Below are 72089 nucleotides of genomic sequence, written 5' to 3' on the forward strand. Positions count from 1 at the left end.
TAGAAATTCAACGATAACTTATTACGAGTTGATACATATCTCACCGAGTCCGTCGAGGTGGTGGAATTCTAACTTTGGGAGAATAATTACTCTCGATTCCGCATTCAAGCCGTCGGTTAAATTAATATCCGGGTGTGAGAAATGGAAATAATGTATGAAATTTAGAAAAAACATGTATCTTTAGATTAAGGGGGCAGCTCCTCCAGACAACGAATTTTTCAATCATTGTTTGGGAAAAACTGAGAGTATTTATTATCTTAAAATTGATTAATTAAAATTAGTTCCATGTTAATATTCCTTTTTTTTTTGTAAATCGCGGCACTATAGCTGCTCAAACGTGGTTCCTTTAATTTGCGCCTTGGAATGTACAGCCTATTTTAATCAACTGAAATCAACCAGACAAAAATTTTCATTAAAATAAGTTTCTACTTTGACAATACCTATTTTTAACGAAAAAAAATGAAAATTTGAAGTGAAAAAGAAAAAAATTACACGTTTTTTATAAAACAATTGATCAAAAAAATATTTTTGGTGAAAATTAACATAAAATTTGCAAAGTTATTTCGAAAAAAACGCGATTAAAGTTTTCGTTCTTACTCATCTTTCGTTCGCTCATCACTTGACTGACTTTATAGGGACTTTTTAGACTTTCTATTAAGCTTAAAACATTGAAAAGATATTCTTTAGCTTGTAAATGAATTTTTAAAGCAAAAAAAAGGAAAATTTGAAAGTGCTGGAGGAGCTACTTTAAATTTTAATTAACATTCTTACTTAGATGTTTGACTTAGTTTATACACCAATTACATTGTAGCAGCATAAACATTCCCCATATATGTATGTACAGGAATACTGCTGAAGTGACAGTTCTTGGTTGGATATAAATCCGGGTCGTTCTGGTTATGTAGAACCGACTGTCGCGGGAACGGCTTGTTTACTATATTGTTGTTGTTTATTGTAGCAGTGGTTGGCACCCCAGCAGGAAATGCTTTCTGAGCATCCTACTATGAACCTTAACTGGAAGCAGTGTCGCTTCTCTGTGAAGATGTTGTAAAGGAGGCATCAAAAGATATCTCGTGGATTTCCTGATAGCTGTATTTTGGCGGGTTTGGAGCTTCATCCACTTTGTATCAATTGTTCCAGGTGTCTAGATGGCTGCTGCATAATTCAGAACCGGCCACCCAATTGGTTCCAATGTCGGCAGCATGAACCACTAGTGCTATTGGCTGACAAGTGATGTGAGACCCTGTTGCGATTTTGAACCTTAGTGGCAATGCCGGTTGTATGCGTCGAGAAGGAGCAAGGAAAGCAAGCTATTAAAGGGACGCCCATTAATTTGGGGTGGTTTACAGTCGGTATTGATGTGTCATTGACTTTAACTTTCAGATGTACTTTAACCTCCTTCATCCGAATCAGATGGTGATTACGGTTTCCATGGGTTTAGTGGGAGAAAGTTTAAAGTTCCTCGCCGTGAAGAAGCGAGAAAGTTCGGAGACATAGTTGTTCACTTTTGAACACAAGCCATCCATATCTTTACCGGACGCCATTTTCGAGCAATGGTATAAGAATTTCAACAGCAAGGGAGAAATGACATCAGTCTGCAGTAACCCTTGCTTTATCCTCCCCTGTTTGGACTTGATTCATGCTATGGTAGCGCGGAGTGTTGAAAAATACGCCGAAATGTCGATTCGTAAGCATCTTGGGAAGATCGAAAACAATCCTCAAGCCGTTAACGAGTCACCATTAAATCCATCCAAATTTACTGTTTGGTGGGGCTTACACGTTGGCGCTAAGGATTTTTGTTTCCAAAATTAATCAGCTAAATATCGACATCCGGTTTCAACAAGACGACGCAACTCTCTGTTCAAGCAGTGGTCCTGTTTACTGACCCCATCGTTCGTGCGATTTAACGCCTATGGATCACTTTTTATGGGGCTAAGTTAAATCATTTGTTTTGGGCCGACAAACCAAGAAATCTTGAAACATTGGAAGTCAATATTCAAGCCACCATTGATGCCAAACGGCAAGATTTATTGGACAAAGTAGCCAAAAATTGGACTGATAGAATGAACGATGTAAGTTGCAGCCGCGGCGGACGTATTCTTCTTGATTGGCGCGATAATCGCTTACGCGATTTTGGCCAAGTTTAGCAAAGCGCGCCAGTTGGAATCACCAAGTAAAGCCAAGTCCTTCGCCACCTGATCTTTCCAATGTAGAGGAGGCCTTTGCTATCACCAGCTGGTACCGCATCGAATACTTTCGGAGCCGGGGCGTTCGTATATATTCGGACGGCATGACCCAGCCAACGTAGCCGGTGGATCTTTATTCGTCTATGTCGTCACTAACGTGCAAAGGTTCAAAAATCTCCCGCAGAATCTTTCTCTCAAACACTCCAAGGACGCCTTATGGGACATATGCCAGATATCATATTCAAAAAACAAAGGCCATGAAATGATGTACCAGATTATAATAAAACAAATTCATTCCAACAATATTTCTGTTTGTATTATCATTTTAAATTCTCAACCTCTTAAAAACACCCGATATTAGTGAACACTTAATACAGATTTGAACCATTAAAATGCTAACTCCTTAAACTCAGAAAATGCCCTTGAAAATATAACCTTAAAAAAATGTTATGTTCATAACACCACAATTAAAAAATAAATTTTTTCCTACCAACTTTTAACTTATTGCCGAGATTAAATCCAAGTGCCCAGACTTAACTAAACTCAGAGCAGGTTTTATAGGCAGATACTTTTTCAATTCCCTTACGGCACTATTTAGCGTGGGGATGGTTCTTTCTAATCTAACCCGAGTACCAAAACCAATTCTACCTTTTTTACATTGGCAAAATATACTTTCTTCCAAAATACATTCCATTCCTCCTTTTCCGAGGTTCGTTTATGTTAGGAGAATAGTGGGTTTCCCTGTGTTAGATCCTGTGAGAATTGTATTCCTGATCTAAGCAATGGTAATTGACAGTTCGTTCCCACGACAGTCGGTTTTACGTTACCGAAACGACCCGGATTTATATCCGGCCAAGGACTGACAGCAACATTCCTCATATATATGGGTATATTCAGAAACGCATTATAAATGCGCAGTAATTGCAGCGCTGGCAGCACTGCCAATGTGACAAGTGTTGCAATTGATAGATTGGCAGTATTAAAATTTTTCCTGCAAATAATGCGCGACGTTTGATACAAAAATGGCGTTTTGGAACGCGATGCATTTGCAGTACTGCCATATTTGCATTTCTGGACGCATTGCCAACACTGCAAAAGTACGTTGCGCATTATAATGCGTTATTGAATATACCCTATATCAGAAAATAACCTGAGAGTACTCTATTCAGAACATCGGGTGTACGTTACCGGAGCCCCCCGGATTTATAAACAGCGAATGTTGCTACAACAACAACTCCTCGATTCTCTCAAATATATAAAATTCAGAATTTTTCTCGCAAATACTATTTTATATTTGATCTTATGATTTCTATGTATAGTAAATTATAAAATTACATTGAAATAAGTTATGATAAAGTATTCAGATGGAATAATGCATGGTGATTATGGTAGGCAATGCCGACCCGGTCGTGTTACTTTGTATGAAATAGAAGTTAAATGGCTGTGTCTATTTCTATATGATGTAATGAAATGATGCATGTTTTTTAAAACTTCAGAAAAAAAAGAAAATAAATCAACATTTTACTCTAATATTAAAAAAACATTTTGATGGAGCATGAAAGCTTAAGACTTTTTCGAGGTTTGTCCATTCAAGTAATTAGAATATATTACAAAAGTTATATGAATGGTAAATAGTTACGTTGATGAATAGCGTATGGAAGTCTTAAATTGTTTGGTAACTTAGGGAAATATGTAAAGTATATGAGAAAATTGCTTTGCGTTGTTTGTGGTTAAATAATATCTATGAAAATTCATATTGCAGCCAAAGTGCAAAGTTCTTATTGATGCTTTCTTCCTTTTTTGTAATTGTCTGTGTTGAGTCTTTCTAACAGCTTCCATGTTCCTACGAATTGCAAACATACATATTTATTTAAAACATAAATTTTAACTAAATCTTAAATTACTAAATAGCCACGCTTCTAGTGTGCAATGCGTTAGCAAAATCGCTTAATTCGCGTATATTTTGTGTTAGAGAGGTTAAAGAAAATTATCCATAAATATATAACAAATTGAAAGCGCGTCTCAAACGAGTTGCATATACTATATATAATTACATGTTTAAAAGTAATATTTTTAATAAAGTTACTACACATTCTTGTTTCTCCTTTAATTTTCACTATATGTATGCGTGTGTTTATAAACAGTCATTTCGAACACCGGTACCTAAGTGCACGCACCCATGTTTATTCTTTGAAAATACGACGCGCCTTAGCCGATATTTTTCGCACGCGTCCGCGACTGCTAACGCTAACCAACTGTTCGTCATCATCACCTTCAGAACTGTCCGTCACTTCGTTATTGCGTGGCAGTCTTTGTGTCGCTGAGCGCTGTGATGTGCTGCCTACCAAATCACCTTCCACACCCGCGTCTCGTCGTCGCTTTCGCATGTTGCTATAGTCATGCGACACTTCATCATCACTCTGTTCATTGTAGCGTGGTCGCTTTTGATTGCGCGATCCACGCTGCTTGCGACTATCGCGCTGGGGACTGTCGCGTTCGCTATGTCGACGTGACCGTGCTCTTTGCTGTTGACGTCTTCGCTGCCGTTGACGTTCTACTTCATAATCCTCGTCGTCATCGTCGCACACGAAGGAGTCATCCGAACGACGCCGGCGATTGGTGCGACGTGCCGGTTTGCCGCGACTACGTGTGCGCCTCCCAGATGGTACATACGAAGTCAATGGTTGATTGTCTTCCGAGTCATCGGTAGCATCATCATCGTTGTCGTCTCCATGCGTACTAGAACCTCCATCAGTGCCCTTGTCCGAAGCGGCGCTAGCATCTTCTTCTACACTTTCGTCATCATCATCATCTTCGGCAGTTTGTGAATGTTCTTGACTATATCGTGAACGCCCACGTCGAACTGTTCGGGTAGGAGGTTGCGGTGCTAGCACTGTCGCTGCGGTTGCCGATGTCGTTGGTATCATTCTGCTGCCAAATATTGTATTCTGTGTCGTCGATGTTGGTAGGCCGCGGCGAAGCCGTGCGTTTCGCATCAGCATGCTTACGTTTTCTAGGGGATCAGCGCCGCTGTTCAATTCATCAGCGTTGCTGTCCAATTCATCAGCGTTGCGCTGATGTCGCGATAACACGCGACGTGCAGTACCACGTGAAGCGGTTACCGAGGTGGACGGACCCAACGCTTCTGTACCCAAATAATTGTGATCATGCGCTGACAATGTAGAGGTAGTTACGTTCGACGACGTTGTTGACGTGGCGTGTGAGCGCGTCATGTGAGCATTGCTCATGGCAGCAGCGTGCGCCTGCAGACGAGGCGTGGCAGTGTTAGTGGTGCTGCGGGTTGGCGGGTAACTGGCAGCTGAAAAAGGAAGACATGAAGTGGTCAATAATACCGCCAGATTATAGTCACCGATTGATTACAATAAAATACTTTAATTGTCAATTACTTACGATGAATACGCCCATTAGCTCCAGCTCCGATGCCTTGACTTGAAACAAGCGGCTCATTTTCGCTTCCGTCCCCATCTTCCGAATCCTCCTCCTCGTCTGGCGGCTCAACAATTGTATTACGATTGGTGCGCAACTGACGTACCGTTCCAACCGCTACGGGCACAACTGAACCACCATAAGCAGCTCGACTGGTTGAGGGACCGTTTAGTAGATTGCTAGCATTATTTGCCTTAGAAGGCGTAACCTTTGTGGGCGTCGGTGTAGGCAGAATCTGCAAACAAAAAAAAAAACAATTAGTCTACATGCACTTGGCTATTTTTAAATGAGCGTATGTACCTCCTCTGCCTCCTCACTGTCCTCCTCTTCAACTCCTCCCTCCTGCTCTGCATCATCCACATCACTAGTGCGCGCCCACTCTAAAATGGCGCGCTTAAAGCTAGACCTGGTAGGACGCGCGTTGGCTGCTACTTCACGCGAGTCTGTATCTGAGTCGGCAATGCGGCCATTGCGCATTGGAAGATGGTAACTGTGATCGATTTCCGTGGCACTTCGACGATTGTTTACCGTAGCCGACGTACTCGTTTGCATGCGCGTATTGCGGGAAGGGCTTTGTTGCTGTGATACGTTGGTACTTGTACTAGCACTGTTTTCGCTAACATTCAATGCTTGGCCACCACGATGCGAACGCCCGGTTGCCGAAGCACGTTTTTTTGGTGTTGTCATACCCACCGTCGCTGGGTGACCCGTAATCGTGTCTTGTGTGCTCTCATCCGCCTGCGAACTTGTGTGTTGTGCCAACATATTTCCGTGCTCATCCTCAGATGACTGCAAACGTCGCCTATTGCCTCTGCGCACGTTACCATTTGTGACAGCAGCACCATTAGCAGCACGACGTGCACCATTTGCGGTGGCTGCTATCGTCGTCGTACGCCTTTTACCGCTTTGATCCATATAATCCTCATCAGCATCGTCTTCGATGAGTCGTCGTCGCTTACGTGTGGCTTGCTGCTGTTTATCCTGTTTTTTTCGACTTGATTTTTTTATCGTCTTCTTTTTACTACCGCGTGCGCGGGCACTGCGCCTTTTACTGCCACGTCTATCATTGTCGGGTTTGTAGCTGTCTTCCGAATCATCGGCGCCACTTCGCCGTTTACAACGACGTGCAGCGGCACGCTTACCGCGCGCATCGTTGTTATCTGATCCATCGTTGCTACCATTTAGACCATCCTCTGAACTATCGTCGCTCTCGCTGTCATCTGAGGTGGAACTCGTCACACTGGTATGCTCATCCGTTACGTGCAATTCTGTATCCTCCTCATCCTCATCATCGTCGTCATCATCTATCTCTTGACTGGCGGCCTTGCGACGTGAGCTCCGCGTTGCTTGTGTTGCTTCACCACTGCGCCGTTGTAGTGAAGAAGACGAGCTAACACGATTCGAGCCGGCAGAGGTACTCGCAGCCACCGAAACAGTAGTACCGCCACGATGCAGACCATTCCTGCCATTCGTTGTTCCGCTGATACCCCGGCGTTGACTACCACGTGGCTGTATATTCACACGGCCAGCACCGTTCTCATTTTCGTCATCGTCGTCATCGTCATCATCCGAACTATGGAGTTGGCGTGTGTTTCGCTGGCTGCGTGCACGCTTAGATGCTACTCCACCACGATTGCGATCGGGCGGTTGACGTTTTACAGGACTACTACTAGAGCCGCGAGCACTACCTGATTTGTTCTTATTCGCACGCCGACGAGCTGCCTTCCAGTTACTGATCACCGTTTTGATTTGGGATTCGAACAGCGCACTGAGGCGCAGCGTCATGGAGTAGATCTAAAACAAAGTTTATTCATCAGTTATAACCTCGGTAGGAGAAAAAGTATAAGGATTTTCGGGCCGAATGTTGCAAGCACACGGCACAAGCAGTACATAGAAAAAGGTCAAGGAATGGGTATTTGCTAAAGTGATTTAGGGAGGTGATTTAAGTAATTTGCAACCTTACCGCTAAACTTTCCTACAATGATCGTCATTCATTGCAATGATATTGATTACATGATTGATTGATTGATTGATTGATACATGGAAGCATAGTGGGAATGAAGAGAAATGGATTAACAACAGGAATATGAATTTTTTATTCAAATTGAATATGCTTTAATGATAATAATGTTTTAAACGAATTGCAAAAAGTATAAATATGAAAACAGGTTAATTAAAAAAAGGCGAAATGAAATTAACTAGTATTTAATAAGAAAGTGTCTATTTTTTGCAAGCACCCAGCGGTTTTTATGCATTCCATGTCAACAAAGAGTTTAACGAAGCAAACTTCCAATAGTTTGTAGTTTGTTTTATTTCAGTATGTTTCTTCTCAATTCTGAGAGGAATATTGATCTGACTGAAAAATGAATCGAAGCACCAAAGTAGGAAACAGCGAATTTTAAAAAGATAAATTCATGATATGTAGAATCAATTTTTCTCGATACTATCCCAGAAGAGATGGATTCGTCTGACCATATCGCGTCGACCATCTACTTTGAGAGCTAACGTTTACTTGATTTAGAAATTCAGCCGGCAGCTACTTATATACAATTAATTACCGCCTAACCGGGAATAATGGCCGAGCTTATCCATCCAATTTGTAGTACAGAGCTCTGCAGTTTTACAACTCTTTCGAAGCCAGATTGTTTTTATAAGTGACTTTTTTCATGGAATAATACTCTCGAACCTTTGCCAATAACTTGACGTCGACCACTGGCACATTACGTGGCAGACGATTCCACTTACTGGAATGACTCGGGTTTTCCCGGACCAGGGCTGCCGCTCCAGTGAACTAGGCCCTTTCTAGAGAGCTGGATGACACCACTGAAGCCGATGTTTATTTCGGCTGCGTTTGCCAAAGACGGCTCCACGCGAGCTCAACTTTGGTTATATGTAAGGATGGTGACATCTTAAGACCTGTTCAGGCTTTAACACTCACAGGAAGAGAACCACTCGATTGGGCATCATGCTGCTATCGCCATGAGGGACTCCCATCCTCGACTTCTACTTCTCACAATGCACCGATGCCTCAGTTAAGTACCACAATTAGAACCTCTACGGCCCCACCCACGCTTGATGCAATTTCCCATTATTTAGGGTATACCTGTCCCCAGCTACACCTCAGCATCGATTCTGCGTTCTATTTATATCCTACCCACTGTACATGTATGCTGTACAACAACAACAACACCATCAGTACTTAACTCCATCAGACATATAAATTGCGGATTAACTAAAACCGCCCGTGCGAGAAGACTGTCCTAGTAGCATTGGAACTATCGCAGGCTTTCGGGACAGTTAGTCATTCCCCGTTGCTAGATGATAATCAACTGTCGACTTTTCCATCGACACTTGCCAGCAACACTTCGAAAGCCAACTTCTAAGTAGAGGAGGATAAAGCAAGTGGTGGCATGGTGGTGCCCTTTCTTCCTTGCTTTTCAACTTCTGTGACTCAAGTTTCCTTAACTCTCAAAGGAATAGTTCAGCGTTTGAAAAAATTAGTCAATAATGGTCTCCGGCAATAACATCGATGGCTTGTGTTCCAAAGTGAACGACTGTCTCTCCAGACTTTCTCGCTTCTTCTCTGCGACGAATCTTGCACTTTGGAACCAATTGGAAGGCCGGTTCTGAATTATGCAGCTCCCATCTGGTCATCTGGCCCAAGTATTAGTGATACAAAGTGGATGAAGCGCCAAACCTACCAAAATACTGCTATCAGGAAGGCCACGGGATGCCTTCTGATGTCTACCTTGCAACATCTTCCCAGCGATGCTAATATGATCCCAACTACGAAGCGTAATAGGATGATTAGCGAGCCAGGCACGTCAGGAGGCATCTCTTCGACTTAACTGAATAAACAAACCACCCACTGAAACTAGGAGTCTCTTACAACCCGAGCCCCGTCACTAATACCTAACCACCACCTATAAGCTGCCTTGTGAAACCAGCGGCGCCTTGGCACAATTGCAGTCAGAATATTATAGTAGTTCGAATATATATATTTTTTCGGTATGTGCCTGGCATGTCCGCATTACAACCACCTGTTCACGTGCCTCCTTTGGACCTTCCTCGATGAAACAACATGTTTCTTGGGCCTACTGTTGCCGGTAACTTCACCGAGTCTGGCAGGGTTTGATGAACTACCACAAAAACCACTGCTAAACAATTTTCTCTTGATGTTTTAAGGTTGCAGCAGGGAGCGAATTCAAAATCTATTTCTCGACATTTTGTGCACAAATACAATCGTCTACGGCGGTTGTGGTTTAAAACTATTTTAACAAGTTACCTATTAACCCAATACATCCCCTGTATGATAAATAAGGCTCGAAAATCAATTCAATGAAGTTTAAAAAACGCAGTTAAATAACCCAACTTCAGATTTTGCATGACGTAACCTAATAAATACAAATGCAAACGCAGATAGAAGATTTATATTGCACAAAAGGATGTAATGAATGATAAGAATTGAGACCATGAACGACGATCAAAATTAAAACAGGAAAGATTTAGTTTTTAGTAGTGATACGTGGATGGGCCAAAAGAAACTAATGATAATTAAGAAGAAAATTTTAACGAATCTAATTGTTTAAATTTTCAAGTTTTACTAATTTAAAGAAGCCAATAAGTTTCTAACAGATTCTTTACTCTTTACGGAATCTGTATCCTTTGATGAAGCGACGACAGTGAGATATATAGTAAAAGTGATAAGAAAAAATAAAGGAATAAAAATAACCAAACACCTAGTAAGATTTTTCAACTTACAAACATAAAAAATGTTGATATTTAAAAGCATAACAAAACAATACTCGTGAGGAATTAAACAAAAGCCTTAAACAACCCAAATTTTTTTTTCAAAAGCCATACACAAAGCAAAGCACCGCTTTACGAGTGAGCGGCGGCAGAGAATTAAAATGTGGACTTACTTGTGAACGCTTATTGGTGTTGTAGTTACGCGAATTTTGAAATATCAAACGTACATCCTTTGCAAAGTCTAAAGGATCTTCATAATTACCACCGAGCAAATCCTCTTTAACGGTACGCAAATCCATTGGTGATGAAATAATTTCAAGATAATCGGGGAATTCTAGTGTGTCAACTGGTTCACGGAATGGCAACGAATCGTTACGCTGCCACATTAAGTCTAATAGTTGACGGCATTCAGTACGCCAATCGCCATCGGAACGAATGCGACTTGATCTGTTAGATTGAAGAGAATTTTATTATATTGGAGATCTTAATTTATCTTTTTCTATTTGAATTTGATTTGTACCTTCGAGTAGCTGACATTTTTTGACGGGCTGCAGCCGATGTGGATGGACCAGTACTGGTCGATGGTACCACATCTGATTCATTATCGTTCTCAGTTTCGGATGAGTGATATACATCAACTAATTGATGGTAAACAGCAGCAACATCAATATCATTTGGCTCCCTACAAAAATAAACCACGAGCATTTAATAAACGAATTCGAGAACGAAGTTGTTGGGAATTGTCTTGTTTTTTGGTTAAAACTCACCTGATTACGCGTAAACATAGATCGGTTATAATGCGCGCATGTTTTACAATATTCGTGTGGGAGCGATTGTATTTTTCAGCATTTGTTGCCAAATAACGCACATCGAATTGCGCTGAAGTAATGCGCCGATAGAAATGATTTTCGAAACGAGACTTGATGGTGGTCAAATCGATTGGATACTCAATCAGATAAGCATAGTCTGGATACACATTTAAATCAACTGGTGCCAGAAAGTGTTCGGCAATCGAGAGACGCATTACCTGTAATGCAAATAAAAGCATTTATACATACAAATAAACATTAATATTAATAATCAATAAAATCTGCAATACAACTATAATATTTTCTGCCCTTTTTTCAAATTTCATATAATTTTTAAATTAAAATCAATATATAAATGAAAAAAATGTATTATGTGTATTCTGCACCTTGACCCTAAAGCTTGTTTAAACATCTTCCGTATGCTGCACTCCTAAGCTAAGCAGGTATATTGCGGTTTCACTTATTGGGCAGAGGTCTTGCCCGAATAAGTTTAGACCCCTGTGCCATCATGATCAGCGAACCCACATTAGGAGCTAATAAACAACGAGAATTTCTGCTTGCGGAAGTAGCATAGAAAATATAATATATTTATATAAAAGCTGCTTTACTTAGAATAAAATAGGTTATAATAAAATAATTGGGGGTTTGCATTTTCACCTTAAGGTCCTTTGCGCCCTCTACTCATTACAATACCTCCAATCCAAACCCAAGATGGAGCGAGTTGAGCTGAGTGTATGTGCCTTTTTGATGTCCGTGTAAGAATGAGAGGTACAACAGTGCGCTTCGAACCCGGAATTCGCCGAAAGTTAGTCACTTAAAATAAAGTATAACACAATACCTTGGAACCAGTAATGCAGCAAAAAGGTGGAAAACTTAAAATAAAATCCTAAGGCTCAAAAGATAGTCTGGCCTACGGTAGTTAAATGAGCCACATTAACTGTAACTTCAGCATCATTCCCCACACACAACGATTGGTGCAATCGGGAGACCCTTACCACCTTCTAAAGCTCCCGACCCCCGAATGCCGTTATCGGATTCCAACCACCACCTATCGCAGACGAAGAGCTCCAGCTTCCTCGAGAGTCCCGCGTAATCTTGGCACAACTACGTTCTGGATATTGTAGCAGGTTAAACTCCTACCTATCCAGAATCGACCCTGACATACTAAACATATGTCCAGCATGTGAAGGTACCCCGCACGACACTAACCACCTCTTCATATGCCCCATCAAACCTACTCATCTAACACCTCTCTCCCTCTGGACCCAACCCGTCGAAACTGCCAGTTTCCTGGGCCTACCGTTAGATGAGCTAGACGAAGACGACCGGTAATCTACACTACACTGACAGGGCGAAGATACTGCTACAACAACAACAACATTGGTGCAAATATCAGCATGCCTACAAGCGCATAAATCCGGAACGAAATAGGCCAGATATCCCATCGAAATGCTCCTCTCAGCAGTTAAAATTTTCACAAGATGCCGTCTAAGTCATACTAAAATTAGCCACGAACGCCTCCTAACTGGGAAAGCAGCCCCCGAGTGTAGTATATGCAACCGCCCACTGTCTATAAATCACATTTTAGATCATTGCCCTAAGTTTTCCAATAGTAGGAAAAATATATTTAAAAACCAATCACCTTCCGTCGCATTAAGAAAATACTCACCCGGTAATGTTAAAGATATTTACAAGTTTATATACCAAAACAATCTGCTATATCTTGTATAATACAATGATGACAAAATCTTAATGTTCCCTAAATCTAAAGTTGTTATACTCAGTAATGTTAAAATATATTAGATAAACATCAGGCCGATAGTCTTAGTAGCTAGTGCCTCTTTTTAGTAATATAGTTATATCCGGACGAAAACTGTAACTTCAACATCATTCCCCAAAACTTTATGAGAAAAGTTTATGCTACTATGTACAACAGTGTATTCGATCTGTGATTACATGAAGTACTAACATACACATATATAGAACATTGTCGTCTACCCCAACCGTGTCGCTGTTAGTTCATACTGCTAAAATTCATACTAAAATTTAATTATTTTACCCACCTGCTCTAAGCCGTTGATAATGCGCCTACATGACCCATCCCGATCTCCCCGATGCCACTCTTCCGATTTCGGTTGATATAAAGTAGCGCGTATCTCCTCCTGTAATACAGGTACCGCTCCACCCACCTCATCGGGCAGTCGATTTTCATCAATCGGTTCCATATCCCATGGACTCATATACTCATACTCGCCATTGTCCCAGCGAACCCGGAAACACATGAAGTACGAATCAGGAAAATCGGTAGAAAGTGCGTAACGTGATTCAATTTGTCCCATCCACCAACCATCACCAATCATGCAGCGAAAACGATCGCCAACACCCCAATTACGCTGAACCGCCAGATCGAAAGTTTGACGCAACACCAGAAAGTCGAGCACGTCCGGCATATCATGGTACTTGATTTTAAAAGATGTGCCCGTCATATTGCCATCATCGTCAATCATTGCCAATTTGAGGCAGCACAATCGAGGCGGCCGTATTTCATACTTGATGCCAATCACACGTACAAATTCACGATCGCGCAATGTTCGAAAGTTCCATGGCTCTGAACTGTGTGTTAATTTGTAAACTTTTTTAAGACGTACTGCTTCTAAATAACGTTGATGTCCTTGCCGAAAGTATACCACCTCATCACCCATTTGTGGATAGTAAGGAGCCTTACGCGGTATCACCTCCGAAAGCCATTCAGCAGGTCGATATAACTCAGGTATTTCGCCGTTGGGTGCTGGTGGCGGTATAACGACACGCTTATTTCGCTTCGTAGCCTTTGCAGCTGCGCCAGCAGACGTTGTAGCTTGTTCTGTAGTCTCGTCACTACTATCGTCACTAAATGTGCGCCGTCTCGACAATGGCTTGCGCTTCGAACGCTTTGGTGGCTCCAAATTCGGACCTGGCGTATCTGCTACCCAATCCGAATAATCTGAACTTTCGGTATCCGAATCATCCGAAGATTCTTCTAGGTTTTCTTCCACATTCGAGTAGCTGGTATCACCCGATGATGAATTACTTTCTTCATCCTCCTCCTCTTCTTCTGGCGGCGGTGGGGCGTCTAGCTCTTCCTGATCACGCACAGCACGTGTGCGATAAGCCGGCTGCGGTTGACTGCCTGGCCCCTGACGACGACGTGCACGAACAGCACCACCGCCAGTGCCATTATTACCCCTTGTATTGCGTTGACGATTGGCGCTAGATTGTGCGCTCGCAACATTACCTGTATTTATCATAATGGGTCGTCTGCGCATCTCGCGCTTATACTCCTGCATCTCATAATGACCAGCCGCATACACAGTTTGTTTGAGGTTTTGCAATTGCTGGTACTTCATAGGGCGTACATAGATACGACGAAAATATTTAATCTGCGACGGTTGAGCTGGCTGATCTGTAATTGGTACCAATTGTTGTTCACCTGATGGCCGAACACGGACTGTATCTTGACGATTTACATTATCTTGATTCAAGGAATGCCCAGGTAAATCATCGAAGCTGTAACGCGATGACCTCGCTCCTCCAGCCGCTGAGCGACTACTTGACGGACGATTGTTGGAATCGGGTGCCTGGTCCTGACCTTGGCGACTGGCAAGTGCCTCTATAAGACGATCCAGTTGTGAATGATTGCCAGCTGCATTGTTTCCGACAATCACTGCTGGTGATGCTGGAGCAGCACCTTGACGATTGGCTAGTACGGCTATTAGGCGATCAATGTGTGAGAAGTTCCCGCCAGTGCCATTTATATTTGGAACAATTACCGTGCCGTCATCACCTACTGTTAAAATTTGTCTCAACTGTTCGCGGGTACAATTTTCACGACCAGGGACAAAACGTTGATACTGTACGGGATAGGGATTGCCTTCGGAGTTCACGAGAAATGGCGGCGGCATCAAATGTGGCATTACTTGAGTTTGTTCATCAACAACATATTGAGATGCATCTCGCATCAATGGACGATAGTCCGTGTGGAAAAATAATTCGTTTGGAAGCTGCATTTAAGTTAGGTAGTTAGGTTAAGTTAGGTAGTTATTAAAAGTTATGAACCGAATACTTACTAGTTTATATTTATCTGGACCAATACCAAGTCCATATATAAGTAAATGGCCATGTGAGTCTGTAGCCGCGATCATGGTGCCATCTGGTGACCATTTCGCATCGAACACACCTCCGTGTCCCTGGCCGTCGATATCGTTTACAAACTCAGCCACAGAAATTCCATTTTCAATATCCCACAGAAAAACCTGACCATCATGACCAGCGGAAAGCAAAACATGTTCATCTTTTGGATTTGATTCGAGAACATAGAGTTCATCCTTATGGCCACGCAGTACACGATGCAATTTACCAGTTTTTGAATGCCAAATTTTTATCTAAAAATTTTATATAAGTATATAGTTCAAGTAGTTGGAAATACTTTACTGTAACTTACTGTGAAGTCATTTACGGCGGTAATAACATATTTGTCAGAGCAATCCCAAGCGACCATAGTAACCTTCAACTTTTTACCCTCTTCTGGTGGTGGGCAGCTGCAATTGAATACAAATAATTTATAATATTTCTTAAATATTTCAATAAATTGAATATTTGTTGAATGAAATTTAATATCATATCGTTTATTTTATTTTGCGTGAACATTCATCAGGTCCAAACGCACCTATGTAACCGTTCTGTCATGCACAACTTAGTGCTTTTCCATTGTTGTGATTCGAAATTCCATATATGTGCAGTCCCATCTTTGCTTCCCGATATGAAACGTAATCCTCTATGCGACCACTGCACCGAGTCCACAGCATCCGTATACGCTTCCGATTCGAGAATGCGTTTAGGTCCATCTTCTGACATAATGTATACACGTACATGGTGATCAGCTGAGCCAGCTGCGAGAAACATGCCACCTGGCGAAAAGGTTGTGCACATCATTTGAGCCTGTCCCGGACGCAGCTTCTCGTGATACTGTATCGGCTTGGGTGCAAAAGTTATTTTTTGGCCGCGCGGCGTCGAATATTGCCAAAATGCAATTGAACCATCAGTACTGGTGGTCACCAAATATTTTAGATCACCTCGTGGCGAGGGGCAGAAATTAACCGATGTTATCATGCCGGTATGGCCCGTAAGCACAGCTATCGGTGATGTGGTCTGCATGTCCCAAACACGTAGAATGCGATCTAATGAGCCAGCTGCTAACATTGTATTATCAAGATTGATTGCTATGTCGGTTATTTCTGCTGAAGCGCCCCGTAGCGTAGCTAACAAACGACCATCCAAAGCAGACCATATTTTTATTAGAAGATCATCGGCACCCTAGATAAAAAAATGTGTTTATTTATATATATGTACGTAAGAAGTACTTTGCATCTTACCGTTATAATGTAACGACCAGTGCGATCAAAAAGCACACAATACACAGAGGACAAATGTCCTACGGTTCGCTTCAGTAGTTTGGTTTTACTGTAGAGGCTTGTGGGCACCAACAACTTTCGTCGAATTGGTCCACCGTATTCGCGACCAGTTATGACTTTTTCTTTAATAAAAGTAAATTAACATGATACAATTATAATTTTTTTTTTATTATACAAGTTAGCTTACGCAAATTGTGAATGGGTTTTGTTATTGCGGAATCGGGAAGCGATACACCATGTAAACGTGTACAGTAATCCAATAAGGATCTCGACCGATAAATACTTCCTTCGGTACGCAACAAACTTTGACGGCCGGTACCAAGTAAGGAGACAATGCCCAATACTGCCGGTGGCAGTTCTTTGTCGAGTATCGGACCTATGCGGCAACATATTTCTAAAAGGTGATTGGGTCCGACGTGTGCATATTTTTGTTCCTAAAAAATCATAAAAAATGTTTTCATTTTTTGGTCGCAAACAAAACAAAGAAGATTAAAACTAATAAGCAAAACAATTTCTGACGAGTGGTTGTCAAAATGCAAATATATAAATAAATAAAAGAAATGGGAATGCGAACGTATTCACCACATCGGCTTATCGCATGTGGTCCCTTTCACACAAAATTGTGGTGACTAAAATTTATTCTAAGAAAAATATCATGTTTTCTCTTTTTAGCTACATCACATTTTCCTCCAAGAACAAAAGAGCGCAACTGAGACAAAGATAATGCACATGCTGTAGTTAAAATGTCTGCCAACATCGTATGACAACAACGAATGCTGATTATGCTATACACATGACTTGATACTTTTTTCTAATTGCAAATTTGTAATTATTAATTTAAAATAGGAATTTTATTGTGTTCTTTAAATTTTAGAAAGAAAATGGAGTTTCTACGCCATTAGTAGTTAGTCTTTTTGATAAAAAAAAATAGTAAATTGAATCGCCTCAATTATTGATTTTTTTTTGTAAATTAATCTTATTCGTGCAAAATATTAACTATAATGCATAAATAAACTAATATTAATTGCATTTATTAACAAAAAACGGTTCTACGTTTCAGACATCATCAATAAATAACTTCAACCCTTGATGGCACACAAAACAACATGGCGACGCCGCATGTAGCGAGTAGCAACAAAGAAGTCGCATTACAAAATTAAAAATAAAATATTATATGATTTTAATGCAAAGTAACTACCGTGCAGTAGAATAGAGGGAGATTTAATATCATTTACGAAAATATATAACATTTCTAGTAGCGAGCAGAGGTTATTTTCATAAGCAAGCAAGAGCACAGTGGGGCAAGACGATAATTCAGCAATAAACATTTGTATATGGTATTAAAAATATAGTTATAATAAAAAATAAAAACAGATATCAAACGCTGGAAATAAAATAAGAAATAAATAAAAAATTATAATTAAGTAAAAAAAATTTTTTTACAAACTATTTGTCCCACTGTGCTCTTTAAAATTGTTAACATTTTTTGTTTTGTAACCAGATATAGCTACTCACCAGCTCAGCGAAACTTTGCTCGTGTTCATTACCCAACCAATCAGTACGCCGTGGTAAAACCTTTAAATAAAATAAAGTATAAAAAATTTTAAATATTATATTCAGAGTATGATATTATAAACATGTATGTAAATAATTATTAAATAAATTTTAAGCACACCTATACTCTTCCTCCGTTAACAAGCTTCCTTTTCTTAAACTTTCTTATATGTCTCTATTCGCAACATCCCAAAAAAGGTGAAAAATAAGAAATAGCAAACAAAAGGTCAAAACAAAAAGCGTAAACAAAAATACTCGCCATGCCAAACTAAATTTTTTTTTTTTTAAATGTTCAATATTTGCTGAAAATACATTTTCATTTACTTGTGCCATAACCTCTAATCAAAAATATAAATTGTCCTTACGACCCTAATAGTAAGATCCTTGAACATCCTGTTCCATACAGCGCCTCTTCCTGCGCAAATACACTCAACCAAGATAGTTTATGAACATGAAAAGCCTCCCGACATCATCTACAAGTGAACAATTTAAAGCAACCAGTAGATCAAAATGTGCAAATCGCCGGTAGAGCAACATATACACTTCTTTGAAAGCAATTTATATTTTTTGACTTTAGTATAGATTTAGACATTCAAATAGGCAGACACATCTCACGGAAAAAGCGGCAATGGCGATTCCAGCCGCGGCATGAGCGTAATATGAAAACATCGAAATACGTAAGTTTGTTGACAAACTAAAAGTGACTACTCATTTGATTATGCTTCTATGTACTTTTTTGGTCACCAATAGTTTTCATTGGAATTTTATTTCACTCACCTTCTTTTGTTCTAGTTCACGTACCAGGACCTGGCAAACATATAAAATATATTTTAGTTACACTTTTTGAATATTTTAAACAGAATTTTGTTTACAAATGCAGTACAAACTCTCACCTCAGCCGTTTCCCGCAGCGGACCCGAAGCCAGAAACTTCGATATGAGAAAATATAACTCTGAAATAATAAAATAATGCGCATTTCAAATCAAGTAATTTCGCACAATTTTTATAAATAGTTTAAAATAAACAGAGTAAATAATTTAACTTTTCCACAATGAATGGCCGTCGCTTCCTTGTTCCACTGTTCTTTAATACCGTCGTCCAAGTCAATTTGTGAGTAGACCTTTTTCTACTTGATTTTCACACAACTTACCAGGCGTTACAATTCTCTCCGCTACCAATTCTTTATTATTTTCCATTTTGTAACATTTATTCAATTAAATGCGACATTGATTCACTTTTATTAAGTTACTTATTTTTTTGTATAAACTGAAAATATTTCCTCAGCCAATCTGTTCGAGCAAATGAAAAATTTCTTCTTCTGCTGCTCAGTCTTCGTCGCCTCATATTCTTGTCGTCTGTCTATTTATTCACGGTGATTCGTGCCTCGCTCGTTTCCCTGAACGAGTGGTGTGGTGGGTTTCTTTGATCCCTCTTTGACAGCCATTATATATCCAGGCGGAAAGAGATGGCTACTTAATAAAATGTAAATGTTTATAATTGATATATATATATTATGGAATCATTTTCTAAAACAACGTAAATATAATTATATTTAATTGTTACCTATTTGCATATGCTTTGAAACTTTGAAAAAGCTGATCAATCACATAATATTTCCTATTAACTGATTGCATTAATTTTTTTCCTATTTTGTGAGGAAAAAAACTAGATTAATGATTGCGCCAATTTATTCTACATCTACTTGAGCCTTATACATATGTATGTAAGTATAGTTTGTTTAAAAATTAAATTGGTATATATGCAATTTATTATAAAATAGCATATTAATATTAAGAATTTTTAACGATACTATTTATAACATATCTGCTTTACTTAGTATTTTCACCACGCCAGAATTGATGGACAGGCCGTTGACATTTCTTCGTCAGCAAACAGCTGGTCATAAGATTTATCAGTTATTTTTCTTATTACCATTTGTAAGAATATGTGCATATTTTATTTTAGTTAAAAATTTTCCAACCAAAGTTAATATTGAATTAATTGAAAGTATGTCTTGGGTATCAGACTACCAATACAAGTGGTATGAGACACTGGCTATGAATGTGGTGCGTGCCGGTGGAAATGTTCCGCGACATATCGCATTTGTTATGGATGGTAATCGTCGTTATGCAAAGTCGCAATGTTTGCCTAAGATCGACGGACATTCACACGGTTTTGAAAAGTTAGCGAACTGTCTACGTTGGTGCTTAGATATGGGCATAAAAGAGGTGACCACATTTGCTTTTAGCATCGAAAACTACAAACGGTCCGAGGAAGAAGTAAATGACTTATTAGATCTGGCACGTGAAAAATTTCGAAAAATATTGCTTGAGGAGCAAAAATTGAATGAACATGGAGTACGCATCCGAGTAATTGGCAATATTAATTTGCTCCCAGAAGATTTACAATTATTGATTGCTAAAGCAATGATGTTAACCGAACATAATGATAAACTTTTCCTTAACATTGCCTTCTCATATACTTCTCGAGATGAAATAACTCAAGCTGTAGAAACAATTGTCAAGCTAGGGGAAGGTTTGGAACCGGAAGACATTAGTCAACGTCTGATAGAAGAATGTCTTTATACAAGAAACTCATTACCTCCAGACATGCTTTTTCGTACATCAGGCGAGACACGTATTAGCGACTTTCTGATGTGGCAGGTGAGCTAGTTGGCTAATCTTTAAGGTGAAGTAACTGCATAATTGACAATTATTTTCTTATATCCTATAGATTTCGACAACAGTATTGTACTTTACAAATATTCTATGGCCACAAATAACCCTTTGGAATTTTCTATGTGGTATATTCACATACCAACGAGCATGCTTACGTTTAGAGCCTTTCAAACGGCATAAACGAATAGAACACGCTATGCAAGCAAAGGAATGTAATTACTACTCCGATCGAGTGTTGAACTTTTTACAAAAACTAGATAGTTATAGGAAAAACGTTTTATATAGTTTATCAACAAGTAACTAAACTACATATTGAATTCGTTTAGTAAAAGGTCAATGTACAATTAAAACCTAATAAATCATCATAGGAAAAAGAAGTAATTCATGATTCTAAACTATTTTAATATAATTGGAATATGGTTTTACGCAAACCGAATTGAGAAAGTTTTATTTGTCTTGTAATGCGGAGAAAATGGACAGGAAGTGAAAGCCCTTTTTCAAAATAGTTGGCCGTAAACGAATCGTTCAAATGTTCAGAAATCATAATAGAGATAAATTTCTAAAGTAATTTTGGGGCAGGTAATGGGCATCACAGTTTTATATTACGTTCCCACGACAGTCGGTTCTACGTAACCGGAAAGAACTTTAGCAGCATTCCTCGTACGGGGAATGTTTATGCTGCTACAAAAACAACAGTTTTATATTTATGGATGCATTAAGCATGCAATTTTCCTATTATCAAAATATTGTATTGTAATTGAAATTGAAAAAAGGTAGTTAAAACAATATTTTTTACGAATGTACCCATAAAGCAAATATTTCAATATTTAATATATGCATTTCTTATTTGTGGGATCTGAAAATTCACTGAAGAACTGCATTAATTTTTTGTTATTATTATTTTATTTTTGGAGGTAATACTTTTGAAACCAGAACTCTGTTTTGTTGATATCGTGATATCTTAAAATTAAGGTACCCAACCGACAGATTTTGGCATAATCGGATAGGTCTATCAAATATTAAAAATGATGATGGAGAAACAAGCATGAGAAAGAGACAAATAGTGATAACCCGGCACTAAATGCCATTTCCCATTTCACATGCATCTGCATTTGTTCCCTTTACGTTTTTAATTGTCGAGAATAAGCGAATACACTAGAGCAAAGTATAAAGTACAAACGAAAAAAGCACGAAAAAGCAGCGAGTGCCGACGCAATCGAGTGAGCATTTTTAGAGAGTAGCCATTCCATAGTGTTCGCCGAGGACCTCGTGTACCTAAATTAACTTTGTTGTGATTTAAATGAAAAATAGAAATCATAAATAGTGCGTATTAATATTTACTGTATATATACAAAGTGAATATGAAAGTTGAAAGAATATGGCGTGATAGTTTTGGAATATCAAGTGTTTGATTTTATGATTGCTTCGGATAGTTTTGCGGTCGGCCACTGCATGTTAGACATTGCAATTCAAGAACAGTAAAAGTAAATACGCAATGAAAAGGCGTATGACTAGAACGCGCTTTGCTCCCGTTAAAAATTAACTGAAGTGAAAGAACCCGAAACATTTGGAATATAAACTTATTGTGAAGTTAAAACTTTATATGAAAAAAATATTGCAGTTGCGAAAAATAACTAAAAGCGAAACGCCATTAGTGCCGCCTTTCTAGAGTTACCAACAAAATTATTATATGTGCATATAAGTTGATGAACTGAGAAAAGGTACATGCATTAAAGCTAAAAATTATATTACGAGTTAAGCCAAATTATGATTACGATTCTTTAAAGGTGAATAAAGTGTACAGTTTTAATCTTTTGCTTGCTCGCTAAAAAAGTTAGTTTTGGTAAATTTTGGCAATACTGTTTGTCTCCTGTGCACCAGCGAGTGGCGAGTGAGAGTTCATGGGATTCGTAAGTACGTGCGTTGGGTCGGTCATTCGGTATTTCGCGCGTTGTCGTATATGTGTGTATGTTTGCGGGATCGACGAATCGTACAAACTGCACGGCATCAGTGACAGTAGAATAACGAGTAGATGGAAAAGCATGGAAGAAGGGAGAAAAAAGTGTTCGAAATTTTTGACAATTGAATGACTTTATTCATAATTTTCTTGGAAAATATGTGTTAAATTATTGAAATGCATCCAACAATTAAAGGAAAAGCTGAGAATTTGGGGCAGATACACTTAATTTGATATCAAAAGAAATGCTAATTTTTTTTTTGGTTGACAGAAAATGGTATTTTTTAATTGCTTTTGTTTATCTATTTTTTTTCTGAATTCATGGTTGTGTGGTCGGGTTCGGTCGGTTGCTTGTTGGTCGGTCGGGTCGGTTACGTTTTGGTTTCGTCGGTTTTGTACGTTGGGGTTTTGTTTTTAGTGGTGTGTTTGGTGGTCTAACAGCACTGTATTAAATTAGGGTACGCCAAAGTTCTATTAGGTATTTGTTTTTAATTATTTTATTAGATGAAAAGGTATTAAATGAATTTAAAGAAAAACTTGAAAGTTTCATTTGCTTTGATTCTTTAATTATTATGGAATATGTGGGCAAATAAATGTCTTCGTTCTCCTGTATCAAGTTAAAAATATCGAATTAAGAAAAATAAATGATTTTTACAAAAATTTGCTTATCAAGGTAATTATATACTTGGTAGGGTACATGGAAAATTTGGCTCTTTTAAAAAATTAAATTACACTTAGGGGGTCAAACTTCAATTTTTCTTTGCACAAGGAGACATATTTTAATTATATTTTATATAAAAATTATACAATGGTTGGGTGCCGAGCAAAAAATTATATAATATATTGTAAACGTTTCCATTTGTTTAGTAAAGATCTTGAATAAAAATCGAGCGGGTTATTTTTATTCCTGACTTTCGCCTGGATATAAAAGTATATTTCAATATAATGGCGTTTCATCCCGTTGTTTCTATTGCCTCTATATCTGAACAAATATTAATACATAGTAAAAATTTGGAATAAACTTTCCTGTTTTTAGTGATAGAAAGGAGCAATATTATAAAATTGTTTTTTTTTTTTAATAACTTGAAAAAAAAAAAAAAACTTCGCTATATTTTTTCACGTATCTCACAAACCAGATAATTACCCTTTTCAATGTTGTCCTGTAAGAAAACAGTATAACTAAATATTGAAGTTTAAATTAAACATTGGTTTTAAATATTATGTATATGAAAGATATCGATACGATGTTGAGAATTTTTTTTTTAAAGTACTATAAAAATCATACATATTTTTTGTCGATGATCCTAAAGCTAAGCAGTTAACAAATTAATTCTCCCGAAGCAGCAGAATATCAATTTTATACACACGATTTTGTTATAACCATGTCAGTGCACTTGCATTGCGATGTGAGTTCCAAAATAAAGTTTTTGTAACACGCCTATGCAACCCTATTGCGGTGTTTAAGCATTTTTTTTTTCGTTCGATTGCCGTATGTGCGGTTTACGTTTCCGACTGTGGTTGCTGGTTGCGTGCGGGTGTATGTGTGCTTGCTTGTGGTGGCTCTGTCACTCGTTAGCTACCGACAATCTGCTCGCTACTCGTCAGTTGCCACCACACGCATAACACTATCGCGGGCGCCTTGACTGGCTGTGGCTGCGTTACATAGTGGTTACGTGTGTGTTGCTTTGTGTGTACAATTCTACGTATCGAAAAGACATGTAAAAGAAAATACGGAAAAAACCAACGAGCGAGCGAGCAAAAGTAGAAAAAGTTGGGCAAAATAATAAAAATTCAATAAAATATAAAAAATGTGTGTAAAAATTAATAAAATTTATCAAATACGGTGCATAGGGTTGTAATGCAACATAATTAAATAAATTTTAGCATGTAAATATAGTTTAATACGTAAAAAAGACTAATGAAAAAGTGAGCAAATAGTTTTTTTTTTTTTGTAAGGAAGCGCAAGCAACCTATAGTGCAAGAAACTGTGTAAGACAAGACGAGCAAAGCGCAGAAGGCACAGACAGCCAAAAGGCTAGAAAGCATAAAACAGCCATTATTCCTTTCTACAGGACGAATTAAATGTGAAAGCTAAGACTAAGACGTTTGGCTATTAGATTTGCTATTCCAGGAACATATCTAGATGGCAATGACGCAGAGTACGGCATTTATAAAAGGAGGTTTAATTTTTTCGAGGTGAAGTAGCGGAGCTGCAGAACTAAGACAATAGCAATATCGACGTTCTACGATTCTTGTGAGGTGTTTAGATACCCCTAGGCTACATATTACGAGAACGATCGCAGTAAAACAAAAAGATATTGGGAAGTGTATAAGTCACATTTCATGTTGACTTTTCTCCTGACTAATCAAGGAATTAACAAAAATTTGAACACCTGTATTTGGAATATTGTTTGGTAAGCGGGAAATTACCAGCAGCATTATAGCTGACCAACAACTCTACCATAGGATCGCCTTTTGACCACAACAACAACAGCAGCAGCAGCAGTCAGAGCAGTTGTGTGGTGTAGTGCGCAAAATGTATCCTGCACCGGTGCGTCATCCCTCGGCGGGGGTAAGTGTGTAGAAGTGCATTACCGCACCATTTATTGTGTTTACATTAGTTATTTCGCCTTCATCTAATGCTCTTCAAATAATTTCTTTTTCATGTACCACAAACAACTCAATTACAAATAAAACTATTAACAAAATATTGATAAACGGTAAACTATAAATATAAATTGAAACAATGAATAGGGGCCACCACCTCAGGGCCCATTGAAGTTTACAATTGTTGACACACTTGAACGTATCAAGGAGGAATTCAACTTTCTACAAGCACAATATCATACGTAAGTATTACAAAATATATATTAACAATAAAACCGGTGGGCATTTGAATGTAGAATCTACTATGTTTAATTTTTATGCTAAAGCCTTAATACGGGTCAGTTTTGGGTTGGAAATATTTCCTATTATGCTGATCTAATTTTTTTTCAGCTAGACGCCACTCAGTGTCAGCAAAGATTCTCACATTTAAATTTTTTACATTTCACAAACCAAACTTAACAATCAATTGTATATGTACATACATACATACGTAAATGTATTGAATTGTCTTCTTCTTTACTTGTTAATATTTACCTTAGAAATAATTTCTCGTATGTTTGTATTGTTTTTGAGTGACGTACATTTTATATTTTTACTTAGTTTATATTTGATGCTTTTTGCTTATATTCCATCCAAACGAATGCAACACGCCCATATGCAACGGTGTCCCAACGTAACCGCTTATTAAATATAAATTTGCCTTCTACATATTAGCTGTGGTCAAAGATGGGGATTCGCATAAAAATTTGGCAAGCAAATGCAGAAACAATGATGTGATCCTGATAGAGATGAAGTTCCATGTATGGTTTTAGTTTAGGGTTCTGATAGTTTTGTTCTTCGTTTAGTGTGACAGCATAGTCTTTTGTAATCGGTAGCACCGATAAGGGAATGTATATACAATATAAACTAGAGTGAAATGATACAGACATTAGGAAATCGTACAAAATATTTTGTTTAATGATAAATTTGAATAACATTATGATAAATTATTGCAACTGCGAAGGTTTCTTCATAGCTTATTAAAATCAATTAACCCAAGAAGGGATGAGCAGTCGATTTTACCCGAAAGGATATCAAGAATGTGCGAATTGACATTCTGAGTGATATTCTGGCGGCACTCAAGGATCTAGCATCTTGTGAGATTAAGTTCTCACTGGTCCTTGAGTGTATCGAGAAACTGAATCGACTAGGAACGCATAATCGCATCTGGCTAATTTAGGACGCATTGACTGGCGAGGGAGGCTGCGGCTATTTATAGGACCCGAGCTCTTCCTTGCTATGGGGCAATACACCATCAGGTAGAAGCTTAGGAGTGAAGACTAGCTCTAAGGCTAAGGGAAGTTTGCTACCACCAAACTATGGGGCTACGCCAGGCGATATCCTTATTGGGAGGGTACAAGCAAAAGCTGTTTAAAAGGCTCATAACCCTCCGCAAGGGGTAAACTGAATATGCTCACGGGCATTCTCACAGACCATTGCAGACTGCGTAGTCTTCTACACATGATCGAGATATGGTCCACTGATTCTTGTCGTTTCTTTTACCACAATTTCGGTACCACGTCGAAAAGAGTCTTCCGTACAAATTGATGTAGATCGTACCGCCACAAACCCGTCCTGATTAGGATTAGGTAATAAAACTTATCGTTAGTGATGCATTCAAATAGTTTAGAGACAAAACATAGTTTCGAAAATCGTTTGTAATTCACAATGCCACTTTTATTATCGCTTTTAAATACTGGACTGATAGATAAAAGACGATTAAGATTTATCAAATATTAATGTAAGTGGACTCACCAAAGACGCACAATTTTTAAGTAAAATTACCGAGAGACCATCCACATCAGTCAGAGAAGAGTTTTTAATTATTCTTAACTCCTCCATAATGTCATCGACGGTAAGAATTAGGGACTCGAAGTCGAAGACTGATAATAAATTACTTGACTGATTTCCACAAATTTCAATCAAATCATCCTTAAGTAAGTCCTCATCTGTCACAAAATTAGAGGAAAAGAAATCGGCAAATACATTGGTAGTTTCACTCACAGAGGAGGCAGTAACGCCGTTATAGAAACCATTATTCGGAATACACGACATATTTTTACAGATTGAATGTATAGACAAACGTTTTTTGGGTTTTCTTTGATATTTAGTTAAAGTTACAAACATATTTATTATATAACCCTTATTTAGAGCGGCATAAACGATTCTGGCAAATTAATAGCATTTGATTTGATTGGTTCGTGAAAAACGCTGATCTCCAGTTGAAATATCGTGCTCTTGAAAATGTGCATTATACAGATCCTTTAGCTTCTATTAATTTTTCTGTCATGTTCCCAATCGGAAAAGTTGTGAATACTTCTATATATAAATATATTTATTATTACTACCAAATCAAAAATTTTATAATACGCATAAAAATGATCCGGGTCGTTCCTGCGAGAATTGATCGGGATAGTGAGCTGACTTGAATGGTGTTGTTGTTGTTGTATCAGCAGTAATACGAGCCCTGCCAGTGTAGTGTATATCACCGGTCGTCTTCGTCTAACTCATCTAAAGGTAGGCCCAGGAAACATGCTTGTTGTTGTTGTTGTTGTTGTTGTTGTTTTAACAGCATAGTTAGCCCTGTCAGTGTAAGTATATCATCGGTCGTCTTCGTCTAGCTCATCTAAGGGTAGGCCCAGGAAACATGCTGTTTCGACAGGTTGGGTCCAGAGGGAGAGGGGGGTTAGATGAGTCGGTTTGAGGGGGCATGTGAAGAGGTGGTTAGTGTCGTGCGGGGTACCTTCACATGCCGGACATGTGTTTGGTATGTCGGGGTCAATTCTGGATAAGTAGGAGTTTAACCTGCTACAATATCCAGAACGTAATTGTGCCAATGTTACACGAGTCTCACGGGAAGCTGGAGCTCTTTATCTGCGATAGGTGGTGGTTGGACTCCGATTACGGCATTCACGGGACGGGAGTTCATGAAGGTGGTAACGGTCTCCCGGTGGATGTCGTTTATTGACTGTCTAAATACTGTCCGGTCCAGTAGGTTTCGGTCAGTTTTGTCCTGGAGTTCGTCAGCGTAGTCAAGGAGGTGTCTCCTGACTTGCCTGGGAGGCGGCTCAGGCTCAAGCAGGTGTCTGCAGGGATGAAACCTGTGGTAACACCCCAGCAGGAACTGCTTGCTGAGCAATTTGTTGTGCTCCGCAACTGGGAGCATTTGTGCCTCGTTGTGTAGATGTTGGATGGGTGACATCAGGAGGCACCCGGTCGCTGTCCGAATGGCGGTATTTTGACATGTCTGAAGCTTTGTCCACTGCGAATCACTAGTTCCAGGCGACCAGACAGGCGCAGCATAGTTTAGAACCGCATATTGTTGTTGTTTTAATTGAGACTTGTAAAGACGAGTCCTTCGAATGCCCGAATTGAAGTCCATCCACCACACCACAATATATGTATATATATTGATTTCTGAACGTATTTAATGTTGTATTCGGTGTTCGCTATCCTCTAAGTAAGCACGAGATCCATTTTCTCCGCCCACTTTCTTTTCCGAATATTATGTTACTTTAACTAGTTTGTAAACAATACGTCGTGGCTGAGTTGCTAATTTTTTAGCAGCAGTCTACATACCACTTCGATCAAAAAGTTCCGGGCATATATTCAGAAAATTCGAAATACAAAGTACTCCCCCGCACTTATGCCAGCGCGGGATCCAGTTCCCGAAACATTTCTAGAACTCTATTTTCGGTATTGAAGCCGTTACTTCCTTTCGTCTGTTAAGACGCATTGCCCCTAGTGTTTTCGGACTCGACAAAACAGAAAAAAATGCGGAGAGTCATATCAGGCGAATTCGATGGCTGCTGGAGGGTCTTCGTTTGGTACTGAGTCAAAAATTCGCGGATAAAGATGGCACTGTGCAACAGTGCCTTTGATGAATGTTGGATCAGATTCAGCCTTGGAAATCATGTCTTCGGCGATATCAATTCGGTGCCGTTTTTGCTTGAAATTCAGGTACTTTGGGACCAACTTTGCAGCAACACGATGCAAACCCATGATATCCTATGATATCCTGAACTGACCCATAAGCAATGTTCAAGTCCTCTGACAAGTTTCTGATGATTAATTTGCGGTTATTGATAAAATTTTCTTTTACTTGATGTTTTCATCAGTTTTTGATGTAGACGGACTGCCACTGACTGCGTTCGTCAGCCTCGATGGACACACGATCTCTTCTGAAATGGCTGTTTGCTTAAGAGTATCATTACCGAGACAGTTTTCCAACATTTCTAAAGTTTTCTCATGAATTTTAACGAAAATAATTGCATACAAACTCATTGTTGCAAATTCAAATCCATTTTTCAAATGTTAAGTCATAGCTATAAAATTTTGGTAGGAATTTTTATCACGTACGTAGTAACCAAAAAAAAAAACTCAAATCAGTTGACTTCGAACGTCAGATGATGGTTTTTCCGGGAACTGTTTGATAACCTTGTTAAGAAAAAATCCATGTTAATGAAAAAAATCTAGTCAATAGAATCCAATAGGTAAGGGAATCCAATGAACCTTAAAATGTGTTCTCAAGACAGTCGGAAAGACCCAGATTTATAATTATGGGGAATGTTTATGCCGCTACAATAATAATAACAACAACAATCTTGAAATGCAAGTGTTAGTTTAATTAATTGGTGGTATTTTTATTATTAACTTTTAATTAAAATTTTTTTTTTTATAAAATTTCTTGCGCGCCAAATTTCACAGTGTCAGCGAGCATTATTTTGAGTTGAAATTGTTACTTTTCATTTTTTTATCATATTTATATATCAATTGATGACATCTTTTCGTGTATGCAATATACGTGTGCATTATTTTATTGTCCTTTGTGGGTATGTGTAAGTTATATATTATGTAAAACAATATTCAATATGAATCGGTAATGCAATTTAATTTTTTCGCCACCGTTTTTGGTTGATTATAAGAAAGTATTGTGCTACTATATTCATGTGTGTTAAATTACCACATATCGAGAGTGAGCCAATACAAAGATAACATAGCATGACTTTTTTATGACCGTAAAACGGAGTTAAGAACTCAAGTGTTAAAGTGTGTTTGACTTCGGTTAGTGTTGTTGTTATTATGCATTGCTTACATTAGTAGTTTTTACTTTCTTTTTAGCGAATATTTAAAAGTCATGTACATACATACATACAATACATGAACTTAAGTGTGTACATTTGTGTTTAATTTCACGAATTTATGCCAACATTTTGTTAAAGCATCAAATCCTTACCATACTCTCGCTTATGTATAGCCTTTTCCCTGGTCAACACTTCTTGCTTTGTCCATATGCTCACAAGGGAGGAAGAGAGAGGTTTTATTGTTGTGGTGCCTGTAGCATTTCTTCTATACAATAAATTTATAAAACTTGAAGCTTTAGATAAATGCTCACGCCTACGTTCACATATACATACCAGTATATACATTCTTACACATGTGCTTCCATAGTGACAGCTGACAGTTGGTTTAAACGGCAGTTCTATTGACAAATTGGTTGAATATTAAAAATACATATCGTTATTGAGATAACCTAAAAAACAGGTGATACTAATTGAATGAAGTTAAGTAGGTGCATAAAACTTGGTTAATTTGACCTCTTGTTAATTTAATTTGAATATACATCCATATTGCTATTATTGTAACATCATGAGCTATTCCTAATAATTTTCACGGAAGGTGAATTGCATTGGAAAAATTTCACGAATAAAGTAGATATTGTCTTAATTTTTCCCATTTTTTATGCTACTTCATTTTATTTTAGGAACATTTTTTATGGTAGGGAAGATTCGTCATTCCGATGGTAATTTTAGCAATAAGAATGACAAAATTGGAATACTTGAGCATTCGAGTGCTCCAATTCCTTGTGAAATATACTTACATTTTTAAATGATCCTTTTCGGTTAGGTTAGGGCGGTACCCACCCTAAATTGCATAAATATCAACAAAATACTGCTAAATTTTTGGATTAAGAAAGTTAGGTTTAGATATGTGATAATATCTTAGGGAAGCTAAGATTGCACTGGGTTGAATTGCGTCTTTTTTCAATCATACCAGACCGAGATGATATCGCATCGGAGGATCAGGTGTTTTGGTAACTATGGCCGGCGAGTTGAAGAACCGTAAAGTCTCGTTTGACTGTATGATATGAGAGTAAAAGTTCATTCCTTTGGCAACCGGGTGCAATTTCACTTAAGAAAAAATCTTTGTGCGGATTAACAAGTACTACAGACGGCCAGTCTTGCTCGATACGTGGGAGTATTAATAAAGTGCTAACTAAGATGTTTGGTATTAGCCAAGGCGAGTTCGCTGTAGCAGCTGGCCTGTTATTTTTTCTTGCCCAGTTTGTTTGTTGCTTACTTATTTTGTTGGTTTACATTCTCATTGTAGTTTTGACATTCGTACGACCAAATTGCAAAAGCAAAGTGCATGTAAATGTTGTTGCTCTGGCGAACTCACCTTCTATGAATTTACCTCGCAAAGCAGGACAATTAAGCTAACTGCTCTTGATAGTCCTCAAGTCTGCTACCACAATAGAAAGTCTAAACACTGGCAAGTCTCAGCATACATTTTCGGTTCCACCACGGCCAAGGACTGTCACTCCAGCAGCAATTCCCGTATGTAAATATGGGGAATGTTTATGCTGCTACAACAACAACAACAACAACAGCATACATTTTCAGCGGACTGTGCCTGGTTAGATCTCCTCTGTTATCGAGAGTTGTGGCTTTAAATTTTGTTCGGCAGAGCGATCACTTCGATGATTATTGAAAACTGGTTTAGGGTAATAGTGTCATTTATTTATTAAATTTATTTTGACATAGACGGAATTCCCTCCAACCAACCAAAATCCCTCATATTAATGTATAATGTAATTTCTAAATAGGTGACTTTGCTCTGCTGTACCCATTTTTTGTACAAATAAAATATGCTTTTAAAGATTCATAAGTTGAGGAAAAAAGTAATTGAAAAAATGCAGAAAAATTTCTTTACGCAGTATTTGCAGTATCTATTATCACGGTTAGAATATTTAAAATTTGTTTGGTTAAAATTTTTTTTTCTCAAATTCTCTATATTTATCTTATAAATTTCCTTAATTAAAAGTAGCAACCCTATTATTTGTCTGGTTTAATTTAAGAATTCATTCTTCCAAATTTTACTGATTCATTTCTATTTCATCTTATTCGATTCTGCTTCATCTTCTATTTTTAATTTACAACAGTCTTTTTACTTAATATTTCTTTTTTTTAAGGCTTTTAACGACATTTTTACTGCAATTTTTCGCCTATTTGTCCCACTATACATTGCTACGCCCCCAACTTCACTCCTCTTCTCTTTAATTTACTCCTCAATCACAATAGTAAGTACCGAAAAACGTTTGCTTCACGCTCTTGCGCACGCTGCTCCTCCAAAACAACACTACAGCAACACCAACACCAACACCGACAATAACAACAACGGTGAATACACTTCACTTCACTCCACTTTCGGCACTCGTGCCATTTGTTTTTGTTGTTGCTTTTAGCAGTTTGTTGTATGTACATAAAATGTTGTATGTTGGTGCTCTGTGTTTATTTTCTTTTTATGTTTTGGTTTTTGTGCACGGCCGCTTCACGCGAAATGTAGGCAAACAAACGACGAACTCAAAGGCAGCGGAAGGCAGTCACAGGCAGACAAGCAGACAAATACGCGAGGTAGATCAGGCCTGGTTGATAGACAGTAGCAGTAAGCATCTGAGAACCGGTTCCCCTCGTGTTCTGCTTACCGTTTTTTTCTGTTGCTGTTCACACTATGTTTTGCTCTTGTTGTTAAATACAACAAATGGACGGACAAATATTTGGATGGCTGGAAATGTATGGAATGGTTGGCCAAGTGACTGACAAGCTAAGCTGGATGCTGCTTGTGAGCTCTCGATTCGTTGGTATAGGATCTGTAGGTATGTGTATCTGTCTGTATACATATTACACATGTGAGTAGGATAAAAATCTACCCTACTTGATTTGATCTTTTCTCGAGCGAACAGAACGAGGCTTAGCTCTTGGACTGCTGCTGCGCTACACTGTCGATCTTTATTACGAGTAATATAGTATTTTTTTTATTTATTTGATAGTGCATGTGCATGCGTGCGTGTGTGCGTTAAGTTTTTTTTTTTTTTTTTTTTTTTTTTTTTTTTTTTTTTTTTTTTTTTTTATCCGAAGGGGGAATCTTACATAGATACCGTCAATATAGATGGCATGCACGATTCATACTGATCGCTAAGGGTGCACCTCATTCGGGACCACGCACAGTCAGTATTTCTACTAAACTGGACTTGCGAAACAGTACACCTACGTACTAAACCCTAACTCCGACTTCTGTAGCTTTAGTTTGCCCTGCGGTACCGCCGTTTAAGCATTGCATCGCAGGGCCAAGCTAGCCATTATGGCTCTTCACTTATATCTCTCTCTCCGTCTACCCTTCATTATTTCTTTGTCTTCTTTCTTTACTGCGTTCCCATTCCTTTTTTCGCAGTTCCTGTAACGCATTTGCGGACCATTCTCTCATCTTGGCCCACACCAACTTCGACCGCAGCATGTGATCTACAATGTTGCCTGGGGTTATTTTTTCTTTTATTATTTCTTCAATGCACATTCTTTCAGATGCGTATCTCGGGCAGGAGAAGAACACATGTTCCACGTTCTCACTACCGTTGCCGCAGAGCGAGCAGTCAGCTGCGTCCTCGTGGCCGAGTCTTTGGAGATACTCTCTATAGCATCCATGCCCCGTCAGGAACTGTGTGAGGTAGTAATCTGTGTCACCATGTCCTCTCTCAACCCAAGCCTGTACGCTTCTGATAAGCTTATGCGTCCATCTTCCTTTTGTCGCTAGGTCCCAGCGATTTTGCCACTCAGTTATGCTCCCCAGTCTTTCTTCTTTACGCTCTTCCGCCGTTAATCTCCTGTTTAGGCTTTTGGCTTTGTCGTACACTCTACCCAGTTCAGAGGCCATTATATCTGGTGGCATGATACCCGATATGACACATACTGCTTCAAACGACACTGTCCTGAAGGCACATGCAACTCTAAGGGAAATAAGTCTAAAAACTATTTCCGCCTTCTTCGCGTATGTTTTCTGTATCAGGGCTTTACCCCATATGGGTGCTGCATACATGAGTGTAGACTGGGTAACTTTAGCCAGGAGCGCTCTTCTACTCTGAGTGGGACCACCGATGTTGGCCATGATTCTTGACAGTGCCGCCGTCACCATGGCTGCCTTTCCGCATGCTTTTTTAATGTGCTCCTTGAAGCTTAGTCGAGCATCGATCATTACACCCAAATATCGTAGTGCCGCTTGTGTTGTGACGTTAAACCCATCAATGTTTAGTGTGGTCGTTTCTAACTTTTTTCTACTCGTAATGAGAACTGCTTCTGTTTTTTGCCCTGCTAGCTGTAGTTTAACCGCCGTTAGCCATTGTTTGACCTTCGTTGTGGCCTCGCTGCAGATACTCTGAATCTGAGGGATTGTTTTGGCGACTATGGTTAACGCAATGTCGTCTGCGTATCCTATTATTTGCACTTCCCTCGGCATTGGAAGTTGCAGTACCCCATCATATAGTACATTCCATAGGATCGGGCCCAGCACAGATCCCTGCGGTACTCCGCCCGTCACTGCATATCTCTTAGGGCCTTCATCTGTATTGTACAGAAGTACTCTTTCCGACAGGTAACTGTTTATAACCCGTACTAAGTAAGCTGGGGTTTTTTTTCCTTCAAGAGCCTTTATAATATGTGGCCAGTATGCCGAGTTGAAGGCGTTCTTGACATCCAGAGTGACAACTGCACAGTATTCTTTGTCACCATGCATCCACCTGTCACCCTCAATAGCCTTACTTGCAATGTTTGTCACCCTCCTGACGGCATCGATGGTTGAACGACCTTTTCGGAAACCAAACTGATGTTCGGATAGCTCAGCCGGCGCTTTCTCCAGGTGCTGTTCCAGGCGTGTGCAGATTAGTTTCTCCAAGATTTTACCCATAGTATCTATCATGCAGAGTGGCCGATAAGAGCTTGGGTCACCCGCTGGCTTATTTGGTTTCTGAAGTAGGACCAGTTGTTGTTTCTTCCATACTTTCGGAAACGTGCCTTCATTTATACACTTGGTGAAGTGTTCTGCAAATGGCTTTGTGTTGCGCCTGATAGCGATCTTCAGCGCCTTGTTCGGAATTCCGTCAGGTCCTGGAGCCTTAGCATTGCCGAAACTTTCCGTTGCCAAAATCACCTCTGCTTCACTGATTGTGACACTATTTTCTGCTGCGTGGCACTGGGTCTGGCTTGGTTGCATGTCTTGCTTTGGAAAGAGTGTCTGTACAATCTTTTCCAAAAGAATGGGGCAAGTCGGCGCCTGTCCTCTACCTCCTTTGACCTTGGCCATAACGAGTTTGTAGCCATCACCCCACGGGTTTTCGTCCACATTCTGGCACAGTTCTTTAAAGCTAGCTGCCTTGCTGCTTTTAATGGCTTTCTTTAATTCTTTCCGCTTCTTTTTATAGTTCTCGCGGAGCCTGAAGTGTTCTGCCAACCCATAGCTCCTTTGGGAAAGGCGCCTTGCTTTTTTGCATTCGCTTCTTAGGGTGCTGATCTCCTCGTTCCACCAGTATACAGGCTTTCTGGGAGCGCTCTGTGTTTTCCTGCTCATAGCGGCATCGCAAGCTCTGCTAACATATTTTACTAGCAGTTCCGCCTGTAGTTCCACATCGTTGGTGCTAGTTGGGTTCTTTTCTAGCATGATTTGGAACATTTCTTCATCAAGTGTCTCCACCCTCCAACCCTTATTCTGTTTTTTCTGTACGGTTTCTTTTCCATGCGAAAAGTCCACCGTAATGGCAAGGTGGTCACTGCCTGTGTAAAAATCATTCACTTTCCAGCTTGCTGATCGTATTAGAGCCCTGCTGGCGTAGGTGATGTCGATTATTGATGCACGACCATTCACTTCGAAGGTGTTTTTTCCCCCAGTGTTTAGCAGAACCGCATCAAGCAGTGAGAATGCCTTAATCAAGGCATCTCCCCTTTTATTGGTATATCTGCTACCCCATTCCAGGGCCCACGCATTGAAATCACCCGCAATCACGTTTGGTGTGGTACCACGAGCGTTTTGCACAAGTTCATCCAGTAAGTTTTCGAACTCTGCTTGCGTCAGTTTCGGTGGCGCGTAGCAACTGTAGAAATATATGCCACGTATTTTTGCTCGGGTATAGTAATCACTGTGGGTGTGCGGTTTGTCCTGCAGGGTATTTCCTCCACAGGCCCAAATAGCAGCTTTACTTTTCCTATCCGAGACCCACGTTCCGGCGTTTAGATTTTTATGCTGGTCGCTGACGAGCACAACATCCACCTTATTTTCATATACCCTTTGTTTTAAGAGCTCTTGTGCAGCCTCGCAATGGTTTAGATTGATCTGCTCAATCCTCATTTTTTGGTTTTAATATACGCCGCTTGATACAGGGGGCATTTTCTGCTTCCAATCTGATGGCTTGTGTCCTCCCGTCCATTTCTTTTACAAGCTCCGCAGAAGGGCTTTTTCTCGCATACTTTCGCTTGGTGTCCCTTTTCTCCACATTTGAGACAGTTCTGGCTTCTGTCGTCTTCGTTTTTGCATGCCCTCGCTAGGTGTCCATACTCCAGGCATCTGTAGCATCTCCTCAAGTCAGGCTTTTCTCTTATTCGGCATACTGCCCAGCCGATTTTCAATTTTTGCTTCTCAAGCAGTCGCCTTGCGTCCAGTGCTGGTAGGCTTATCACTGCTGTTTGCGTGCCTGCATACGCCGCTCTAACGCTTTTTATTGCGTTTTCACTAAAATGTGTGCGTTAAGTGTACCTTTTTCAATGCGTGCGTTTGCACAAAATCATTAGGGAATTATGAAGAAGAGGAAATGAGGCACGGAGTGCTTAAAGGCTAACAAGAAGAAAAAAAAGAAGTTAGCATGAAAAGAAGGGGTATGCTACAAGCAATATTACGTCGTGACTCCTAGAGTTATGAAGGGGGTGACTTAAACACTTTATTGCCGTTATTGGTAGAGCATGTTTGCACAGTGATTTCAGTTATGGCAAGTATATACAAATTCAGATATATGCAAAAATGGTTACATTATATTAACACTAAAAGTCCTGGCTTAGCTTGAAATGAGACCTAATGTAGCGCTTGAAGGACGGAGAATTTTCAAACAGCTTAAAGCTCTATTTGCAGCCCTTATGACATTAGAGATTGCACACTCCTGTCTTCCATTTAATTTGATTTGGTTAAGCTTCATTTGGGAATTTTAGGTTTCATACAGAGTGGAAGACGAAGAGAAAGACGTTTTGATACTGCTAGTAGCTCAGACCAGTAGTCCAACAATACTTTAAGTGTCCTCTGTAGTTGGAGTAGTAGTAGTAAAGAACCTGGAATAGGCCGTAGCGCTACTTGCGAAATTATTCATGTGTACGAATTGTAGCAGGTAAGCGAGTAATAATGCGACAACAATAAAGGATTGAAGCTCGAAAATACAGGCTAGCGACACTGGAAAAACCTAAAGAAATACTTGGTTTTTACAATAAATATTAATCACTTTATGTATGTTTTTCCTGGAAATGTGGCTTTTTATCTTGTACGTTTTTATGATTAAGAGAAAAGTTCGCAATATTTTTTCACAACTTCTCAAAATCATGGTTCAAAAATGTATTAAGTATTATTGAATATAGTTATCATCTCTGTTTTCCTTACACAAGTTTTCAAAGCCAAGCAAAATAAGTACAGCAAACAAAACCAGCCTGCATTGGGCCAGCACCTTAAGGTTATAACATAAAGGGTTTTCCAATAACAGGTGTTACAGGTGAATGGATGGCACTAGCGAGAGATGATTAAACAATTTTTTATGGCCGGAATTGGAGGGTATTGATCTGGGCAACCTTAATTTTCAACAAGACGGTGCTACGTGCCACACAAGCAACGAAACCATCGATATTTTACGGGAAAAGTTTCCGCACCGTGTTATCTCTCGAAGAGGTGATCACAATTGGCCACCGAGATCTTGTGATTTAACACCTTGAGACTTTTTTTTTGAGGCCACGTGAAAGAGAACGTCTACGCCAACAGCCCAGGGTCGATTCAAGGCCTCAAAGATGGTATTCGTGAGGCTATCGAGGACATAGAGCAGCCACTTTGCAATTTGATTATGGAAAATTTCATGAAAAGGATATTGTCCTGTAAGCGTGGTCTTGGTGGTCATTTGCCTGATGTTATTTTCACTATTAACGGCATACCTTCCTCTTTATAATGAAATAAACATCCGACCATTTATATTAAAAAATAGCATTTTTCTTTGAATATTAAAAAAACACCTCTTATTTAAAAACCCTTTAGAATGAAAGTACGAGATGTGTTCAAAATGTATACTGGTGTTAAAAATTGTTTACATATTTTGTTGTTTGTTACACGATTTTTTCGAAGAAATTTAAAACTACTATTTTCACACCAAGGAAACGCCTTTTGCAAGGTGCATATTTCAAATGACACACTGTGCGAATAATACGCTTGCCTCATGTTTCCGTTTCACCTTCCCATAGAGCGTTTTATTTTTTCTTTTTATTAAAAAAGGCTTTGTGGGCGCCAAAAGCGGTTAACTCCTTACCCATACATATTTACCATTCGCCTTTTTCGCTGGAATTGTGCTTTGTTACTTGGTTTTCTTCCTTACACCCGTTTTCTAAAGGGTGAGCTGCCTTTCCTGATGTTCTGCTTCTTTCGCGTACGTACAAACATGCTGTTTTTTATACTTTTTTTTACGTATATTTTTTATTTTTATTGCCTGTTCGAATATGCCTCCGTGCTTTAATTATACTACTTTCTTTGATAGAGATTAATTGCTTTAATTAATCTAAGTTCTATGTAATTTTTAAAGAAGCCAAACGTTATTCCAACTCAGTATTTCTTTTACGTACATTTACTACATGCCTTTCTTCGTCACCTGATTTTTATTTATACGTTCGTTTGCTACCTCAAGCTACAGCTTTAAATACGAATGCTAATTTTCTGTAATATTTGGTTTTTCTTTTGCAGATTAAAATTGGAGTGCGAAAAGCTTGCCAATGAGAAAACCGAAATGCAACGCCATTATGTTATGGTAATTTCCCATCTATTTACCAATGGCCATTTATATATTTATTTTTTAACAATATTTTCTCAATTTGCCTTTCAGTACTACGAGATGTCATATGGCCTTAATGTTGAAATGCACAAACAGGTAATTTCCTCTTACACAAATAAATAAAAACAAAAAAAAAAAAAAGGAACAAAAAAATGCACCAACTCATTCAATAAACACGTCTCTCACTGCCTCAATGCCTAACCAGCCACAAGCAAATAAAGTCGGCAAAGGCAAAGCAGCAAAGTTGTCGAGTGTATCAGGCAAGGTAGAGCACACGAGTGCTGAAGGCTGAAGTGCGCACTCCTGCCGGTGCTTTCGTGCAGCAAGAAATTAAGCCACAATTACACAAACATACACAAACATTGTTTGCTGCAAACGCCTCTATTTACACAGCCTTGCACATAAAAAACATATTTAATGTGTTTTGCCTTATAATTTGTTCTAATTTTTTTTCTTCTATTTCCTTTTCCTTATGCACTCTCTTCCGTTCGAATAAAATACATATATATACCTATATATATAAACAATAAAATGAAAATATCGCTTACAACTACAACAACGTTTATTTGTTAAATCGTTTGCGCTCGAATCTATTCATCCTGTGCCACAGACGGAAATTGCTAAGCGTTTGAATACTTTGATAAATCAGCTGATACCATTTTTACAAGCCGATCATCAACAACAGGTCTTAAATGCTGTGGAGCGCGCGAAACAAGTTACAATGCAGGAATTAAATCTGATCATAGGGGTAAGTTTTATTTCGTTAATTTTTCTATATACTGCATTTCATCATCACCTCTTACTTACTCCTAATGATGTTACTACAAATAATACCTGCGCGTATTAATGCCCATAAATCTTACTTCTTGTGTTATAATATTGCATTTATAATCGGTATGTGAATACACGTGGTGGGCCATCTTACGTTTGAATCTTGAAATAACTTTCAGAAACAACGAGTGATTTTTTTTTGTTTGGATAAGTTTTTTTTCTCAATAGAAGTGTTTTTTTTTTTTTCAATGGAAGAGGTTTCTTTTAATAGAATTTTTTTTGTATATTTTTTTTTTTCAATAGAAGTTTTTTTTCAATGAAGTTATTTTTTTTTCAATAAAAGTTTTTTATTTTTATTTGAAAGTACAATATTTACGGTTGATTATGGAACACTATTTCATTAAAATGACTTCCACGGCTGGCCTTGCAGTAGCCGATATGATGAACCCAAGTATTCAGCCTATTTTCGACTGTATGGAGCTGTATTTGTTTGATGGTTACACCAACTTCGTTCTTGAGGGCGCTTATCGTAGCTGGATGATTCACTTAACATTTATCTTTAAGGGCTCTCCACAAATAATAATCTAACAATGGGCGTTCGCGTACAAAAGTTATGTACGAGCTTTCTGTGCTCCATATTTGCTTTTGGTTATTGCCGCAGCCTCCGACGTGGAAATGAACTTTGTCAGAAAATATGGTTTTTCGCAGGAAATGATTTTCTTGCAGGTGATTTATCCTTATGCGAGTACCTAAATTTTTAATATTTACAAATATCGTTCAAGCGTAAATCGACCCATTTCGTAAACCGTAAATGAAAACCTAACTTTCTGTCTCAATTGACAATGTATTTTAGTTGACGAATTAAAAACACTCGGTAGTACAAATTTCAAGCGTTAGATGACCTCCCTGTATATTTACAAACCAAATGAAAAAAATGTGTACATATTTGAATACAGTTTGAGGTGAAAATAAAACCTCACTAAAAAAAACATAATAAAAAATAGTTGTGCAAATTATGTTTTACAAAATACCATTAAAAATACTAAGTATTTACTCTATCGCTTCTTTTTTACTAGTGCTTTTATTAATTTAATCGAACAGCAAGATATATTTTTGCTTAGACTCGTATGCAAAACTCAAGAGAACAGTATTTCCATTTATCTTATAACCATGAATAGTTGGTATCAAGCTTTTTTAGGCTTCCAGGCAGTTCCTTAGTTACGTCCCACATCGTGAGTTGTAAGAGTTGTTGTTATTGTAAGAGCATAAAACACTCTGATCTAATCGGATATACCATAAATTCTGAATTTTACAAATCCAGATCCGACTAGGAACATCTCAAAAAGTAGACAACCATTAGCATGAGTTACTTCGTGGGTTAGCTTAAGGTTACCCACTGGTTACTATTAATTTGTGTTGATGAAAAATGCGTTTAACAATGTTTGATCTATGTACAACGGATAGAGAGCGGAAAAGTCGGTCAAGTATCATCATTTAAGAACGCCGCCAACCACACGCACTAAATATTATACTTTGCAGTCAATTTTCTTCTTGACTCAGTGTCAACCACTTTGATTTTATGTTTTTATGAACTCAAGCCTTCTTCCACCATCCAAATAACTAATCAACGCCTTTGTTGAGTTACTGAATATTTATGGCAAAGGGCTTTCAATTAGTACCGCCTGTTTTGAATCTGGCACCATTATTATTATTAGTATTATTAGTTTTTGATCATTTCGTCTCCTTTGCTACTGCTACAAAAAACAAAATTGTTGAGAAAAACGGCTTTAAAGTACTCAATTTACTATGTTTCCCCTTTGTAAAATGCAAAGGGATACCTGCTTTTAATTGATATCGCCATGAATTTTTTACCCAGCATAAAAGAGGAACTTGCCATTTCTACATACCTACTTATATTCCTTTTTTTATTATGGCACTAGCAGCAAATGAGTGATACAAAATTTTCGTGTATTCGTTTTATGGAGAAATATTTAAATTTTTCAAAATTTAATGATAATTTTGGGCCAATTCAAACTTGCCCTTAATAAAATTTAATAGGCTATGAAACTGCGTACCCAAGTTTTTTTAAAGTCTCATTAAAAAGTTTTAAATTTTCATAAAAATTTGTAAAATTTTTATAAATCTTGTACAAAGTTTGAATCTTTGATTCATATGAATATTTTTTGCTGAATAAACTATATTTTATAATAAATTTATGGCAAATATACAAAAGGCAGAACTGGTCAAAATATCTAATTATTGTACATAACCATGGGTGCATATACTTGATGCATACAACCTTTATTAGATACTTGGCCGAGCTCCATCACCAATTTATGGAACAGTTTAATGTTGTCTTCGAATGGCTAATTGGTTTTTTATGACGAACTTTTTTCATGGACCGAGTGCTTTAGAAAGTCATTCGGCTACAGCGTCCGCCTCTCTCTTATTATTGCATTATGGCGTCAAGATTGTTCACATTTATCTTCCTTATTCACTCTTATTTTCTAAATTTCAAAATTGTTAGTCTTAATGGCGCACACATCAAATAAATCGTAACTACATTTGTTACCAGAATTTGTAGGATTTATTGTCAACCAAAGGTAATCACTTCAGATACCATCACATGGGCCATCAACCAGAGTAGAATAAGTATCATCAAAGATGTTTCGAAGAAACCAAACAATAGAACCAAAAAATTGAATGGTTGGTTAAAATATGCGGCATGGGCGGTGCTTGTATAGGGTCCGCCATATAACTTTACGGAATTAAAAATGCTATAAAAAAGAAACTACTCAATATTTTTCCAAAGTGTTTTTTTTATTTTGAAGTACAATCCTTCCGGTTAATGATGGAACACAACTTCATTCATATGGCTGCCTCGGCTAGCCATGCACCATCCCATACGATCGGTCCAATTTTTCAACACATTTTCGATTGTATGCGGCTGTATTTCAGCTATGACATCGCGTATGTTGGTCTTCAGTGCATCAATTGTTGCTGGTTTGTTGGCATAACACTGGTCTTCGACGGCACCCCAAAGATAATAATCCAACGGCGTCAAATCGCAGCTCCGAGGCGGCCAAACAATATCAGAATTTCGGCTGATAATGCGATCTTCGAAGACAGTGCCCATTGCCGTACGTAATTTTCGTACACATTCTGCAACATTACCATGATTTTCAAAGTAATGTCGCAGTATTTCCCAGCGTTCTTTGAGTGTATACACAACCATTTTCGTTCAGCGGAAGAATAAAACTAATTTTCTGTCAAATCAGATGACAGCTAAGTGTTACCATTCTTCAAATAATACCTAGTTCAAATCCGTAACGATAGATGGCGGGCCCTGAATAATTGTTCTTGTAATATAGGTACTAATTCGGCGATTTAACGCATCTTCATATACATACAAACCACTGCAATTTATCCGTGAACTCGCTATAGTTGAGATCAAAATATTAGTTCTTTCTTAAGCAATATTACTACGTGATCATCTTATTTATCTATTATATATTGTTGTTTAAAGATTACTTTTTAGTTGTATGTATGTTTGTATTTGAAAAAAAGTGTAATTGGTTTGACAGTGGAGAATTTTAATTATTTATGTTTTTTTTTTTCAATTGAGTAGTCTAAAATTGAGTGTAGTGAGTCTTGTTTTAATTTCCAGTTTTTTCTTAATTTTTCAGATGTGCCAAAACAAGTCATACATTGTAATTTAGTTCCAGAAAATTATTACGTTTAATTTGATCCTATCAGACTATTACATTTAGAAATACCAAATTTATTATCTACTGTAATAAAAGTTTAATATTGTTGTTGCTCAAGGGAAATTTTTTAAAGCTATGCTCTTGAAAGAAAAATTTACATAAAGTGGTGTGTAATAAAATAGAACCGCACCCTTTTTTTACATTATAAATTCCAATAACTAACTGCACTTTATTAATCACAAGCAATATGATAAGGGAATGCTTCCGAAAAATAGGGATTTAATATTTTATATATAGTACATCAGTGTCAGATAGACAGTAAATAGAGCCAATTAAAACAAACATTTTTTTTTTCACCACACAAAAATGTGGCATGAAAAGTTAGTTTCATATTCTTATTAGTACAATTGTAAATGTACTTAAATATAATTGCGCGAAAGATGACATTCCGGTCAAAAGCTAGTATATCTCACATAAAGTGAGTGACAAATGATAAGACCACCCCATATTGATGTATGCATACATGCATGGGCTTTTTAGTCTGAGTGTTTTAGGAGCCACCAAATCTTCTGGTGCTTCTTGGCTCGACCTTTTCATAATTCATATTTTTTTTCATACATGCATATATGTATATTTTTTTATTTTTTTTTTTTTTTCAAAATAACTATAATTATATTTAATTCTGTGAAAAAATCAAGTTCAAACATTATGCAAAAATTTTAAGCATTCATCCGATTTCCATGAAAATTTCACACTGCATTCAGAATTTTTAAAAAGTGTTGGAGTATGCAATTTTGTAACCTATTTCATTCTAGTATAATAAAGTGCAAGTTTATAGAGCTATAAAACTACGTACAATTTTTTTTCTGATTTTCTGGAAGTTTGCCGATTTTTTATAAATTTTAAACAAGGTTTGAAACTAAACAAGGTTTGATCTTTGTTATAGAATGAACTATAAAAGGTGCCGCAAAATTTTGTTTTTTAATCACTTTTGTACTGGATAAAAAAAATGATTTTGAGTGATGGAAATCTTTATTTTGACCTTTACGTGCCCATTGCTTGTTTATTCTTATACTGCAGCTGTATAGTTCACAAGTACCAAATATAATATGATTGACGTACGACGCCATTTGCCATAATTAAAAAAAAAATCTTTCGATATGGTGAATACTTTTGCGCCACTTTGTATTTTTATAAAAACATAATTGAGATTAAAACCAAAGAGTTATGTTGCGCATTATGCTATATATACTAAGTGGTGTTTTGTCGAAATTTTTTTTTACGTTTTCTGGCAAAAACAAAATTCTTTGACTTGCGTCTTTGCTGTAGAGACAGTCCTTGGCAGTACATAATGGACTATGAATAAGTTCGTGCGGTTTTACAACAGATGGCGTAACTTGATTATTATTCCATCGATCCACATTTCCAAACATTCATTGGAGAGCTACTGTCGTAAGGCACAAACGTCAGTATAAGTTTTTTATTTGAAGCGTAAACAACAATATTTTTACCACACTTGAAAATGTCGAATTTCGTGCCAAATAATGTGTTTTTGCGGGGAATTCTTCTTCATTATTTTAATATGAAGAAAAAAGCAGCCGAAAGTCATCGTATCTTGGTGGAAGTTTATGGTGAGCATGCTCTATCTGAGCGAACGTGCCAGAAGTGGTTTGCACGCTTTAAAAGTGGTGATTTTGGCTTGGAAGACGAAGAACGCGAGGGTGCGCCGCCAAAGTTCATGGATACCGAATTGGAGGAATTGCTCGATCAAGATCCGGCTCAAACGCAAGAAGAGGTTGCAAAAACTTTGGGAGTTGATCAATCAACCATTTCCAAACGTTTAAAAGCCATGGGAATGATCCGAAAGGTAGGCCATTGGGTGCCGTATGAATTGAAGCCAAGAGACGTTGAACGCCGTTTTATGGCATGCGAACAACTGCTTCAACGGCACAAAAGAAAGGGTTTTTTGCATCGAATTGTGACTGGCGATGAAAAGTGGGTCCATTACGACAATCCAAAACGTCGGGCAACGTATGGATACCCTGGCCATGCTTCAACATCGACGTCGGCGCAGAATATTCATGGCCTGAAGGTTATGCTGTGTATCTGGTGGGACCAGCTGGGTGTTGTGTATTATGAGCTACTGAAACCGAATGAAACGATTACGGGGGATGTCTACCGACGACAATTGATGCGTTTGAGCCGAGCACTGCGAGAAAAACGGCCGCAATACGCCGATAGACACGACAAAGTTATTTTGCAACATGACAATGCTCGGCCACATGTTGCACAAGTGGTCAAAACATACTTAGAAACGCTCAAATGGGATGTCCTACCCCACCCGCCGTATAGTCCAGGCCTTGCGCCATCCGATTACTATCTCTTCCGATCGATGCAACATGGCCTGGCTGACCAGCACTTCCGTAATTACGATGAAGTCAAAAAATGGATCGATTCGTGGATTGCGGCAAAACCGACCGAATTTTTCACAAAGGGAATCCGTGAATTGCCAGAAAGATGGGAAAAAGTAGTAGTAAGCGATTGACAATATTTTGAATATTAAATTTGTAACCATTTTACGTCAATAAAGTTTCAAATTTCGAAAAAAAAACGCACGAACTTATTCATAGTCCTATTACATATATAAATCCTGGTAAATTCGGCAACGTAGACTCGTTTGCATATAAGTTTTGTAAAACCTTTTGATTTGAATGCTTTGGTTAAGGGTGCATCTATTTTATCGGACAAGGCTGTGTATCAATATTTAAATGATACTACGACATTCTTGTTTCAATCACCTCCCTCTAATCGTTGAAAAAAATGTCTTATCTTTCTGAGTGGTCTTTTTTTTTGAAATTGGTTGAGACCTATTTACCCACATTTATTAATTAATTCATGAAAATATGGTGCATAGAATTTTTCTGTCAAAACGTTCCACAGCGAATTTGTTGCCAATTTCGTACTTATTTGTTTACACTTTGTTTAATACTCATATTCTAATACTTTGATTTCTTTTTCATTTTATTTTATGCTCGCTTTCATTCACAAAAAAAAAAATAAAATAAAAAAATCAAATGCAACAAAAATTGATAACAAACAAACAAAAAAAAATCCTTCACACACATCAATTTTTTTGATGTTGCTAACGCGCAGCATCAGCATCAGGGAATTCAACAACTTCTAGTAAGTTCCTTTTCCTCTTTCTAAATACGTTTATTACTGCTATTTCTCTACCACTAGTTTTATTATTCTATGTAATGCTCAGTTACTTGTTTAGCGTTTGTTTTTTCTTCTACTACTTTATTTTTCTAACAATTACGTTAGCTTAACATTTCATAAGGGCAATAAAAATAACAATAATGTTGACCGCATTTTACATGCACAAATACATATGTACATGTATAACAACAATATTCATAAAAGTTTAAATTTTGTCCTTTCGTGCGTGCGCATTCATGTCTGCTGTTGGCTGTTGGCGTTGGTTTGCTTCTCAGCCCAGTTGTTATTTTATACAAATATACATCAGCTTCTTTCGTTCCAAGTTCTCACGTTAATTTTGATTTGCTTTCATCTAAACTACAATATATTAATTTAGTTCTTAAACTTTTTCTGTTTTGATGTGTGTTCGTTCGCTCGTATAGCTTAACCTTAACATATTGTTATAAACCTTTTTCTAACGGGCGACATTTTTTCTTCTCTCTGCTTTGACAACTTTGGAGTCCGGCTCAACTATTTTAGTAATAACAATCCCAACCCCAGTTGTTGGATTGAGAATTTTTAACAAACGCTGTTTGTTTGAAGCTATGAAGTCTGATAATTGTGAGCATCTTATGATAGTTCCAAGAAAATAATTAGGTTGTTGTTGCAACAGCCTAAACATTCTCCATAAATGTTTGGGGTGGCCATGTTCCATTCGGGACAAAAGGAATTGGTTATTATGATGTTAAATGTTTGGGGAAGGCTGCTGGAGTAACAGTCCTTGGCCAGATGTTAATCCGGGTTGTAGAACTGATTGTGGTGGTTCCATTTTTAAGGGGAAAAGAATTTGGTCGACCACTGCGGATGTTGTGGGGAGTGGTTGTAAGGTGTAAAAACGCGGAGAGTCAATCAAAATCTACAATTTGTGAGAAATGTGTAGTTCCCAAACAATTGAAAATTTTATATTGTTTTAATTAAAAATTTCTTATCCAATTTCAGTATTACGGAACACGTGTCTCGAATTAACCAAATATAAAAAAAAATACAAAAATGTATAAATTAAAAGGCTAACAGTTCACTTGACTTTGGCCGCGACGAACGCCGGCTTTAGAACAATTTTTGTTTTTAACCACTTCCAAGCCTAGGAATAATAAGCACACTTCCAACAAATAGTTCCGGGTAATTTCAAAATACATAGTTGTAGTCTAATTCTGCACTGAATGACAAAAATACTTAGGTTTTTACCTACACACACAGGGCTATTGGAGAGTCATGTCTGCTTTTTCTTAATTGGATTAACATTCTTATAGACATACTAAAACTAGTGCGAATACTGACTTCTCAAAATAGTATGTTATGTTTGAACATAAGCGTTAAAAAAGTGCCCCACTTCAACTCAAAATTCCGTACGCTTTCAAGTTAACTGTAACTTTGCAAAGGTTGTCCAGATCTGCTTCTACAATTTATCCTTATGTGCGTCTTAATACTGTTTCACAAATGGAAACACAAGCAGTTTCGTGCCACCTCCAAACGGCATATGATTTTTATTAGGAGCTTTGACTGCTCATGGCAGAAATACACCCGGAGATTTCTCATTACTTGCCTGACATGACTTGGCTGACAGTTACTTCAGCGTCCGCATTGGTTTCAAATTTAGCCGACCACTTCTTGTAGAGTTATGCACTCCTTTGTTATTTATAAATCCATTTGATATACGCTTCATGATCTCTCGTTAATCTACAATTTTCAACAGACTTTAAAGAATTTTCTTTCGTAAAATAGTTATGATTTTCAAGAAATGCTTCTTTGAGGCGAAAATTTACTCGTAGCTTTGTCACTGACGATCGGCGACGCCTAAGAAACTTTGAGATCGATCACGACGATTTTTTATTTCCATAGGTTCGAGAGTATACCCCGAAATAAGCTAATTGAGAATTAAATTACCTACTAAGATTTACTTATTAATTCGGTATGCGAAGCGGAATAAGATATTTTGGGTTTCTGTATAAAATTAAGGTTTTAGTTAGTTTAGTTCTCGAGTTCCTGGAGTTCACAAAGGTGTTCTTAAAATCATAAAATATTTCTTTTAGTACAGTTAAAGGAAAAGAGCTTTTGACTATCATTTAATTCGAGTTTTATTATTTGTCTTTATTTCATGTCTTTATCACATGCGCATTTATCAAAATATTGCTTCATTTTGATTTTTGTATTTTTCGCTTTTCTTGCATTATTTCCGCCTTGCATGGCATTGCACTTTTTTGCCAGTCGCTCCGATTTTGCTATCTACCCAAACGTGTGAACTGTTCCTTATTATACGATATATAATAGTTTGAAGTGTTTGTTTTAATCATTTGTTTTTAAGTTTAGTATTTCTCACAATTTTCATTTATGTTTAAACTGCTGTCAAATCGATTTTTGTTTTAATAAAAAAATGCTGATAGAAAAACATTATAGAGTTTATGAAAATATGATAGCACAGAACCAAGTTGTGCAAATTTAAAATTTTAGCCTATTCGTTCATTAAATATTTGGAAATATGCATACATACATACATACAAATGTTTTTTCTTTTCGCTGAGTCTTTTGTTTAACTTATTTTTATTTTCTCTCCTTTTTGTGCTTCAAATTCTTATTTATTTGCATTTTTTTTACATTTTTTACTCTCCCATCGAGGTCTTTAGACTAGGATTTTGTTTTTTTTTTCTGAGTTTTTGAATTTCGTTGCCTAGTTTTAAAAATATTCGAATGTTATGCAAACCAATTACGTACGTTAGGGTGCCTCATTCTCAATACAACACAAAAATCGGTACTGTTTTTCCGGAATTACAATGCGAATTATATTGTAAAATGTATTATTTTTTAAGATTTCCGTGAAAATATTTCGGAAGATATTCAAATTATTTTAAGCAGGATACAATTTACGTTAGTTTGTTTTGTGACATTTGTAAGGGGCATTCCAAAGTAAAACGTAATTTTTTGGCAAAATTGATTTATTTTACTTATAATAGTCGCTTTCTGTAGTGTAGTCGTAGTGTATCAAATCCTTTGACGGAAGTATTTTAGGATGTCGGTACAAGCCGTTTGATCATTGAATTCTATATCCATAAAACGTATTCCTTTCAAATGCTGTTTTCCATACATCACTGCCAGATCACTGTACTCAACAATGCTGCGGAAAGCCTTCTGATGTCCTCAGAACAACAATTACTTAGTGAGAAGCGGCTCTGCTTCTAGTTCAGGACCATGCACTATGCACTGTTGCTGTAGAAATATTACCTCAAAGAACCAACAGAAAACCTCTGGAAGTCGAGCCCTTTCCAATAATGCTAGAAACCATATCTTTGAATGCCCTAATACAATTCATAGAGATATATAAAAACCATACGATCTGGCAGTCGATGAAAGACATTCATCGAGAGACTATCATCACCACCTTTATAAACTCTTTTGCAATGAATGCCGTAATCACTGACCAAACATCCTCTATTGCAGACAAATAGCTCCAGTAGGCTCATGAGATCCTCGTTATACCTTCGCTTTTACAATTTGGGAAGTAATCGTAGTTCGCATGACACTAATAATCTTTTCGCCGGTCCTCTCACACCAACACATCGAGCACCTAACATCTCTTTGAGCCTATCATTGAATACATCTGTTGGGATAGATGATTGAATGAATGAATGAATAAAATTTGAGGTATCCACTTCGAACTCATGGTCTTTTGTGCCCTCTACAGTACCTCATCCAAACCCAATTGCCTTATTAAACTACTTATGATAGAGCTGGGCTGAGCGTATATGCCTTTCTTCTGGCTAAATCTGATCGATATGTTTCAACCTTCTCTGCACTATAGCATCATATTCAAGAAGAAGGTGTGTTGGAGCCACCGGGTATTGGTCGCAGAAACGAAAGAAGTCAGTGGAGTATATCTCAATCCTGGGCAGACAACTGCGCAATCTGCAATGACCTGTGAGAAAGCCCGTGAGCATTCTCGGTTTATCCTTAAGGAGGGTTAAGAGTTATCACATACTCCCCATTATTGATATACATACATATATTGATTAGTCACTTCAAATGATTTGCCCAAAACCTTTTTCTTTGCATTGGGGGCACAAAACTACTACCACTTCAGACGCTATAGCTTTGCTTCTATTCGTCAAAATGCCAGTGACGGATCAACTTTTGCTGGCATTGCAATTGCCAATAGGTACTTTTATGATAAATACTTATTTTTAAAAGTTCCCTCTACTTTGGAAAGCGCCTTGTATTCTAAAATGCGCTTGTTGGAGTGAAGAAATTTTTTGTATCTAAGAAATTTCGCAAAGTTTCGCAAGTTTTTCAAAGACATTTTTGTTTCATTTGATTTTGTATGCCGTAACTTGGGTTTGGGCTACGATCGATCGTGTAACTGGCATGGCTAATTCGAATTTTTATTTAGAAAGTTTGATGATAAAATTAGTTTTAAAAATCGAGTGCTTCACATGTTTTTAACACAGCTTTTTACGCAATTAAATTTATTAATTTTAATTATTCTCAAAAGTGCACATACTCGTAGTACATTAATTGCTTTTCATTGTACAAAAATTGCTTTTCATACCTACTCAGATCATTTAAAAGTTCGAAATTCGTGATTCTCATATTTCAATATTTCCTTGATATCATCGAATTGCCGCGTGAAAGTTTATACGCTTTTCCGATATATGCAAAAAGTAGACATTTTTTTGTTCAAAAAAGTAAAATATAAACCTGTCACACTGTGGGTCTCATCATTGAATTGTTGTTTGTTAACTCTTTTTGAATGTGTGTTTTAAGTCCTTATTTAATGAATTTCTTTAATTTAACTCTTTCTATGCTTACCCTAAAATATTTTAATATAATATAATATATATATATATGAGTTTATTATTAATAAAATACACATAATATGAATAAATTAACAATTATCATCTATTCTCTCTCCATCTCTCTCTCTTTCTTTTAATATCGCTACCGTAATTTATATATGCAGCAGCAAATACACGCACAACAAGTGCCCGGTGGACCGCCACAACCGATGGCCGGCTTAGCGCCACTAGCTGGCCCATTCGGTGCTTTGGGCGCTTCAATGGGCTTGCCACACGCGCCACAAGGCCTGCTGAAAGCACCAACAGACCATCATCGTCCCGACATCAAGCCAACCGGGTTGGATGGGCCAGCTGGCGCTGAAGAGCGTTTGGTAAGTGTATAAATTTGGGATGCCATTATATTCTTAATAGAGATAACTAATTTTAACCTTTTCTTATTTCTTAATAACTACAGCGCAATTCAGTGTCACCAGCTGATCGTGAGAAATATCGCACACGTTCACCATTAGACATCGAAAATGATGTGAAGCGTCGAAAAGACGAGAAACTACAAGTGAGTATGGATAGTATATGAATATGTACCGTACCACATATATAGGCTTAGCATTGAACGGGCAAAATTTTGGAATGTAAAGTTTAAACGTAATGATTTAATAAATGATTATTTGATTGTGTATGAAGCTTTAACCACCTCTGTATCTACCTAACAGTAATTAGTATTATAACAATACAAAAATCCAATTTTACTATAATTTTACCACCTACATCATAACCACCACCACCATCATCACCACCACTGTCCTGCTCGCCTAGACAATATTATAAAAATGAAAATAAAATATTTAAACAATTATGAAACTTATGCATTTGTAAGCGCCCATTGAATGCGTTAATGAAATGCTTTACTTTGGCTTTGGTTAAATAACTTATACCTATAACTAACTGTCGCATTGAACGATTACAAAGTTCTATTGTTGTTTTGTATTGGCATTTATTAATGTACTTACTACAATGTATACATTGTTATTGTTGTTAAAAAGAATATATCTAAGAAAATGAATTGTATTAAATGCTGAAAAAATGTCAAAAAGGCTTCCTGAATAATGCCTTCAGTCATAAATATTGTAAACCAAACCACATTTAAAAAGCTAAGTCGTTGCTAAATTTTCTACAGTAAAATCGTAAAACTCAACTCACCATATAATATATGTTTTGTTCCTCGAAAATAACAAACATAAAAAATGTTGAAATAAAGATGCAAACAAGAAAAAATTCAATAAGAATAGCAGCAGGATGGCGCTGTGCCGTGCACGTCTGCCCTTCAGTACCAGTACCGTTAATTTACTTTGATTGCTTACTCAACTATTGTAAATGTAATTAAATATGGTTTTAGCTCTAATTTTAGCCTTAATTTAGTTTTCTCATAACTATGTGTAGTTGGTTTGTTGTAGTAGTAGTAGTGGCGTTTATTATTTTTGCTGTTATTATATAGTATTTCCTGCCTTACGTACAAGTAGTAGTATTCTGTGTCCGTCGTTTTGTATTTTTTGTTTTCATTTTTCTTTTCCATACATTTTTTGCCATTATGGCCGCTATTGATTGTTGAAATTATGTTGGAAAATCCTGGTATATTTGTTTTTATTTGTAGCTACAATTTGTTGGTGTTCAAAGTATGTAGTTAGTTTTAGTTACATAGCATTTTTGTTCAAAACTTAATCCATCCCTGAGCATCTTAATCGATACGATTTCCGAAACCACTATTTGTGGTACATAGGGAATGTGAATGTTTATTTGCCCGCTGACTTTTTGCCTTGCCTACCACTTCAACTAGCAATTTCTTTCACAATTTAGTTGCCATTGGCTGCTTGCAGATTTCTCTCTCCTGCTATTCACCTCTTTTGCTTCCGCTATTTTCTTTTCTGTATCGATTTAGCTTAATTGTGTTTTGTTTTAGTAAAAAGCATTTTTGTAGTATTTCCTATTAATTTGGCTTAGTCTAAATGCGAAAAAAATTTCAAAAACAAAAAAGAAAAACAGTTCGTGCGTTGATAACATTTTTTTATTTTTCAAAATTTTTGCAGGAGGATGAAGGAGAGAAAAGCGATCAAGATTTAGTCGTAGATGTTGCAAATGAAATGGTGAGTTGAGTTTGTTAACGTAAAGCAAAACAACGTTGACAGAACTAAAATAAATAAGAATAAACTAAATTAAATAAACCAAAAATATATTGTATACAGAGCTGATCCCAATTGCTCCACGCAACCGCTTCATTATTTTCACATAATTTTTTTTTTTATTATTATTTTTTTTTTTCAAAATCTAAAGAGTACCGAAATTTTTTGCTCACTTCATTTAATTGATTTTTTTTTCATTATTTTTTCTCGCTTTGTCACAGGAATCCCATTCGCCACGTCCGAACGGCGAACACATGTCAATGGAAGCGCGCGATCGTGAAAGTCTGAACGGCGAACGTCTCGATAAGCCGGGCAGCAGTGGTGTCAAACCGCCAACTGAAAGACCACCATCACGTTCCGGTTCCAGTTCGTCACGTTCAACTCCCAGCCTAAAAACTAAAGATGTAAGTGTGAAAAAGTTTGACATAATTTTAATATATGTATATTTTTTTAATTGTACGAAATTTGGTCTGTTATTTGCAGATGGACAAGCCAGGCACACCGGGCGCCAAGGCACGCACTCCCACCCCAAATGCTGCCGCACCAGCACCGGGCGTAAATCCCAAACAGCTGATGCCACAAGGTGGTCCACCGCCAGCCGGTTATCCAGCCTCACCGTATCAGCGGCCTGCTGACCCCTATCAGAGGCCACCATCCGATCCGGCATACGGTCGACCACCACCACTACCCTACGATCCGCATGCGCACGTACGAACAAATGGCATTCCACATCCTCAAGCGTTAACTGGTGGAAAGCCGTAAGTGAATACAAATCATTTCAGTTTAATTTTAATTTTAATAAAATCATATAAATGTATTTTTAATTCGAATTGGAATTTATCCATTTATTTTCATATTTTCAACAGTGCTTATTCGTTTCACATAAATGGTGAAGGCAGCTTGCAACCGGTGCCGTTCCCTTCAGATGCACTGGGCGGCGTCGGTATACCACGACATGCCCGTCAAATTAACACTCTATCGCACGGCGAAGTTGTGTGTGCCGTCACCATTTCGAATCCCACGAAGTATGTTTACACAGGCGGCAAGGGCTGCGTCAAAGTTTGGGACATCTCACAGCCGAATAATAAAAATCCAGTCAGCCAATTAGACTGTCTGCAACGTGACAATTATATACGCTCCGTGAAATTACTGCCCGATGGTCGTACGTTGATTGTGGGCGGCGAGGCGTCCAATCTCTCCATATGGGATTTGGCCAGTCCGACGCCACGCATTAAAGCCGAACTGACATCGGCAGCGCCGGCTTGTTATGCGTTAGCCATCAGTCCCGATTCAAAGGTGTGCTTCTCGTGTTGTAGTGATGGCAATATAGCTGTCTGGGATCTACACAATGAAATACTGGTGCGCCAATTCCAAGGGCACACTGATGGCGCCTCATGCATCGACATCAGCCCGGATGGTTCACGCCTGTGGACTGGCGGGCTAGATAATACGGTGCGCTCATGGGATTTGCGTGAGGGTCGCCAATTACAACAACACGATTTCAGTTCTCAAATATTCTCGCTTGGCTACTGTCCGACAGGTAATACCGAATTTGTAATGTTCTTGAAAAATTTCAATAAAACAAATGTTTTTGTTCGCAGGGGAATGGCTTGCTGTGGGTATGGAGAATTCACATGTCGAAGTATTGCACGCATCCAAGCCTGACAAATATCAGCTGCATCTACACGAAAGCTGTGTGCTCTCGTTACGTTTTGCCACCTGCGGCAAATGGTTCGTCTCCACAGGCAAGGATAATCTATTGAATGCCTGGCGAACACCTTATGGCGCTAGCATATTCCAGGTTAGCTACTTTTCTTTGTACCACAAAGCAGAGTAGGAGTTCCACTTATTAGAAAGTGTACACAATATTTTTTTGTGCTTTTACAACAAAATTATTATATTGCGTCCATAAATTAATAACATCCTTTTATAGTTTTGAACTTCAAATTATTGAAAATATTTATTCCATGCAGGGTATTTATTGCCTGGACTATCCTTTTTTATTGTTGTTTGGGCTATTTCCATATGCTGGACAGTTCAGATTCCTCTTAGCTCTTATTATAAATTGGAAAACCTGAGAAACATATCAGCTCTCCAAATCAATTAGTGCAATTAATGCAATAAATTAATGGATTTTTCGCGATTGTGCCCAACTTTGATTTGAAACCAACAGGCCTTCCTAAATTGTTATTTTTCCTCTTAACATAAAATTACCTAGAACAATTTTTTTACGTAATTTTTAGTTTATTCGTTTTTTCTTGAATAAGATGATACCTGTTTCATTTTTTCTTTTTGTTGTTGTTTAAGTTGTGTGCCTGGATATAAGTTTTGAACTCACAATATTGGGTGGGAGAGCATTTCAAGGACTGTTTTATGGTCCATCGCGTAATTTTAAGCCTTTTTATCTTCGTGGTTTTAACTTCAAAGAAATGTCCAGCTTGCTGTGTTTTGTTTTTACATAATAATTATAATCAAAGAAAAAAGTCTTCTACATTTTAGTAATTATTTTTTTTTTATTTTAATTTAAAAAAACCGGGGACAATCAGATGAACTATTAATAAAATAAAATTAATAATTAATAATTCTAATAGTACTAATTCTAACGGTCCTAGCAGCTGTTTTTGTAGCATGATAAAATATTCGTAATGTACGCCCAACTATTGTGAGAAAGTAGCGTTTTTGTTTTTGTAGTAGCGTTTCCGATCTAAGTTTGCGCTACATTGTATGAAATCTTTAAAAAATCGTAAGAAAATGTGTAACATTTCTAATAACTCGAACTTGTACTGTGTTCTCATAAGCTTTGATATAACGCTAACATTTCGATTTAATATTTGCAGTCGAAAGAAACTTCATCCGTACTTAGCTGCGACATATCAACCGATGACAAATACATAGTGACGGGTTCCGGCGACAAAAAGGCAACGGTTTACGAAGTTATTTACTAATATGTTTTCTTTTGTACATTTTTGCTATCACCTGAAGAAGAACGCTCGTTTTCTATGCGCAAACAGTTATATACCCACACAGCAGCAATCACATATTGTCACACACACTCATAGACGTGCATGCAAACCAAATTGTGAAAATAAGTTGCATAAAAATGTAAAATGTATGTGAGCGCGAAACCGAATGCGAATGCCGAATCGAAAGGGCAAAGAACATAAAAAATCGTCTTATAAGGACTTTGGTATGTCTCAAGAAAAGTAAAGCAGAATAAGCAAAGAATAATAAAAATAAAATACATGAGTAGTAAGAGCACAGAAAATTTGGGCATAAGAGTGAATATTCATATAAACCGACGTACATGGAGAAAATGGCGATGTGTAGCTGAACGTAAAAAGCAAATAGTGGTTAAAGTAAAGATTAACAAAAGCAAAAAAGGAATAAGAGAAACGAAAAAGTAAAATTGAAAATAAATAATTATAAATAATAACATAAACAAATTGTAGATTATAAGTAATTTTAAGTAAACTAAAGTTAAAGAGACAAGAAAAAAGCATAAAAATTAACGAAAAAACTAAGCATATAAACGCGCAGAAAGAGTAAAAGCAGAAAGTTATTAATGTATAATGAGATAGAACAAAAAAAACCACAAAAAAAAAAAAAAATGTAGAAACACCTTAAGCTAAGCAGACGAAAACAAAGCATGGGCTGCAAGAAAAAAAATCGCAGCACAGAAAGCAAAAAAATTTGCTTATTTGTGTAGAGCTGGGTTAAAAGTGAGCCATGTGGTGGAGACGGAGTAAAGTGGAGATTGTTGTTATATGTTGGCAACTGACAGCTGGCAAGCAGATAGTAGCGGTTACGAGAATTGAAGGCAAAAGCACAGGCTCCATCAACTGCAAAAAAGCCCTGATTTGTAAGGCAAAAGATTTTATATTTACACATTGTTGTTAATTGCTTGCAGTTGGTTAGGTGTAGCTAGTGGTGGCGTGTAGCAATTATAACACTGTAGTTGAATCTACACTACCGGTACAATTTGGATTTAATTTCGGCTAAGGATTTTGCTGTTACAACAACTACGCCAACAGTAACAGCAACAACGATCAGTGACATTTCCACTACCAATCCAACAACAACAACCAACTTAAGAAACATTTTGTTAGCACATATTGTATTTTATTAATGTATAATTATGCAAGTGACTAAAGAAATGAAATGTAGAAAAACGAAAAAAAAACCAAACAAAAAACGTGAAATAACAAACAAACGAAATATTATAATTAAAATTTCTTATGTTCAGGGATTTTATTGAACTTTAAATATTTGCTATTTGTAACAAAAAAACATTTCTTTCACACAACTTTAAAATACATACATACATATTTCATGACTAATATTTGAACAGCTAATTTCCTCCATTACCACCCGCCGCTTTGTCGAACTTCATGCCGCGGCCCGACGGAGGGATTGGCTTTTCGAAAGTGGCATCGTTGTGCGCCTTAAATTCTGCTACGCTTAGCTACCAGTGCTGCATATCCCTTCCTCTCCCCAGCCCCTATCCATATAAAGCGGCGGTGTAGTTGGCCGACTCAACTTCAGACCAACCAACAATTACCTCAGCTTTGCTCAGCCGAGTCATTATTTCATGTTTAGTTAGTAATTTTAATTTTTCGTTTATGTTTTTTTTTTAATATTGGCTTACAAATCCAATGTATGTGCTTTTGAAAATTGTCACACACACACACATACTCCACTTCTCAAATTTATAATTTTATTTCCTTTAAATCAAATTTTTTGTGTTTAAAAGTTTAGTTTTTTGCAATTTTTCTTTTAATAAAAATTTATTTCATTCCTTCGTATATAAACGCTTAAATAAATACTAATGTTAATTACTTACATATTTTTTGTCCATTTTAAGCGCATTGATATTTTATTTTACTTTTAATTTTTATCATATATATTTTTGTCTTAATTTAAGTGCGTACGATTTTGTATGAAGAAAATTAATAAAACAAAAAGATCTTAAACTTTAAATTAATTAAATTGTAGTAAAAAAAGTAATAAAGTGAAAATAACATAAATAAGTATGTACGTTTTATGCGCGTTGTAGATGGAAGAAACAAAGTAAAAACAAAAGTGAAAATCAACAACTACGGATGTATGGGGTGCAAAAATGGATGTCGATTTAAATGCTTAAATAGAGAAGACTTAGCTTTTGATTTTAAATATTATAAACAAGAACTGTGAGAGCTAACGACACACACCCCCGTTCAAGTTCATATTGTTTGACTTCTTCCATACATCCTTCATCATTTCCCCTAATATCACCATTCAGCTGTTTCTTTTTTTTGTTTTGTTTTGTAGGCTTCCTCAACTTCAAGTCCTTCCTCACTTCCAAACATACTACATTTTGCATGTATGCATACAATACATCCACGCATACACATTCAAATAAATATAAAAGGTATATATATATAAATATAAATACTTATATATAGTAATTAAAATTAAAAAAAAAAAAACTGATGCATTATGTAATTAAGTAACGCAAGTAAATTTGCAAAAATAATAATAATAATAATGTAAAATCGAGCGAGTGCGAAGCGTAAATTTAATTAAAACATACAATAAATAAAAAAATATATATAATTGAAAAAAAAAAAACACCTCACACATACATATTCCTAATTAAGTTGTTAGTTGGCAAATGGGCCTTAACGGTGGTGAGACAAAGAGCAGCTGAATATTAAAAACGTAAGCAGCTGTATTGCAAACTCAGTGAATGATAGGTGTGTTCGCCGTACTCAATAATATTGCGGCTCTGTTACTTTTTTGATGGCCTGTTGATACTTAACCACTATAATGCAGAAGTTATTTCGCACCAAACGTGTTGTTTAAAAATATGGGAATACGGATCAATAACTTCATTTCATTTGAACTTAGTTTCGCGCTAAAAAACAAAAAATTATATTTAACTTGTTTTAATATTAAAGTGTTTTAACGCTTAAAGTGTTTTTTTTTTTTTTTAGTATAAACTTCCCTCTTCCGTTTCAACTCCTCAGTGAATAATTTTATACTGCGCTTAATTAGCTAGTTATGACTACAGATGCCATTACTGTCAAAACTCGTATCGTTGATATTGTTGCAGAAATTTTGTGGCCGAACGTGATATCATGTCATAAAAAGCAACACTGCCGCAATTATTACAGCTCGGACACACTCATATTCTCAGTGAAAAGTAAATTTTTATTTTTCTTATCTCATATATTCGAAAAATCCGAGAAAGTTTTCCCTCCTAAGCTAATCCCACCACAGTCAAGTCTACGTTACCGGAATGACTCAGATTTATATCACTCGACATTTCAGCAGCATTTCAACAAAATTTATGAGGAATGTTTTATCCTGTTGCATAAGAAGTAACAACGAGAATAAATACCAAATTGGGAATTTTTCAAATGAAATCCATTCGGAGTTCGCGTTCACCCTAAATAAGATAATCAGAACGACCTCGTGATAGCCGAGAGTCCCAAAGGCAAACAAGTTGAATCGAAAGTAATCAATTAATTTTACAAATTTGATTTCGCCATTTGGGTATTCGTGAACAAGTAAGTCCTATATTTCTAGTTTAACGTGTGCTTTATATCGTCAGCGATTCTTTTTTGCCTCCAAAATTACTCATTCGGAAGTTAGTAATTTCGACATTTTCAGTTTATTCAAAATTTAAGAATTGCATTAATTTAAAAATATAATTTCTGCATTTTTCTACACATGGGCTTTTGTAATGGAGTAATTGTGACATTTTCAATTTAAATTGCGTTTTATAAGTATCTCCAGCGATTCTGTATAACTCAAAAATGTCATCTAGAAAGTTAAAAATTTTAGTATATTAGTTAAAAGTTTTAAATCGTATTATGTCCTTCAGAAGCGATTATTTTCGACTTTCTTCTATTTACTTTAGTGCACAATTTTAATTTTGCCATTGTGGCATTCATAAAGAGATAATTTCGATATCTGCGTTTTATTAAGTTCAGCGGTTAGTTTTGCCAGCATGTTAAAAAATTTCACTTCGGAGTTGTGACCTTTTGATTGACCAATTTTGATCATACATATCATTTTCACAAAATATTATACGTTTACTCGGAGGTTTTAAATTTCATTGGTTAAAAAATTTTATTCTGGAATTAGAGACTTCAATATTTCGATATCAAAGTGTGTTTTATATCTTAAGCGATGATTTTTCCCCAAAAAATGGCTTACTCTAAAGATTCCTTACTTTAAAAGTTTCGTTTTATTTAAAATTTTGGCCTCCGTGAGCCAATGACATTCGAATTTTCAGTTAGAAATTTCATTTCGGTGTTAAAACCCATTTAATTTCGTATGAAATTTTTTAAAAATTTGCTTTTTCGAACATATTTATAAGTGTGTAATAAAAACCGAAATTCGATAATGGAAAAATTACGCTTTGTAATTTCGATTGTTTCACTTTATATTGGGGGTTCCCTTTCGAAATTTAAAAAATTATACATCAGCGTAAGCTGAGCGAATTCAAACTTGTGCTTGAAACTCGTTTTTTATATACTAATTTTCGAACATAAATTTATGTGTAATATTAAAAATATAGAATTTCGTGAAAAAGTTTATTGAAACAGCATACTTCTAATTCAATATTAATTTCGAAAGTGGTTGATATCGACTAAATTCTCGAAAATAAGTTGAGCATAATTTTGAAATTAAGAAAAATTAGTCAATATTCTTGTAATTCGGAAATAACGAGTGAAAAAGTTTTATTCGAATTTAAATTTTGCTAACATTCAATGGATAATTTTTTCTTCTAACTGATCAGTTCTGCATACTTACTTTACTTCAGATTTCGTTTTGTATTCTATTTCCATACATTTCGAAATGGAAAGCAATACAGGCCGAAACTGGTTATTTTAATATAGATCCTATCTCAAAATACACTGTAATTGTACATTTTCGAAATAATTTTTCATATCAAATTTTTTACGAAAACATTCATAGTCAATTTAGGAGTTTTGCTTATTTTCAAATTTGCTTTTATTGTATTTTTATTATTAAATTTGAACAACATATATAAAATTGGCTTTTTTTGTTTTATGCGCGAAATTCTGGCGCTCAATGTGAGTATGTTTTGCAGTCATCCCTCTGATTTTCCTAAAACGGAGTATTGGTTTTGTTTAGGGCACATTTCAATACAGCGTAACTTCACCTAGCGGGCACTTCTATTAGACAGATACTTCCCTAGCGCGCACATTTTTTCCTACAACATTTCTTAGGTACCGGTACAAATACCCACTCTTGGCCAGACAAAAGTTGACTGACGGTGAGTGCCACCGAACTTTTATAATAAAATTAGAAATTTTATTCAAAGTCATAGTCACTCGTTTTGGGTCTTCTAATTAAATTTCGTTTACAAATTTAGTTTGTGGAAGCTACATATATGTATATATGTAAAAAAAACCTAATTACTAAGTTATGTTTTAAAGCTAGTTGTTTAAAAGAATTGCGATCGAACTCAAAATATTTAAAAGAAATTAAATTGCATGATTTCTTTTATTTTTAGTATACTTTTTCAAAAATCGGTTAAGCTCGTTTTTGAACCCCATATATACGTATATGTGTTTGGGAGAACGCACTTATCCAACAATAAAGTTGAACGGTGAAAAAAATAAAACGTAATGCAAAAATCGAAAAAGTACCAACAAGACGTGTGAAGAAGTTAAATTAATTCTACATATATATAGTTTATATTTAAAGTATATAATATAGGGTATATATGAAAAACTGTACTTTTATTAAGTAAAAGAATAAATTTTACATTCGTAAAAAGCTATAAAAGTTACAAAAAAAGAAAAACGTAAGCATTGAGAGTATAGCGCATTATCGTTCCACTCTAAACTAACACTGCTTTAATTATATACAACTGTAATTTAATTTAAAACGTAAAGAAACGAACGGCGCTCCATAAAAAGGCGTTTTGTCATTTATTTTTTACTTGTGGGTTACATATATGTGCGTTTTTGGGCAATGTTTGTAAACTATTTTGAAATTTACGAAAAATCCATATATATAATATATATATAGAAGAAGAGTCATTTTGAAACACACCAACAATAAGTATAGTAAAAAAAACAACCGTTGCGCAGGCAAACCTACAAATATATAATTTCGATTTTTGCGCAAAAACGCAGCAGATTAATTAAAATTAATTAATGTGGTTATCTATGTACATAATTATTATATAACATAAATTAAAAATTTAATAATAATCATTATAACTATAATGATAATAAAATGGAAAAGTATATGTGTAATCAAAGTAATACGAAAACAAGAAGCATATTGGTGAGTTTATTTATTTAGACGATTGTGGAACGTGCCGTTATTCATGAGCTTTGCTTTTATACAAAAAATTAAATACCCATTTTTGCCTAAATATTAGTTTGGGGAAAAATAAATTCAATATTTCGGGGCAAATGGCTTAAAACTGCTTTATGGTCGATCGTTAGGTCCCGGGCGATGCTACGACTACTAACATTTTCTTATTTTCATTCAATTATTTCTGTGAATTTATCGACATTTTCTTTAACATCGAAAATGCCTGACCGGAATCGACTAAACCAACCATAAACACCATTCACGTTTCCACGACAGTCGGTTCTACGTTACCGAAACGACCCGGATTTATATCCGGCCATGGACTGTCACTCCAGCAGCATTCCCTGTATGTAGGTAGGGGAATGTGTATGCTGCTACAACAACCATTCCCACGTCAGTCGCTTCTACGTAACCGGAACGACCCGGATTTATATCCGGCCATGGACTGTCACTTCAACAGCATTCCTCGCATATGCACGGGAAATGTTTATGCTGCTACAACAACAACAACCATTCACGATTTTAGCGGCCTGGCTTGTATTTTCACCTTTATCAAAGAAAAACTGTAAAATGTACAGAGTTTTCTTTTGTTGACTTCCATTGTTATCACCCTGTAACTTACAACTGAATGGAGCAAACAAAAAACAGCAAACTATATTTTCTTGTGTGGAATGTCACCTTGACAATGAGCACAAACTTTAAATTGTTTGATCGGCACTTTACGAGAACTCGATCACTACAGCCATCTACCGAGAAATGGATTTTTTATTCCCCACGCTAATATTATATAATATACATTTGATAATTTAGATGCAGCGCACTGATTCAAAAGCACCGCTTATTCGCTCGCTTCCCTTAGAACACATCAGTTTGGTAAACACTTCGTTGCTTGGGTACAGGCGCCATCTGTTTGCGCAATTGACGTTGCAATTCCTGCAATATTTCACATTTTCGTTCACTGCCGCTTATGCGTTGGAAATTATCAATAGCAATGGGCAATAACTCTTCAAGTAGAAACAGTTTATTCTTAAGCACGAAATTAGGCTAAAAAAGAAGGGTAAAAATTGGTAAGTGATTAAATGACAATAAATATAAATATATGTCTTTCTTACATCCACACTCAATCCCGCTACTGGCTTCACGGCTTGTTGGGCCAGCATAAGGTCCCGCAACAACATCTCCAAATTGGGCCATAGCACCTCACTTTTTGCCAAGTAGGCACATTGCGCCGTTAATTGCAAATAATGGCGTGTAAACATCACTGTGGATTGTGTGAGATTAATCCAAGTGTCGCCAGTGGTATGTGCACGCATGTCGATACCAAGTGCATCCAATTCTAATAGCAAACGTTTTAGGTTGCTTTTGGTTTGCAAATTGTATGGTTGCCAGGTGTCTTCACTACGTCCAACGGTCTCCAGTAAACGCACCCGTGATTCCTCGATCAGAGATTCTAGTGTGCTGCGTAAGAGGCCCTCAAGGTGGTAGGACAGGTCCAAACCGATTTCGGTTAGCTGGAAAGGAAAAATGCGTGAGAAAAGCAAAAACCCACAAGTTACTTCGTTCTTGCTTATATCAAAGTAATTGTGCTGACCTTAGCGCACGGCATGCGTATGCCTTCAATGCACTTTGCTACAGCGTCTAGGTGTGTGCCTTTCGTAAGATAATGTTTTATTAGCTGACTGGCAAAGTATTGCAGCTCGGCATTGCACCAAACAACGAGCGCTGCAAACAGAAACAGAAATGTGTGAAATAATGGTTTAGATATGTTTACGACTTTTAAGACAACTTACCGCTAACGCATGCCGGTTGAGCCTCGAAGGCACTTAAAAATTCACATGCCACCTGTGCCAAGTCGCAGAAAAATAACTCCGATATCTCAGCATTATTGCGACGCGCCTCTCGTTGTGCCGTACGTAAAGCCATTGTGGCGACTTTAAGCAGCGTGCCGCAAGCCTGTCGTGCACGTCCCATTTCGACGAGTATCTGCAACGAACGCCGTGAGGCACGCAGCGTTACTTGCAAATTGCGACAATGACAATTGGAAAGCTCCTGTAACAGCACATCAGTAAGTTGCGTTTCTAATGTTTTCACTTTCTCGTCGATTTCTTTTGCATTTAAAAAACTTGCGTCCTTTGCTAAATAATCTTGTGTACGTTGAATTAGCGTTTGCGCATCTTCGAAATGCCTTTGAGCGATAAGTGTCTGTATTTCTTCGCTAGCCGTCAGTATCCATTCTGGTCCATAGTTTTCTACAACTTTTCCAGCGTTTGCATCAGTGGGGCTGAGTTCGGAGAGCAACGATTTAGCGTCACTTGGTGAATCCTTCTGTTGTAGTGATGACTGTTTGGTTTTAGGTGGCTGCGGCGCAGGCCCCTTTTTGTTCGTTTTCTTTTGTTGATCAAAGCGAAAGGCAACTTCCAATTTTTCTATCCACTCCGTCTATAAGTAGGTTATACAATGGTACAATACATACAAATATTATATTGAACAAAACTTTTCTACCTTGCCAGCGGCAGTAACACTCTGAAAGATCTTTGAACCATCCGGCGTTATTATATTTATTGCATTGCGCACGCCGTCTAAATCTTTAATATTAATTACAGCAATCTTCTTGGGATCATACTCAGTAAGAAACTCTAAGCGTCTGTAAAGTGATTATGTATTTCCTACGTTTAGCCATCATCTTTTACTTACTTGTCATGTTTGACCTTGCATACGATAAGCACATCGTTGAAGAGAAAGAAAAATACACGTTGTATTGGTCGATAATCATTAGCGTCCAATTCAATTAGAGCACCCTCGTTTAGAAATGTTTTACCCTCAAGATTACCATTAAAGCCCTGTACCATTTCCTTCACGGCGCGTGTAGCATGACTATTTTCCACTTCCTCCTGTGTAGGCTGTTCATCACCTTCTTCGCTTGGCTGCGCATTGCCTGGTGTTTTTTCGTCGGTCAGTGAGCCGAGTATATTACGCTGTTCGATGAGTATATGAGACAACTGGTACATTTCAGATTCGAGATCTGGAAGAAGTGAGTGTCAGTTAAAAAGTAATAATAATGGTCTATAAATAATTACGTGAAATTTCTTTTGCAGTTTCGATGAATTGCATATAATTGGCATATACAGATTTTTTAAGTGTTGCTGATGTCTGATCGCAATAAACTTGAATTTCCTTCTTGCGTTGTTGCAAATCGGCGCCACCAACACATTCCTTCACTAGTTGTTTGGTGTCTATAAGTGTATAGAAATAATTTTGTTTTTATTATAATAGGTGTTTAGGCAAAGTTCTCTGCATTTTAATGATGGATGTCTTAACGTTGAACCATAAATGTAGAGCTACACTTTTGTACCGCCTCTGAACGGCAGATAACTTTTAATAAAAAGCATTTTCTTTACGAAAAGTTTCCCGAAGGTTTGCACTGATTTTGTAGGTGAACACTGTGAGCAATATTATTTTCATATATCTAATGCCTGCAACGGAGATCTTTTCCAAATGTTTTGCGTGATATATATGTAAGCACAAACGTACTGGGCTATTTCATTCGTCCGAATGTTAATGTTTTTAAATGTAAATAATTTTAACACATGCAGCCTGTACCAATTACAATTCTGATTACTCACATTTGTCTACACTGAAGTCGGGTTTATCAAAATCCTTCATTAGCTCAGCCATTTTTGTTGAATATAAAATTTAAGTCATCTATGAAATTTAATACTGTTGAAAAAAAATTCTTCACGTCCACGGCACTCCCCCAAAGCGTTGTCAAAAAAACATGAACAGCTGTGCTGTGTTATCTTGTGTGCATTTAGAAGAGGGATGTGTAGGGAGCGGGGAAAAAGTACTCTGTCAGTGTTGTTAAGCATGGGAGAATTGAGAAAGAACTGTAGTGGGAAAAGCCAAAAGTTTTTTGTCAACACGCCATTTTATGATTTTTAAGCATGATTCAATTATTATTGAATCATGATTCTTAAGCTGGTAGAGAACAGGTATAGAATAGAACTAGAAGGAGGTTTGCACTTCTACCTAAAGCTATTTTTTGCCCTCTATTCATCACAATACCTTAAAAGGAAGGTATATTGGGATTTCCGGGTTGTTGTTGTTGTAGCAGTATCTTTGCCCTGTTAGTGTTATGTAAATTACCGGTCGTCTTCGTCTAGCTCATCTAACGGTAGGCCCAGGAAACTGGCTGTTTCGACGGGTTGGGTCCAGAGGGAGAGGGGTGTTAGATGAGTGGGTTTGTTGGGGCATGTGAAAAGGTGGTTAGTGTCGTGCGGGGTGCCTTCACATGCTGGACATATGTTTAGTATGTCGGGGTCGATTCTGGATAGGTAGGAGTTTAACCTGCTACAGTATCCAGAACGTAATTGTGCCAGGATTACGCGGGACTCTCGGGGAAGCTGGAGCTCTTCATCTGCGATGGGTGGCGGTTGGACTCCGATAACGGCATTCGGGGGTCGGGAGCTTAGGAAGGTGGTAAGGGTATCCCGATGGATGTCGTTAATGGTCTGTCTGTATACTGTCTGATCCTGGAGTGGTCTGTCTGTTTTGTCCAGGATCTCGTCCACGTAATTGAGGAAGTGTCTCCTGATGTGCCTAGGAGGTGGCTCGGGCTCGAGCAGGTGTCTGCATGGGTGAGGCCTGCGGTGACACCCTAGCAGAAACTGCTTGCCGAACATTTTGTTGTGCTCCTTAACCGGGAGCATGTTAGCCTCATCGTGTAGGTGTTGAATTGGGGACATCAGGAGACATCCTGTCGCGGTCCTAATGTCAGTATTCTGGCAGGTCTGTAGCTTCGTCCACTGCGTATCACTGGTTCCAGGCGACCAGACAGGCGCGGCATAGTTGAGAACCGGTCGGTCGACAGCAACATTTCTTTGTCTTTGCCCCAAGTGCTGCCGGCAAGCGACTTGAGGACCTTGTTGCGATTCTGTATTTTCGTTGCAATAGCGGTGGTGTGCGCTGAGAAGGAGAGCAAGCTGTCGAAGGTGACTCCCAGAATTCTGGGGTTATTAACCGTCGGTATTGGTGTGTCGTCGACGTGCACCTGAAGTGGCAGCTTGACCTCCTTTGTCCAGGTTGTAAAAAGGGTCGCCGTGGATTTAGTGGGAGAAAATTTTAAGTTTCTCGCAGTGAAGAAGCGAGAAAGGCGGGCGAGGTAGTCGTTTATCTTGGAGCATAGGCCATCAATGTCATTGCTCGACGCCATTATCGAGCAGTTGTCGGCGTATGAGACCAGTGAGACTCCCTCTGGTGGCTGGGGGAGTTTCGAAATATAGAAATTAAAAAGCAAGGGTGAGAGGACACCACCCTGCGATACTCCTTGCTTTATTTTTCTCTGTTTAGAGGTTTGGTCTCGAAATCACCGACGAGTGACGACCACTCAGGTAGTTCGCGGTCCACCTCTTCAGCCCTGGCGGGAGTGTCGACTGTAAAATGTCATCTAGTAGCGTGGCGTGGCTGACTGTATCGAAAGCCTTTTGTAAGTCCAACGCTACTAGGACAGTCCTCTCGCAGGGGCGGTTTTGGTTAAGTCCGCGGTTTACCTGGGTGTTTATGACGGTGAGTGCCGTGGTGGTGCTGTGCACTCTACGGAAACCATGCTGGTGTGGGGCTGGAGTCAGGTGTTGTGTGAGGAGTGGGAGTAGAAGGGCTTCAAGTGTCTTCACTACTGGGGAAAGGAGAGTTATCGGACGATAAGACTCCCCTTGGTTGGCGGGTTTCCCAGGCTTCAGTAGTGGGACCACTCTCCCTAATTTCCACTTATCAGGAATAATGAGAGTGGCCGTGGACAGATTGAAGACCTTTGTGAGGTATTCTACTCCCAATGGACCCAGTTTTTTCAGCATCAGCATGTTTAGTCCGTCGGGGCCAATGGCTTTTGATGGTTTCATTCGTTTGATGGCCCCCTGAACCTCGTCGCTGGTGAAAGTAAGCGGTGCACTGTTGTAGGGCAGTTTGTGCAACCGTCTGGTGGCACAACGTTTGGATCTGTCGACCGGAGGATGCAGTATAAATGCCGGCTAAAATAGCTCGCGCATCTCTTCGGGTCCGACGAAGTACGACCGTTGAAGGTGATATCCACCTTGTCGTTATGTTTCGTCGGGTTCGACAGGGACCTTACGGTGGACCAGAGCTTGCTCACACCAGAGGTGAAGTTACAGGACTTCAGATGCTCTACCCATTTGGTCCGCTTGTGTTGGGTGACCAGTTGCCGGATCTCCGAATTGAGATCCTTTATTCGAGGATCCCCGGGATCGGCCTGGCGTACACGGTCACGCTCGTTTGCCATAACGGCTGCTTCGGCTGGGAAATTGGGACGTAACTCCCGGATCCGTCCAGCGGGTATGAAGCGAGCCGCGGCGGCTGTGATCGCCTTGCGGAGTGCGCGTTCGCCTACGCGCACATCGGTGGGAGTGGGTAGGGCTGCGAAGATGTCCTCGGTAAATTCCGCGAATCTGGTCCAATCAGCTTTGTTAAAGTCGATGTATGACCAGTGATCCGCGGAAACAAAGTCGGCAGGTCTCTCGATCGAGATGATGATGGGCAAGTGGTCTGATGCAAGCGATAGCATAGGTCGCCAGGTTATGCTATTTATCAGACCTGCGCTAGCAATTGTTATGTCAGGCGAGCTGCTGCAATTGCCCACTACCCTGGTTGGGGCGTCGTCGTTTACAGTGCTGAACGTCGAATCGTCTATCTGCTCTGCCAATAGCTGTCCCCTACGATCATTTGGCAGGCTTGAATGCCAAAGATCGTGATGCGCGTTAAAGTCACCTACTACCAATCGGTTTTCTCCCCTGATGAGCGCACCAATATCGGGGAGATATCCTGCCGGGCAGCAGGTGACAGGGGGTATGTAAATATTATATATTTCGAGCTCGGAATCGCCTGACCGGACAGCTATACCTTGACGTTCTAAGGTGCTGTCCCTGGGGTCGATGCCTTTATCAATAAGACGATACTGCACTGAATGGTGTACTATGAACGCTAGGCCCCCACCGTTGTCTCGCTCGCGGTCCTTTCGGTGCACGTTATAGCCGTCCCTGGTAATCAGGGGAGAGCTAGCGTGCAGTTTTGTCTCCTGGACCGCAGCTATCTTAATTCCGAACCGACTCATGAAGTCGACTATCTCGTCAATCTTACTCGTTAGTCCGTTGCAGTTCAGTTGCAAAAGCTTGAAGCTTCGCGGGAGCGTCGTCGTAATTCGGGGGGTGAGGGATGCGTGATGTTGTCTGCGTTGGTCCTGCTGTACATTCCGCAAAATAGGTAATGGCCTGATGTTGTCTGGTGGCCGCGCCTCTGGGGGCGGTTGCGGGTGCAGAGCTCTGCAGCAGGGGGCAACGTAGTCACGTGTCCACTCACGGGTGGTGTGCAGGCCGGAGCACCTACGAAAATGGCACCAGCCACTGCAAGAATTGCATTGAACTGTTGACAAGTTCCGAGGCACTACGGTCTGACACACGGAGCAGACTGTGCGGGGGACCAAGAGCTGCTGGTTTGTCTCCGCACTGGGGTAGGAGCAGGAGGGTTGTGGGTTTGAAAGGGAGTTGTGTTGCTCTTGGGGGCTCCTTACCGTGGAGGTGTTATTAGTGGCGGCGGTGTGAAGTGCCGGCACTGAGGGCAGTGTAGCCGTAGAGGCGGGGGCCGCCTGTGAGCGGGAGCAACACGTGGCCACATACCTTGTGGACCACTCCCTGTGTGTCTTAAGGCCTGAGCAGGTCTTAAGATGGCACCACCCGTTGCACTGGTTACACCTAACCGAGGTGGAGTTCGGGTGGAGCCGTTTGTGGCAAATGCAGCAGTAGAATACTTCAGGTCCGGGGTTGGGTTCGACGCCAGCCCGGAAGAGAAGTATTTGGAGCAAACTGGCTGCTATGAGTTGCTCCTGTGACGTGAGATTTATGGTAAAATACTGTACACTAGACAGGGCTAGTATACTGGGGCGGCAGCCCTTGGTCGGGAAAGAAAACCCGAGTCATTCCGGTAACGTAGAACCGGCTGCCATGGGAATGGGGATTTCCGGGTATTTGTCACAGATGACATGAGTTGATAGACTTTACCTTAGCCTGTGCAAGTAGCTGGACAATGAGCTTTCTCAGTTTGTCTTTATGAAAGCTTATGAGATTCTTAAATCTCTTCCTCAATGGTAAGTTGTCGCATGGCAAGGAAAGGCTCGGTTCTATTACTAACGAAGCCGCAACCTCTCCAGCTAATGCATCCTCTGTTTTGTGCTCAGTTATTCCCTTGTGTTCTGGGAACCACCTGCTACACTACTTCGACGAGATCCAGGACAAAACAAACATACACCTAGTGGACCAGACAGTGTTTAGACAGACATTAAACGACATTCACCGGGAGACTGTTACCACCTCCATAAGCTCCTGCCTAGTGAATGCCGTAATCGGATCCAACC

The 72089-nt window shown here is 38.1% G+C and overlaps 4 protein-coding genes across 19 annotated transcripts; 2 read left to right on the forward strand and 2 right to left on the reverse strand.

Moving 5' to 3' along the window:
- Positions 1-3502: 3502 nt before the first annotated feature.
- LOC128869292 (bromodomain and WD repeat-containing protein 3) lies at positions 3503-19436 on the reverse strand. Its single transcript, XM_054111824.1, has 16 exons — positions 19346-19436; positions 19089-19147; positions 18973-19002; positions 18157-18216; positions 16829-17075; positions 16603-16763; positions 15897-16543; positions 15672-15768; positions 15298-15612; positions 13255-15231; positions 11150-11409; positions 10903-11064; positions 10556-10829; positions 5934-7427; positions 5598-5868; positions 3503-5505 (listed from the first exon to the last, which is right to left on the reverse strand). The coding sequence occupies exons 1-16, from the start codon at positions 19389-19391 to the stop codon at positions 4370-4372; spliced, it is 7236 nt and encodes a 2411-aa protein (XP_053967799.1). The 5' UTR covers positions 19392-19436; the 3' UTR covers positions 3503-4369.
- Positions 19437-20072: 636 nt separating this feature from the next.
- Positions 20073-21317, forward strand: LOC128869301 (dehydrodolichyl diphosphate synthase complex subunit DHDDS). The gene is made up of 2 exons (XM_054111832.1): positions 20073-20858; positions 20929-21317. The coding sequence occupies exons 1-2, from the start codon at positions 20205-20207 to the stop codon at positions 21175-21177; spliced, it is 903 nt and encodes a 300-aa protein (XP_053967807.1). The 5' UTR covers positions 20073-20204; the 3' UTR covers positions 21178-21317.
- Positions 21318-22089: 772 nt separating this feature from the next.
- Positions 22090-58573, forward strand: LOC128869310 (protein groucho). Of its 16 annotated transcripts, XM_054111882.1 has the most exons (15): positions 22098-22660; positions 24682-25244; positions 25297-25402; positions 25585-25679; positions 39550-39613; positions 39689-39733; positions 40248-40385; positions 52322-52528; positions 52612-52710; positions 54239-54295; positions 54553-54735; positions 54815-55089; positions 55198-55871; positions 55933-56132; positions 57169-58573. In XM_054111882.1, the coding sequence occupies exons 3-15, from the start codon at positions 25367-25369 to the stop codon at positions 57274-57276; spliced, it is 2181 nt and encodes a 726-aa protein (XP_053967857.1). In that variant the 5' UTR covers positions 22098-22660; positions 24682-25244; positions 25297-25366; the 3' UTR covers positions 57277-58573. The 16 variants fall into 16 exon arrangements, with proteins under 16 accessions (XP_053967869.1, XP_053967857.1, XP_053967886.1 ...); XM_054111894.1 differs by having other exon boundaries at positions 22090-22196; positions 24948-25402; XM_054111911.1 differs by having other exon boundaries at positions 24682-25402; positions 52325-52528.
- Positions 58574-63256: 4683 nt separating this feature from the next.
- LOC128869382 (exocyst complex component 8) lies at positions 63257-67465 on the reverse strand. The gene is made up of 8 exons (XM_054111933.1): positions 67297-67465; positions 66751-66906; positions 66368-66695; positions 66176-66317; positions 65464-66112; positions 65265-65395; positions 64786-65184; positions 63257-64717 (listed from the first exon to the last, which is right to left on the reverse strand). Exons 1-8 carry the CDS (start codon positions 67346-67348, stop codon positions 64529-64531), a joined length of 2046 nt encoding a protein of 681 aa, XP_053967908.1. The 5' UTR covers positions 67349-67465; the 3' UTR covers positions 63257-64528.
- Positions 67466-72089: the final 4624 nt, after the last annotated feature.

The sequence above is a fragment of the Anastrepha ludens genome, chromosome 2, assembly GCF_028408465.1.
Source record: "Anastrepha ludens isolate Willacy chromosome 2, idAnaLude1.1, whole genome shotgun sequence".
Lineage (NCBI taxonomy): Eukaryota > Metazoa > Arthropoda > Insecta > Diptera > Tephritidae > Anastrepha > Anastrepha ludens.

Coding starts and splice junctions, on each gene's coding strand:
- LOC128869292 (XM_054111824.1), bottom strand. CDS start 19,391: ATGGAAAATAATAAAGAATTGGTAGCGGAGAGAATTGTAACGCCTG. Junction 18,217..18,972: donor GTGAACTAGAACAAAAGAAG/GTGAGTGAAATA, acceptor TTTTATTTAAAG/GTTTTACCACGGCGTACTGA. Junction 10,830..10,902: donor AAAATGTCAGCTACTCGAAG/GTACAAATCAAA, acceptor TCAATCTAACAG/ATCAAGTCGCATTCGTTCCG.
- LOC128869301 (XM_054111832.1), top strand. CDS start 20,205: ATGTCTTGGGTATCAGACTACCAATACAAGTGGTATGAGACACTGGCT. Junction 20,859..20,928: donor GCGACTTTCTGATGTGGCAG/GTGAGCTAGTTG, acceptor TATATCCTATAG/ATTTCGACAACAGTATTGTA.
- LOC128869382 (XM_054111933.1), bottom strand. CDS start 67,348: ATGGCTGAGCTAATGAAGGATTTTGATAAACCCGACTTCAGTGTAGAC. Junction 65,185..65,264: donor TACGCATGCCGTGCGCTAAG/GTCAGCACAATT, acceptor TTTCCTTTCCAG/CTAACCGAAATCGGTTTGGA. Junction 64,718..64,785: donor TAGCGGGATTGAGTGTGGAT/GTAAGAAAGACA, acceptor CTTCTTTTTTAG/CCTAATTTCGTGCTTAAGAA.
- LOC128869310 (XM_054111894.1), top strand. CDS start 25,367: ATGTATCCTGCACCGGTGCGTCATCCCTCGGCGGGG. Junction 25,680..39,549: donor CTACAAGCACAATATCATAC/GTAAGTATTACA, acceptor TTTCTTTTGCAG/ATTAAAATTGGAGTGCGAAA. Junction 56,133..57,168: donor ATGGCGCTAGCATATTCCAG/GTTAGCTACTTT, acceptor TAATATTTGCAG/TCGAAAGAAACTTCATCCGT.